Source organism: Entelurus aequoreus, linkage group LG09, assembly GCF_033978785.1.
Source record: "Entelurus aequoreus isolate RoL-2023_Sb linkage group LG09, RoL_Eaeq_v1.1, whole genome shotgun sequence".
NCBI lineage: Eukaryota > Metazoa > Chordata > Actinopteri > Syngnathiformes > Syngnathidae > Entelurus > Entelurus aequoreus.
Genome location: NC_084739.1, coordinates 79,083,487 through 79,155,575, shown reverse-complemented (window position 1 = coordinate 79,155,575; position 72,089 = coordinate 79,083,487).

Genomic DNA, 72,089 nt, shown 5'->3' with positions numbered 1-72,089 from the left:
ACTTTAAATGTTCCATTGAAAAGAAAGAACATTACACACGGCACTCAAAAATGCGTCAAATTGTTTTAGTATGACTTTGAAGCCGCACCGCTTGATGGATTGTCGGCCCATTACGGCTACCGTAGTCAGAGATACAAGTATTACTGTTGTGTGTGTAGCAGGGCTGCAACAAACGATTAATTTGATAATCGATTAATCTGTCGATTATTACTTCGATTAATCAATTAATAATCGGATAAAAGAGACAAACTACATTTCTATCCTTTCCAGTATTTTATTGAAAAAAAACAGCATACTGGCACCATACTTATTTTGATTATTGTTTCTCAGCTGTTTGTACATGTTGCAGTTTATAAATAAAGGTTTATTGAAAAAAATCAAAATAAAAAATTTAAAAAAAATTGCCTCTGCGCATGCGCATAGCATAGATCCAACGAATCGATGACTAAATTAATCGCCAACTATTTGTATAATCGATTTTAATCGATTTAATCTAGTGTGTATAAGGAGCGCACAATGGCACCCATTAGCAGACATATTATCTGGCGTTTTGTTTCACAGTATTATGCAAAACCAACTTTTCTTACCTTCTGGTACCTGCTGATGTGTATTTGAGATCTGCATAAGTCCTGAAAATGTATGCACGTACGTCCATGCTGATGCCGTTGTCCAGTGTTTTTCAACCACTGTGCCACGGCACACAGTCTGGTGTGCTGTGGGAGATGATCTAAATTCACCTATTTTGGTTAAAAATATTTCTAGCAAACCAGTAGTCGTAGTCTGCAAGTGATGTGTTGTTGTTGAGTGTCGGTGCTGTCTAGAGCTCGGCAGAGTAACCGTGTAATACTCTTCTATATCAGTAGGTGGCAGCAGGTAGCTAATTGCTTTGTAGATGTCGGAAACGGCGGGAGGCAGCGTGCAGGTAAAAAGGTGTCTAATGCTTAAACCAAAAATAAACAAAAGGTGAGTGCCCCTAAGAAAAGGCATTGAAACTTAGGGAAGGCTATGCAGAACGAAACTAAAACTGAACTGGCTACAAAGTAAACAAAAACAGAATGCTGGACGACAGCAAAGACTTACTGTGGAGCAAAGACGGCGTCCATACATCCGAACATGACATGACAATCAACAATGTCCCCACAAAGAAGGATAAAAACAACTGAAATATTCTTGATTGCTAAAACAAAGCAGATGCGGGTAATATCGCTCAAAGGAAGACATGAAACTGCTACAGGAAAATACCAAAAAAAATAGGAGCGCAAGACAAGAACTAAAACACTACACACAGGAAAACAGCAAAAAGTACAAAATAAGTCACGGCGTGATGTGACAGGTGGTGACAGTACACCTACTTTGAGACAAGAGCTATAGTGATACATGGTTGGTTATGGTTTATCCAACAATTGCGACAACGACTTTTTACTGTCAACTGAGTTTCGTTTTTTAGGGATTTCTGCTGGTGGTGTGCCTCCGGATTTTTTCAACGCAAAAAATGTGCCTTGCCTCAAAAAAGGTAGAAAAACACTGCCGTAGTCGATAAGCTTCTTCTTTTTCTTTATCTTCTTGTTATGGGACATTCATCCTCTGCTGTTGCCATTTCTAATATAAAGTAGTGTAAAGTTCTTACTTACATCTCGCTATGGAAGCGCTAAAAACTACCGGTATTGTGAGTTGACATTATTCACCCAAGGGACTTTAGTCAGTAGAGAGTTCCGGTCGGACGGTTTTTCACGGGACACATTTCCGGCGTTATTAGACTAGTGAGCCACGGATGAGGAGATGCTGCTCCGTTATTGATTTAAGTAAAGTCTGAATGTCATTAAAAAAGTTAGGAAAACAGGCTTCTTTTGTATGTGGCCATAATCCGATGTCTATCCGATGCGACCACGGTCCGAAGACTCGGGTCGACGAAAATAAATAGCGGACAAAGGAGCAGAAAAAAGGTTAATGGCAAAAATAAAATCTTATGACTCGAACTCCTAATGCACACCCTCTTTGGAACAAATGTTGCCCCCAAAAAATCTATAGATTTTATGGCAAAAAAAGGCGGCTCAGTCGGCAGAATTTTACTATTAAAAAAGAAAAGAAAAGAAAAGTGTTACTGTTTTTCCACTTAATGCCATACACAATAAAAAAACGACCACCGATTTTCTATCGCCAGAATTTTACAGTTAAAATAACACTTTTTTGATTACAGTAATTCGGTGTAAAAACCATCGTACATTTTAGTGAAGTGAAGGGAATTATATTTATATAGCGCTTTTTCTCTAGTGACTCAAAGCGCTTTCTACATTTCTACAATATCTAAGTCACATTTAAAGCAGTGTGGGTGGCACTGGGAGCAGGTGGGTAAAGTGTCTTGCCCAAGGACACAACAGCAGTGACTAGTTCGGGGGTCGGCAACCCGCGGCTCTAGAGCCGCATGCGGCTCTTTAGCGCCGCCCTAGTGGCTCTCTGGAGATTTTTCAAAAATGTATGAAGAATGGAAAAAGATGAGGGGAAAAAAATCAATTTTTTTGTTTCAGAATGTTTTCTGTGGGAGGACAAACATGACATAAACCTCGCTAATTGTTATAAATCACACTGTTTATATTAAACATGCTTCACTGATTCGAGTATTTGGCGAGCGCCGTTTTGTCCTACTAATTTTGGCGGTCCTTGAACTCGCCGTATAGTTTGTTTACATGTATAACTTTCTCCGACTTTCTAGGACGTGTTTTATGCCACTTTTTCTATCTCATTTTGTCCACCACACTTTTAACGTTGGGCATGAGTGCACAAAGGTGAGTTTTGTTGATGTTATTGACTTGTGTGGAGTGCTAATCAGACATATTTGGTCACTGCGTGACTGCAAGCTAATCGATGCTAACATGCTATTTAGGCTAGCTATATGTACATATTGCATATGCCTCATTTGTAGCTATATTTGAGGTCATTTAGTTTCCTTTAAGTCCTCTTAATTACATTTATATCTCATGACACATGTAATATGGCTTTTAATTTTTTGCGGCTCCAGACAGATTTGTTTTTGTATTTTTGGTCCAATATGGCTCTTTCAACATTTTGGGTTGCCGACCCCTGGACTAGTTAAAGTTAAAGTAGCAATGATTGTCACACACACACTAGGTGTGGTGAAATTTGTCCTCTGCATCTGACCCATCCCCTTGATCACCTCCTGGGAAGTGAGGGGATTAGTGAGCAGCAGCGGTAGCCACGCCCGGGAATCATTTTTGGTGATTTAACCCCCAATTCCAACCCTCGATGCTGAGTGCCAAGCAGGGAGGTAATGGCTCCCATTTTTTACAGTCTTTGGTATGACTCGGCCGGGGTTTGAACTCACAACCTACCCATCTCAGGGCGGACAGTCTAACCACTAGGCCATGGAGTAGGATGACGGAAGCGGGGATCGAACCTGGAACCCTCAAGTTGCTGGCACGGCCACTCTACCAACCGAGCTATACCGGTTTTCATTCATTCCGATTTTTTTGTTTACAGTGTAGCAAGTGGCCCAAAACTGCTACATCCAAAATTATTGAATTTGAAAACATTTGAAATCCAGACTCACAAAACCACTGGAATTGCAAAAAAATGCGTCAGGACGGAGACTTGTACGGGAATCGGGGCCATGTTTTCTTGCGACATCGTCACGGACACACTCCGTTTACACTAATCACAGATGAAAGTTACATTTTATGGTAATGTCGATGACCACGTAAAAAGATCGGATTTGTAACAAAGGTTATGAATTGTGCATCTTAACTCGCATTGGAAAAGTAGCCTAAATGGACTTGAACGTGGTGGAGCCCCAAACAGCCGCGTTAATGCATGGAGACGGAACCAGGTGGACATTTTGTCAAAACGATCCATATGAAAAGTGGGAGAATTTTCAGGCATGTTTACGCCTCTGAAAATCAATCAATGTCAATCAATGTTTATTCATATAGCCCTAAATCACAAGTGTCTCAAAGGGCTGCACAAGCCACGACGACATCCTCGGTTCAGAGCCCACATAAGGACAAGGAAAAACTCACAACCCAGTGGGATGTCAATGTGAATGACTATGAGAAACCTTGGAGAGGACCGCAGATGTGGGTGACCCCCCCCCCCCCCCCCCCCCACTCCCTATAGGGGAGACCGGATGCAATGGACGTCGAGTGGGTCTAGCATAATATTGTGAAAATCCAGTCCATAGTGGATCTAACATAATAGTGAGAGTCCAGTCCCTAGTGGGGCCAGCAGGAGACCATCCCGAGCGGAGACGGGTCAGCCGCGCAGAGATGTCCCCAACTGATGCACAGGCGAGCGGTCCACCCCGGGTCCCGACTCTGGACAGCCAGCACTTCATCCATTGCCACCGGACCTGTGCCCCCTCCTCTACAAGGGAGAGGGGGGCAGAAAAGAAAAGAAACAGCAGATCAACTGGTCTAAAAAGGGGGTCTATTTAAAGGCTAGAGTATACAAATTAGTATAGTAGTAGTATAGTGTAAAGGTGATTTAACATATTTTCCAACTTATAAGTCACTACTTTTTTCCTACGCTTTGTAACCTGCGGCTTATAAAACAGTGCGGCTAATTTATGATTTTTTCTTCGCAAACGGCCATAATGTTTAGTATTCAACAAATACTTTTCACAGAACGACGACGGAGACCTGGAAAAGGTGTGTTATTCTTTGTGCCACGGCGCCATAATTTTGGTTGAGTTCACGGGATGAAATTGTACTTCCTGTTTTGCGGCTTGAACAGGAAGTATATACCGTTTCAACTACTATTCTTCCATAGTGTTTCATTCATCACTCCAAGCAACGTTGGTAAGTTGTACAATATAACCAAAACTTTTCATACTTACTAAACCGTCCCATGTGTGGTGTCTGTAGGAGTGTTCTCATGCATATTTGTACGTGCCGTGCTGTCGTAATGTAATAACGTTCGCGTTGTTAGCATTAGCAAATATGCTAACACGTTTACTAGTGTCTGTGGTAGTATTATTAGCTTACAATGACATTCTTTTCATATTGTTTCGGTTTTGTAAATTCACCAAAACGTCACCGTGGAGTTATTGAGTCTGTTTAGCTGATTGGAGAGCTAGCTTCCGCAGTTAGTGGGTCCATGACGATGACTTCCGTTTTGTTTGATCAGCCGTTTTACTGCCGTGTTACAGACACCCTTTGGAAACGGTTAAGGTTTGTAAATAAATATTTAAAAAATCTATATCTGCGGCTTATAGTTCGGTGCGGGTAATATATGTACAAATACTCACTTCTTTGAAAATTTGGTGGGTTGGCCATGAATATAGCCCAGGAAAGAACGTTAGTTGCCAAACGAAAAAACAAGGAAGAAACAAAACGATTCTAAGCAGTTTGCTGTAACTTACATTTCATGTTTTTTTGTCATTTCCGTGTATCATTGGCGGTCACTTGACCGAGTATGACGATCCTCCTGGTAGGGGTGTATCCCTTAATGGAGGATGCCTGTGTGTGACTTAGTTTAACGTGGGGAGACTGGTGCACAGACAGTCACCACACCATCCTCGACAGAATCGGGTCAGGGTCCAGTGGCATGGAGTCCAAGACGACTGGGGACCCTTTTCTGCTGCAGCCTTCTCCCGCCATCGCAGCCTTTGTGGTAGTTCTTAAATCTACCGTCTTCCGCCTGTTCCGCCGTTGAGGTCTTCACCGTATCCCTGGCTAGTGGGCAGTCAGGTTCTTGAGCCGCATACGGATCTTTAGTGCTGCACTAGTGGCTCCCTGGAGCATTTTTTAAAAAAGGATTGAAAATGGAAAAAGATGGGAGGAAAATAATTGTGTTGTTTTAGTATGTTTTTTGTTTGAGGACAAACATGACACAAACATTCCCAATTGCTGGAAAGCCCATTGTTTAATATATGTGACCCGTGCTGGCAAAATGAGTCGGAATACGCACAGGCAAATTTTGAGCTACAGGCAAATAAGTGAAAAAAATGTATCTTGGTTGAAATTGAGATTTTCACAAAAATGAGTCCATAAAGCCACAATCTAGCGATCCCAATCATGGAAATAGCAAGAAAACATCTTAAATCACCTTTATTTGAAGGTTTTGTACGAGGTATGTCTTCAGAAATTAGTCCTTTGTGTTAAAATTCCTTGAGAAAATCAAGTGTTTTCAACGCTCACTCGCGGCAATAAGGGGGAATCCCCCTAGCCATATTTGCTATCATTGTGACGCCAAGTTGACCTACTTTCTAAAAATGAGCATGGAATTCCCGATGACGCCATTCTGAACCAATATAATTCGAGTTTTTAAACTTGTCACGACGTAAACAAATCCGGCTTGTTGCTAACCGGTCGCTGTGAGGCGTACCCTCATTGGTTGAATCACCCCGCGCGGTGCATTGTGGTATCATGGCAGCGCCCTGATGAAAAACAACACACAGTAATTCCAGCGGAATATTTGGTAAAAAAAAGGTGATTTTCGAACATTTAATTATTATTTTTGTGGATAAGTCAGACTGTTTTACATTCCGTAATGGATTTAGAAGGTGGAGAGGGTACACAGGCAGTTGCAAGTGCGCTAAATTCACTGCAGTCGGCGAATCTTCTTAGTGCTGCTGGTCAGGAATATTACGGACCAGCTGACCAGCTGACAAACTGACCAGTGAACAAAAAAACTGTGACATAACAGTGTTGACATTTTTGTACATAACTGTTTATTTTGAAGGTCTTTAGATGGAGAATGTGTAAATAACAATAACTCAGTTTTTAAAATGTCCTCATTGTGACTCATTTTGCCAGCACAGGTCACATATGTTTGTGTATGCTTCACTGATGAGACTATTTGGGGAACATCGTTTTTTTCCTACTAATTTCGGCAGTTCTTGAACCCACCATAGTGTGGACTGTGACGCAACAGTTTGTTTACATGTAAAATCTTCCACTCCTTCTTTGTCTCATTTTGTCCACCAAACGTTTTATACTGTGTGTGAATGCACAACGGTGAACTTTGTTGATATTATTGACTTGTATGGAGTGCTAATCAGGCATATTTAGTCCGTGCATTACTGCAAGCTAATCAATGCTAACATGCTATTTAGGCTAGCTGTATGTACATATTGCATCATTATGCCTCATTTGTAGCTATATTTGAGCTCATTTAATATAATTTGCTTGTATCCTCCTTGTATATAATTTAGTTTTGCATGCCTCATGACACATTATCTGTATGTAATATCGGCTGCATTTCTGATAGTTGTGTGCCATGTTGTTCCAGACCACAGCAAACATTACCTAGCTTGCCAAAGATTGTAGCAAATCTATTAAAAGAAGACAGCCTGCCGTTTCCTTTAACTTGGACACGCACATCTATACCTTTAGCCATTAAAAGCCGGTAATTTCCAGTAGCCTCTGATTTACTAATGATTTCCAATGTAGTAGAGTGAATGTGAAGAATAAATTTCAAATTTCAACATTTGCTTCAGCCTGCGACACATAGTCATTTTGATACCAGGCTAATATAGACACTTACATCATGTGTTGCCTTCATTGTAACACTTATATACGGCTTTTAATTTTTTGTGGCTCCAGACAGATTAGTTTTTTGTGTTTTTGGTCCAGTATGACTCTTTCAACGTTTCGGGTTGCCGACCCCTGTACTAGGCCTTTGTCAAGGGCCATCTGGGGTAACAGTAGTAAAGGGGTTAACCTCCTAGTGCCCCAAGACCCCCATAGAGGAGCCTCCACTTTAACGTCACCGAGTACATTTACCTCCAAATCTGCCCCGTCAGCTCGTTTCTCACGCCGTGGCTTTTATCGCCAGGGCGAGCTGCTCGACAACGTCGGACCACACCTCTCGTCGTCGTCATCACGGCGGTGGCAGCTTAAAGCGGGGGGGGGGGGGGGGGAGACGTTATTAACATCCTTGATAAAGAGGATGATGAAAAAAGGTCGGAAAAGCACGTTCTCATTTGCCATTCAGACGATGGCATTAGGCGCATTTATCACCTGGTGCAGGAGTGAGGTGATAAACAACGCCATTCATTATGTGGCCCAGATGCAGCGATTGTTGATTGGAGAGCGTTCCGTGTAACACACACACACACACACACACACACACACACACACACACACACACACACACACACACACACACACACACACACACACACACACACACACACACACACACACACACACACACACACACAGATGGGTGGACATTAAGAAAGGAGAGGGGCCATGTGAATAGGCTGCAGGGACATTAACGGCAAGCATGATTGATACTTGCCGCGCAGGCTTTTTAATGGTATTGTTATTCCTCAGAGTTATACCCCCGTCCTCCCAGCGTCTCGTCTCGCAGATAAATGGAGGTGTAATAATGAATAGAAATTAGACCGATCTTTTTTATTTATTTATTTTTTTTCTGTCTGCAGAGTGAGGCAAGTCTCAATTAGAAGTGCTGAAGAGAGTTTGTGTTTAAATAAAAAAGAATCGTCTGTTAAAGTGGACACTGATGGCTTGGTCAAACCTCTAAAACACCCCTGAGGTCTGAGCATATCATTTATTAAGCACATTAAAACGCAACAAAAGTCTTTCTCTGCAAAGGAAATGATGCACGGGTTTTATTTGGCTTAGTTTCTACTAATGCTAATATATATATATATAATATATATATATATACAGTATATAGTCGAGGTTTCTGTGGTTTATCCGTTATACAGTGCTCAATACCGATGTAGAGTGGAATATACGTTAGGTCAGGAAAAAACACAGAGGCTATATCATCCCTACAAGCCTGTATCATCCCTACAAGCCTGTTTCGCAGGTTTCCCTTTATTAATAAAACCCCCTGACGAACAGGGAGACCTGCTATACTGTTATATTATGAGCAAATTTTTTGAAGTTTATCTTCCAAACCAAAATATGATTATATCACATTATACAATTTTATATATATATATATATATATATATATATATATATATATATATATATATATATATATATATATATATATATATATATATATATATATATATAGGAAACCTGCGAAACAGGCTATATCATCCCTACAAGCCTGTTTCGCAGGTTTCCTATATATATATATATATATATATATATATATATATATATATATATATATATATATATATATATATATATATATATATATATATATATATATATATATATATGTATATATATATATATATATATATATATATATATGTATATATATATATATATATATATATATATATATGTATATATATATATATATATATATATATATATATATATATATATATATATATGTATGTATATATATATATATATATATATATATATGTATATATATATATATATATATATATATATATATGTATGTATATATATATATATATATATATATATATATGTATATATATATATATATATATATATGTATATATATATGTATATATATATATATGTATATATATATATATATATATATATATATATACATATATAAAATTGTATGATGTGATATAATCATATTTTGGTTTGGAAAATAAACTTCAAAAATATTTGATCATAATAAAACAATGAACAAGAAAAACTGCACAAAAATACCATTAATGTTACCAATATCATGTATTGTAAATTTTTAATTTGATTGGATTACAAGTGGGGGGAAAAAAAAGAAAATACAATACAATTACCGAGTTAATGTTTGAAAAATATTATGGAATTTATTTATTGTATTAAAATTTCAAAAAAACAATGACTAACAAAACAAAAACAATGGTAAACATTTTTATTTTTTTTTATTTTTTTTAATAATGTCCTGCCCAGCTTCTCGGGCAAATCATATAGCAGATGTAGATGCCCATATCGGCATACTTCTCTTGTTGCCTTACTTGTATTTTGACTTTATTAAATGTATTTATATTGTCATTTTGTGCAGCCGGGCCGGAGCAGGAGGGGATAGAAAGAGAGAAAAAGGAAGACAGAGGGGGGAATTGTGGGGACAAGAGGGGGATTAGACAGAGAGACAAAAACAACAACAGCAAACACGACAACAACAACAATAGAGCAACATCAGCAAATACGACATGTACAAATATGATGGTAAAAGTAATAGCAAATAAGCAGTTAGCGAAAATAAAAAAATAATACAGAAATGACAATGAGCATTATTACACTAAAAATGGAGCAATATGAATACCAATAGAAATAGTGCTATTGATAATAAACAATACCAATACTTTACCTTTATTATCAACAATACAATTGTTCAAATGCAACAATACATATACGTAATGAGAACTTGAGATACGAAAGAATGCAGAAAAATGGAGGGGAAGAAAGAGAAGCAACCTACCTTAACCTTGTAGATTGTTATAGTAACAATAGGTTAAGCTTTGTCAGTGTGCCATGTGTTATACCCAGTTTACCCTAGGGCAACAACGTTAATATATGTTTGATGAAACGTGATTATGTGCATGAGTGTATGTGTGCATATGTACTTGTATATGTACAGTATCTGTATATGTGTGCTTGTACAGTGAATGTATATGTACAGTATGTGTATATGTGTGTACAGCGAATGTATATGTACAGTATGTGTATACAGTATGTGTGTTTGAACAGTGAATGTATATGTACAGTATGTGTATATGTGTGTTTGTACAGTGAATGTATATGTACAGTATATGTATGTGTGTGTTTGTACAGTGAATGTATATGTGTAGTATGTGTATGTGTGTGTTTGTACAGTGAGTGTATATGTACAGCATGTGTATATGTATGTTTTTACAGTGAATGTATATGTACAGTATGTGTATACAGTATGTGTGTTTGAACAGTGAATGTATATGTACAGTATGTGTATATGTGTGTTTGTACAGTGAATGTATATGTACAGTATGTGTATGTGTGTGTTTGTACAGTGAGTGTATATGTACAGCATGTGTATATGTATGTTTTTACAGTGAATGTATATGTACAGTATGTGTATACAGTATGTTTGTATAATGAATGTGCGTGTGGATGTACGAACTTTGAGTGTGTAAATATGTACTGTATTTATTTGTATATGTATGTGGGAGCGTAGGTACCTATGTATGTATGTGTGTGAGTATATGTGAATTTGCATGTACAATACATTTGACTCCCAGTGTGTGCGGGAGCCAGAGTACGGCCCCAGCCTCCCCGAGAGCCCATCCCACAAACAGTAGGTGTGGTGCCCAGGGAACCAGGGGCCACTGCCCCCACGCAGCCAAGCCGGACAGCGACAGGAACCCCAGAGCCTGGCCCACCGCGCCGCCCACAAGGGCCGGCAGCAGGCCACAGACAGACGCACCCGGCAGAGGACAAGGCACGAGAAAAGCAGGGGGCAGCCAGACCCCAAGCCAGCGAGTAACCACACCCCACACGGACAGAAAGAAAATATAAAAATAAAAATATTATTTAATATAAAATAATTTTTAAAATGAGATTAGCGTTTAGCATTAAATTAATGTATGTACACAAATGACCGTAGAGACTATACAGTTTGTTTTTAAACTTGCGTGATATTTATTTTTAAAGTCAATCACACGTTTGATTTGTCTTAGTTTTCACTAATACTTAAAAACAATATAAATGTATTTTATGGAAAAAAAATTAAATTGTAAAAATATAATTTTAGTATAATTTAACAAAGAATAACACAAACGCCACACAAATACAATTTATGTTACAAATATGTAATATAAAATTATAATATTAAAAGATAATTTCTAAATATTAAAAACATTTTTTACTAATAACATAAATTACAATTACCTCTAAAATATACATAATGTCATGGAAATATTAGATTTAAATGGAAACAAACTCAAATAAAAAAACTAATGTTTAAAAAGATTATGCAATATAATTAGTGGTTTATAATTTCAAAAGAACAATGAAAAAACTAACAAAAAATAAATTTACAAAATAATATAAAAAACATTTGATATAAAATGATCATTTCAAAATAAGAAACAAAACGTTAAAAAATGCAAACATTTTACATTAAATTATAATTTAAAAATAAAAATAAAGTAACGTCTAAAATATAGCTTTAAAAAGATTTGAGATTTGTGAGTCTCTTCTGCAATTTTGTCAATCAAGTTAACATTGATTGTTTAATGGTGATGTCATAGTTTAGTTTTTCAAGCAAAGTTACATTAACAATTCAATATGTCCTAAAAGGAGTTGGAAGAAGCCAATCATATTTAATACGACCACCTTTTTCCATGTTTCAGCCCTTACTCATTTAACATAACAAAGTTCGATTGGTTTATTGTACGATAATAAAAAAAGATCTTTATTGTCACAATGTATTATTCTGGCGACAGCTTGACTCTGAAACTGATTTTTATCATTTACATAATTTTACATTTGTTGATTAGTGATTAGAACCAGCTGTATATTTACAATATAACACAGCTGTACTGTATACTTAAACCATACAAACACAATAATAAACATATACACTTTGTAAATGATGCATTTTTTGAATGGGATGTCGTTAGTTGCTACTTTGTACACATGTACGTTGTTGCGTTACAGGTCAGGAAGTCAAATTTGATGCCGATGTTGTCACACATGAACATAAAGCATTAAAATTGACCGTTCTCACTCACCAGAGTTACACACGGGCGACCATTTGCCAAAGTACATTATTTAACAAGACCAGCTTGTCTGAAGCAGTTGTGTTTATTACACCGGCCTGGCACACGCTGGCTGCCAGGACACACACACACACACACACACACACACACACACACACACACACACACACACACACACACGCACACACACACACACGCACACGCACACGCACACACAGGCCAGTGGAGTCCCTGGTCCAAATGAGGTCATTATCACGTCTCAGCTGTACGGTGGAATTAGCAAAGCCAAGCTCACGTCGGCTAACCTTTCACACGTCGTAAAGATTTAATCTGAACGTTGAAAAGTGTTTCTGGCGGCGCCGCTTGATCATCTTTATTTTACACAATGATCTTTGCTGGCTACGAACATGGACGTGCATCAGTGACAGCTTTATTAAACTATTATTATTATTATGTTTTTACATTTTGACAGAATAATTAGGTTACTTTTAAACGGCAACTTTTTTTTATTTTTATTTTTATTTTTTATTTTTTTTGGCCTGTCCAGCTTGTCAGGCAAATCATATAGCAGATGTAGATGCCCGTATCGGCTGTTCACATTTACTTTACAAAAGAGAAGTGTAGGATACTTCTCTTGTTGCCTTATTTGTATTTGACTTTATTAAATGTATTTATATTATCATTTGGTGCAGCCGGGCCGGAGCAGGAGGGGATAGAAAGAGAAAAAAAAAGGAAGACAGAGGGGGAAATTGTGGATAAGACAGAGAGACAAAAACAACAGCAAACACGACAATAACAACAACAATAGAGCAACATCAGCAAATACGATATGATAACAAAGAAGCAGTTAGCGAAATAAATAATAATACAGAAATGACAATGAGCATTATTACATTACAAATGGAGCAATACAAATACCAATAGAAATAGCGCTATTGATAATGAACAATACCAATAATTTACCTTTATTATCAACAATACAGTTGTTCAAATGCAACAATACATATACATAATGATAACTAGAGATACAAAATAATGCAGAAAGATGCAGGGGAAGAAAGAGAAGCAACCTATATTAACCTTGTAGATTGTTATAGTATTAGGTTAAGCTTTGTCAGTGTGCCATGTGTTACCCAGTTTCCCATACGGCAACTTTTCAAACCAACATAGCTATTAGATTTTTTTAAATGCAAATTTACTGTTTTTCAATTATTATTAATATATGAATGCAAATATTTTCTGTTTTATTATTATTCAAGAATGTATTCATTAAATTTGACTGGATTTTTTTGGATTGAACTCCAACATTTTCAGAATGCATGATTTGCAAAATGTGAGGCAAACATTACTAACGACCGTAAATATCGGACTATAAGTTGCAACTTTTTTCCTACACCTGGGGCTCATAAAGTGGTGCTCTAGTTTATGGATTTTTTTCTTGCCAATGGCCATAATACCAGTTGTTAAAAAAAACAAGACAACCAAAGACACTGAAAAGGTGTGTTATTGTTTGTGCTGTGGCGCCATCTTTTGGATGAGTTTGTTCATTGCAGGTGCTGCACTGCCCTTCTGTTTAGACTGAGCCTTTAAACGGAAGTACAAGTGCCGTTTCATCCACTAGCTGTCCATAGCGTTTATACTCTTATGGATTGTTCATTCATCACTCCAAGCTACGTTTGTAAGTTTTACAATATAACTAAAACTATTCATACTTACTAAACCGTCCCATATGTGATGCATATTTGTACGCGCTGTCATAATGTAATAAAGCTAGCGTTGTTAGCATTAGCTAATACGCTAACACGTTAACGAGTGTCTGTGTTAGTATTATTAACTTACAATGGCATTCTTTTTGTATTGTTTCAGTTTTGTAAATTGACCAATACGTCACCGTTATTGAGTCTGTTTAGCTGATTGGAGAGCTAACTTCTGCAGCTAGTTAGTCCATGACGATGACTTCTGTTTTGTTTGATCAGCCGTTTCACTGACGTGTTACAGACACCGTTTGGAAACAATCAAGCTATGTAAATAAACATTTACAGAATATTTCTGTGTAAATAACTAATTTCACAACGTATACAGTATATCTGCGGCTTATAGTCCGTTGGGGCTAATATATGGAAATTTATTGTATTTTTATTTTTTTTTCGAAAATTTTGTGGGTGCGGCCCTTTAGTCCGGAAAATATGATTTTTATGAAAGGTCCTGATCTGATCAGGATTATGTATTAGTCAGAAGTTCCAATCCAATTTGGCACATTGTTCGCAATTTGCATCATAAATGATATTTACAGGTGTGTATTCAGTTCACTGCAAAATGTATATATTTCTGTTGAACGCGCTAAAAGCAATCCATTGATAAACTATCCGAACAAAACAGTGGCTTTGGTTTAGAGGTGACAAAACAAATGAGTGGAATAATAGGCAACTTGTTTTTCCACTCTACTGTTACTTTAAGTCGCACGGGAGTAAGTCAGAAGTTATATTCTGTGAATTAGACAATGAGGCACTTTTCCACCAAAAGTTTACAAACCTTAAAGGTTGAACTGCATTTTTTTTTTAAGAATTTTGCTAATCATTCACAATTTTTATGGAAGACAAGAAAACATATGTTTGTTTTTTTAATGCATTCTAAAAAGTAAATAAATGCGATCAAAAGTCAGCTTACAATGGAGCCTAAAGGAGTCGCTCTATTCTGCCTATGAAGCTCTTAAAAAAAACACCCTCTAAGGGTTTATTTACATGATGTAAGTATACATGTAATGTAGTAACATTTAATATTTACGTATTTTGATAATTTTAAGCATACGTGACACATTAATTTCAAAAACGCGTCAGGATGTACGCAATTTTTTTCAACAGACTTCATGAGAGCCAACAAACATAATAAAACCTCACTTACTGTACAAGGTCTGCTAACATTAGGATGCTCATATATTCCCATTTAGATTAACAATGACTCGTAATCCCCACGAAGAAAAGGGGGGTGGAACCAATTGTCTTTTTGTGTCGTTCTCGCCATTTCCGGGCTTAAATTGGCTGTCAAAGTCTACCAACTTGTCGGAATACGTCCTCATCCTTCTATTATCCAGGTGAGAGGCATGATTTATGATCTACAATAAACTTTCATGATGACCGAGGCGAGGAAGCAGCTCACCGCTCGATGATGTCAACATTGGCACACAAGCTAGTAATCACGTCGCTGCTATAAATAGTTTGTCTGCGTTAGCGCTTATAATAACAATATGACTAATACTTGTTAAAATTCTAGTCACAAAACGTAAATGGATGGTTCTTTATTGGGTTTTATGGGTGGAATAGAGGACCTACGACCATATCACACCAATTCTCAAATCCCTTCACTGGCTTCCTGTTCCACTCAGGATTGAATACAAAGTCTCCCTACTAACCCACCAGTGCCTCCATGGAAATGTCCCTCTCTACCTCAAAGAACTACTCACCCCCAAAGCCTCCACACGACACCTCAGCTCCGGACAGGCTAACCTCCTCCAACCTCCGAGGACAAAGCTACGAACTATGGGAGACCGGGCTTTCTGCTCCGCCGCTCCCAGTCTGTGGAACGCTCTCCCTGTCCACCTGAGGGCACCACAGACTGTGGATGCTTTTAAAAAAGGCTTAAAAACCCTTATTTTAAAAAAAGCCTTTTTATAGATATATGCATACTAGTTCTAGCTATTAGGCTGTTCTAGTTTTTATTTTTATTTATTTTTATTACCTTTTTATTATTATTTTTATTATTTTAATACACTGTAGCACTTTGAAGTTGTTTGCTCAATGTAAAGTGCTTTTTACAAATAAAATCTATTATTATTATTATTATTATTATTATTACTATTATTACCTCTCATCGGTTCCGCTGTAAGCGGACCTTTATTTACGTTTATTTACAAGTTAGAATGCAGAATAAAATAAAAAAAAAGCATTAATCGTCATGTCTTTCATAATGTTTGTTAAATATAGACAAAGTTCCATAAAATAAAAGTGTAGTCCCCCTTTAAGCTCATAACTAACATAGTTTATTTCTCGCCATGAAGGCGAGGGTTAGTGATTTAGAAGTAGCTAAAACACTATGGAGAGACGTTAACCGCTGCTAGCTACTATCTAGCTACTACTTAGCTAATAGCGAGCTAATATCTAGCTATTAACTAGCTATTAGCTAAGTAGTGGCGTTTTAAGCAGCGTTTCAGTGATTATAGCTCCACCTTTATTGTTAGTTTTAAAGCCAAAATATGTCCATTCTCCACCTTCTGTCGTCACACTGTTTCTGCTTGCAAGTGCTGTGTGTCGGGTGTTGACTATAACATGCGCCGTGGCTTATATGCCAGCATTGTCACAGCGGCGCGCATCGTGTCGATAGAAAAAAAAATGTACAGGTATTTTTCAAAAGCAGTATACTACCTCTTTTAATTCATTAGTACCACGGTACTTTATTAGTACCCGTATACCGTACAACCCTAGTCATAGTAATAAAAACTTGAAAATGATCTGTCTAGGGCAGACCTTTTAATGATGAAAAATTAGTTTAATAAAAAGCGCTTTTCATACATAAAAAAATACAACACAAAAGTGCTTTACCGACTTCAAAACAACGCCCGAAGACCCACATCCCTCATCATCAATCACATACACACACTGACTGAGTACAGAGGAGCCAGGTGAAGAAACACTATCACAGGAGCTGTCTGCACCAGGATACTAAGTAGCGCCCCCACAGCCATGGCCAATATAAAAAAATAAAAAATCTATATCTGCGGTTATTGCCATTCATTTTGAGTTAACTATGAAAAACTGTGATTAATCGCGATTAAGTCTTCTAATCGTTTGACAGCCCTAATTAAAGTACACTAATTGCATGGACTCATCACGTTTGCTATTTCTTTCAACAAAAAACTACTATTAATCATGACAGACTTCACGAAAGACGACGACTACTTTGGGACAAATGATGATCCAGAAACGTATATTTTTGAGCCTGAATATACGGAGGATGAGCGACAAGTTTTAGAAGCTGTTCAAATCACGGGTTCCCCAAGGTCGGGGGTCAGCAACCCGCGGCTCTAGAGCCACATGCGGCTCTTAAGCGGCGCCCTGGTGGCTCCATGGAGCTTTTTCAAAAATGTATGGAAATGTAAGAAAAATGGGGTGAAAAATGTTTTTTGTTGTAATATGGTTTCTGTAGGAGGACAAGCATGATAAAAACCTTCCTAATTGTTAGAAAGCCCACTGTTGAATATGTTTGTGTGTATGCTTCACTGATGAGAGTATTTGGCGAGCGCCGTTTTGTCCTACTAATTTCAGCGGCCCTTGAACTCACCGTTGTGTGGACTGTGACTCAACAGTTTGTTTACATGTAAAACATTCTCCTGCCACAGAAAGACGCGTTTTATGCCACCCCTTTTGTTTAATTTTGTCCACCAAATGTTTTGTACTGTGCGTGAATGCACAAAGGTGAGCTTTGTTGATGCTATTGACTTGTTGGAGTGCTAATCAGACATATTTGGTCAGTGCATGACTGCAAGATAATCGATGCTAACATGCTAGGCTAGCTGTATGTACATATTGCATCATTATGCCTCGTTTGTAGGTATATTTGAGCTCATTTAATTTCCTTTACTTGTGTCCTCTGTGTATTTAATTCATATTTGCATGTCTCATGACACATTATCTGTCTGTAATATTGACTGCATTTCTGATAGTTGTTTGTGTGCCGTGTTGTTCCAGACCACAGCAAACGTTACCCAGTTTGCAAAGATTGTAATAAATCCATTAGAAGAAGAAAGCCTGACGTTTCCTTTAACTAAAATCTATATACCTTTGGCCATTCTAAGCCAGTCAGTTCCAGGAGTTATCTCACCCTCTGAGAAGTTTTACTAATTTTTTCCAACGTTGTAAAAACGTGTAGAATAAATATTACATTTCAACATTTCTGTCAACGAAGATTTGCATCAGCCTCCGACACACCGTTTGATAGTAGGCTAATTAGCAACTTACATCATGAGTTGTCTTCATTATAACACTTATATAAGACTTTTAAAGTCATTTTGATAGGCTAATATAGACACATCATGTGTTGTCTTCATTATAACACTTATATAAGACTTTTAAAGTCATTTTGATAGTAGGCTAATATGGACACATCATGTGTTGTCTTCATTATAACTAGGGATGTCCGATAATATCGGACTGCCGATGTTATCGGCCGATAAATGCTTTAAAATGTAATATCAGAAATTATCGGTATCGGTTTCAAAATGATCAGTATCGGTTTCAAAAACTAAAATGTATGACTTTTTAAAATTCCGCTGTGTACACGGACGTTGGGAGAAGTACAGAGCGCCAATAAACCTTAAAGGCACTGCCTTTGCGTGCCGGCCCAGTCACATAATATCTACAGCTTTTCGCACACACAAGTGAATGCAAGCATACTTGGTCAACAGCCATACAGGTCACACTGAGGGTGTGTATAAACAACTTTAACACTGTTACAAATATGTTCCACACTGTGAACCCACACCAAACAAGAATGACAAACACATTTCGGGAGAACATCCGCACCGTAACACAACATAAACACAACGGAACAAATACCCAGAACCCCTTGCAGCACTAACTCTTCTGGGACGCTACAATATACACCCCCCCGCTACCCCCAACCCCGCCCACCTCAACCTCCTCACGCTCTCTCAGGGCATGTCCAAATTTCCAAGCTGCTGTTTTGAGGCATGTTAAAAAAAAAAAATGCACTTTGTGACTTCAATAATAAATATGGCAGTGCCATGTTGGCATTTTCTTTCCATAACGTGAGTTGATTTATTTTGGAAAACCTTGTTACATTGTTTAATGCATCCAGCGGGGCATCACAACAAAATAAGGCATAATAATGTGTTCATTCCACCACTGTATATATCGGTATCGGTTGATATCGGAATCGGTAATTAAGAGTTGGACAATATCGGAATATCGGATATCGGCAAAAAAGCCATTATTGGACATCTCTAATTATAACACTTATATAAGACTTTTAAAGTCATTTTGATAGTAGGCTTATCTAGACACATCATGTGTTGTCTTCATTATAACACTTATATAAGACTTTTAAAGTCATTTTGAAAGGCTAATACAGACACTTACATCATGTGTTGTCTTCAATATAACACTTATGTAAGTCTTTTAGTCATTTTGATAGTAGGCTAATATAGACACATCATGTGTTGTCTTCATTATAACACTCATATAAGACTTTTAAAGTCATTTTGATAGTAGGCTAATGTAGACACGTGTTGTCTTCATTATAACACTTATATAAGGCTTTTAAAGTCATTTTGAAAGGCTAATACAGACACTACAGCCCTTTGAGACACTTGTGATTTAGGGCTATATAAATAAACATTGATTGATTGATTGACTTACATCATGTGTTGCCATAATTATAACACTTATGTAAGTCTTTTAGTCATTTTGATAATAGGCTAATATAGACACATCATGTGTTATCTTCATTATAACACTTATATAAGACTTTTAAAGTCATTTTGAAAGGCTAATACAGACACTTACATCATGTGTTGTCTTCATTATAACACTTATGTAAGTCTTTTAGTCATTTTGATAGTAGGCTAATATAGACACATCATGTGTTATCTTCATTATAAGACTTTTAAAGTCATTTTGATAGTAGGCTAATGTAGACACATGTGTTGTCTTCATTATAACACTTATATAAGACTTTTAAAGTCATTTTGATAGGCTAATACAGACACTTACATCATGTGTTGCCATCATTATAACACTAATGTAAGTCTTTTAGTCATTTTGATAGTAGGCTAATATAGACACTTCATGCGTTGTCTTCATTATAACACTTATATAAGACTTTTAAAGTCATTTTGATAGTAGGCTAATGTAGACACGTGTTGTCTTCATTTATATAAGACTTTTAAAGTCATTTTGAAAGGCTAATATAGACACTTACATCATGTGTTGCCATCATAACACTTATGTAAGTCTTTTAGTCATTTTGATAATAGGCTAATATAGACACTTCATGCGTTGTCTTCATTATAACACTTATATAAGACTTTTAAAGTCATTTTGATAGTAGGCTAATGTAGACACATGTGTTGTCTTCATTATAACACTTATATAAGACTTTTAAAGTCATTTTGATAGGCTAATACAAACACTTACATCATGTGTTGCCATCATTATAACACTTATGTAAGTCTTTTAGTCATTTTGATAGTAGGCTAATATAGACACATCATGTGTTATCTTCATTATAAGACTTTTAAAGTCATTTTGATAGTAGGCTAATGTAGACACATCATGTGTTGTCTTCATTATAACACTTATATAAGACTTTTAAAGTCATTTTGATAGGCTAATACAGACACTTACATCATGTGTTGCCATCATTATAACACTTATGTAAGTATTTTAGTCATTTTGATAGTAGGCTAATATAGACACATCATGTGTTGTCTTCATTATAACACTTATATACGACTTTTAAAGTCATTTTGATAGTAGGCTAATGTAGACACATGTGTTGTCTTCATTATAACACTTATATAAGACTTTTAAAGTCATTTTGATAGTAGACTAATATAGACACATCATGTGTTGTCTTCATTATAACACTTATATAAGACTTTTAAAGTCATTTTGATAGTAGGCTAATACAGACACTTACATCATGTGTTGCCATCATTATAACACTTATGTAAGTCTTTTAGTCATTTTGATAGTAGGCTAATATAGACACATCATGTGTTATCTTCATTATAAGACTTTTAAAGTCATTTTGATAGTAGGCTAATGTAGACACATCATGTGTTGTCTTCATTATAACACTTATATAAGACTTTTAAAGTCATTTTGATAGTAGGCTAATGTAGACACATGTGTTGTCTTCATTATAACACTTATATAAGACTTTTAAAATCATTTTGAAAGGCTAATACAGACACTTACATCATGTGTTGCCATCATTATAACACTTATGTAAGTCTTTTCATTTTTCCGCGGCTCCAGAGCGATTACTTTTTTGTATTTGTGATCCAATATGGCTATTTCAACATTTTGGGTTGCCGACGCCTGCTCTCATCAAAACAGTCTTTCGGACGAAAAACGTCAATGAGCGAAAATGGGGTGCGTCGCTTTACGCAAACTTATTTTGGTGTTCTGTCACTCACGCAGACCTCCGTGAGTGACAGAACGCCTGCCTTCCTCGTCCTCCTCCTCCATACCAACAACATGTTGTGCATCATGGTGTCATGCCCCCCCCGCCCCCCCCAAACACCGCCACACCCTGCCACCCGTCCACTCTCCCCCTAATCAGGGCCAGATGGAGGCAGAGATGGAGTGATGCGAGTAGGGAGGATTGGGTTTGGAGCTGGCCTCGTCCCCTTTCCCTCCCCCACGGCGGGGAGCTGTCATCCCTGCAGGGAGAGAGGAATTCTTCGGCAATAAAATGTGGATTTATCGCCACTCTACCACAGAGAGCGAGGGGAGAGGAGCCGGGGATCGGAGGATGAGATCAGGAATCGGGAACGTCGGGACACGGGGTGGCTTTCATCAGCAGACACATGAGTTGGACGACGGACAGGAAGCCGAAAGACGAGGGAAGGACTCACAAATGGCGATGACACTCTCATCTGTCGGCTTCCTGGCCGACTGTCCTTCCTCGCCCGTGGAGCAAAGAGACCGCCGGACCTCCCCGACCGAGCCAAATGAACCTGCTCAAATAAGCGCTCTCAACAATGGCTGTGTAATTGAAACCAGAATGTGCAGCATTTGATAAATTGCTTGACCCAGCAGGAATGTTCAGCTCGTAAATTTTTAGTGCGTTTTGGACCGTGCTGAGGTGTGCAGAGTTCTACCACCAGTGTGTGTGTGTGTGTGTGTGTGTGTGTGTGTGTGTGTGTGTGTGTGTGTGTGTGTGTGTGTGTGTGTGTGTGTGTCCGCGCGGTTTGCAACAAGAGGCTTCGTCTGTAGGTATTATTCCCAAAAACATAATAGTCCCTGGGTTGCATGTGCTGCATACATGAACACAGAGACGAGCTTACATGTCCTCTGGAGACGTTCCCTTGTAAATCCTGCAAAAACAAGTTAAAAGAGCATCAGGTTACATAAACGGGGATTACGTTCCAATATCATGCATCGCTGTGTCGGCACAAGTTTGTGTAGGAGCACAAAGCTCCAAAAAATTTGCCGACAATCATAGTCCCATAAATTATGATGAATTTCCAGTTCTTATGTTTGTAGTTGCAAATGTCTGTCAAAAAATCTGTTTGCTGCTAATGATTTTGTATTTACACTACCGTTCAAAAGTTTGGGGTCGCCCAAACAATTTTGTGGAATAGCCTTCATTTCTAAGAACAAGAATAGACTTTCGAGTTTCAGATGAAAGTTCTCTTTTTCTGGCCATTTTGAGCGTTTAATTGACCCCACAAATGTGATGCTCCAGAAACTCAATCTGCTCAAAGGAAGGTTTTTTTTTAAATCTTTTTGCTCAATATGTTGAAAAATATTCTTAAATTAAGTAAATGCTCGTGCCATTATCTTGACATAATGACATGCGCTCGGCATCATGATTTTTTTTTTTCATGCTTGAAGTAAGAATTATTACTTTAAAAAAGTAGTTTTATACTTGTGAGTGTTGATGACGCAGCGTTGCAACAGTTGATATTCTAGTTTCGAGCATGTTTTACTCAATATAGGTCATAACATCTCAGCTCCAAGCTGTAATATCTTACTGAGATCATTTAGGACCAAAACCCTTAAAACAAGTAAAACACTCTAACATAAAATCTGCTTAGTGAGAAGAATTATCTTATCAGACAGAAAATAAGCAAATATCACCCTTATTTGAGATATTTAACGTTACTTACACTACCGTTCAAAAGTTTGGGGTCAGCCAAACAATTTTGTGGAATAGCCTTCATTTCTAAGAACAAGAACAGACTGTCGAGTTTCAGATGAAAGTTCTCTTTTTCTGGCCATTTTGAGCGTTTAATTGACCCCACAAATGTGATGCTCCAGAAACTCAATCTGCTCAAAGGAAGGTCAGTTTTGTAGCTTCTGTAACAAGCTAAACTGTTTTCAGATGTGTGAACATGATTGCATAAGGGTTTTCTAATCATCAATTAGCCTTCTGAGCCAATGAGCAAACACATTGTACCATTAGAACACTGGAGTGATAGTTGCTGGAAATGGGCCTCTATACACCTATGTAGATATTGCACCAAAAAGCAGACATTTGCAGCTAGAATAGTCATTTACCACATTAGCAATGTATAGAGTGTATTTCTTTCAAGTTAAGACTAGTTTAAAGTTATCTTCATTGAAAAGTACAGTGCTTTTCCTTCAAAAATAAGGACATTTCAATGTGACCCCAAACTTTTGAACGGTAGTGTAGTATAAATTGACATTTAAAAAAAAAAAAAAAAAGCATTCCAACATCTGTAGGGTCAACACTTTAGCATACTACTGCTACTGCTATGACTACTAATCTAAATTAAAAATAATAATGTATTTTATTTGTGGTGTACAGTCATACCTCGCCACATTTTTTAAACCCACAATACATGTATTTTTGGCCTATATTAAACATTGTAAGCAGAAAAATGTCTGTACTATACATTTTCATTTTAAAAGAATATTCCAATACCTGTAGGGTAGGGGTGTCCAAAGTGCGGCCCGCAGGTCATTTTTTAACAACCCCACGGCCCATTTTAAAATACGATTAAAAAAATTAAAAAGTGGTATAAAAGAGCAAACAGGTGAAATGTAACAAGAAAATGTTGCAATGTTTACTCTAATAACACAAAGCTGCCATCCAGGCTGTTTCTTTCTTTAAAAAATAATAATGAATCAACATCAATGTTATTATGAATTATTGACCTATCCATGGCTCCAATTACGTCACATTAAAAATTTCACTTTGAGATATTTTTTTGGGGAAAATGTTGCATATTTTGAGTTTGCCATATAAAAAAATTCAGCTGTTTTTTTTTTTTTAAAGAAGGGCCTAAAACGAACAAACTAAAAACATAAACAACAATACAACTTATAATTGACGGATAGATCTGAAGTTGATCTCGAGATTATTGTGTTTAAAGTAAACAGTAAAAAAAAGGTATATTTTATTTTTTAACACTTTAATGAGTAGGACCCTTTTGGTTCCCCAATAATTTTAGTGTGATTTGTTTTTAAGTGTCATCGCTCAAAAAATAATAATGAATTAAAATCAATGGTGTTACGAGTTATTGACCTTTTTAAGGCTACAATTATTATATAATCTCAAATATTCCACTTAACAATTTTATTGGGTGAAAATATTGCATATTTTGTGTTTTTTCCATTAAAAAAAAAGGGTTTTCTTTGACAAAAAGAGCATACGACTTAAATCTTTAAAAACCTTATATTGACAGACAGACCTAATGTTGATCCAGGGATTTAAAACTTGAATAATAATAAAAATAATAATACTGAATAATGACACATTTATAATATTTTTTTTACCAAAACCCTTTGGGGTCCCTGGGATCAAGCCTGAGTGGAGGCCTAAATGTGTATTTTTTATACATATATTGTATTGGTTTTTAAAATAAAAAAATATATCGAAATGGCCCCCGCTTGCTTTGATTTTTCAGTGTGCGGCCCTCAGTGGAAAAAGTTTGGACACCCCTGCTGTAGGGGAAACGCAAATGTGAACTGGCCAAGAGAAGAGGCAAATAAATGTTACACAGCTTTGCAACAAATACAGGACAATGATAGAAATATTCATCTTTAGAAATATTGAACTTTTTCTCACACATCTTGTGCTATCCATTCAAAACTCTTTAATCTCTTTATTTTCTTTTTGTTAGAAATTTAGTAGTACTAGATGATATCCTGCGACTATACCCTTCCATCTCGATCCAGTCACAAATCAGATAATGCGTACCGCCAAAAGATTCAAGTTGATACGCTCACAAATTGTAGCAATGACTGGCATTTTAAGCATAAACATGTCTTTGCTATAAATGTTCGTTTTGAAAGAATATTCCAATACCTGTAAGGGCAACACAAATGTGAACTGGCCAAGAGAATAGGCAAATAAATGTTACACAGCTTTGCAACAAATACGGGACCATGATAGAAATATTCATCTTTAGAAATTTGGATCTTTTTTACACATTTCTTGTGTTATCCATCCAAAACTGTTTAATATTTGTATTTTCTTTTTCTTAGCAATTCAGTAGTAATGTATGATATCCTGCCACTATACCCTTCTATCTCGATCCAGTCACAAATCAGATAATGCCTTACCGCCAAAAGATTCAAGTTGATTCGCTCACAGATCGTAGCAATGACAGGCATTTTAAGTATAAACATGTATTTGCTATACATTTTTGTTTTTAAAGAATATTTCAATACCTATAGGGGCAACACAAATGTGAACTGGCCAAGAGAATAGGCAAATACATGTTACACAGCTTTGCAACAAATACTGGACTATGATAGAAATATTTATCTTTAGAAATATTGATCTTTTTTACACATTTCTTGTGTTATCCATCCAAAACTCTTTAATATTTGTATTTTCTTTTTCTTAGCAATTCAGTAGTAATGTATGATATCCTGCCACTATACCCTTCCATCTTGATCCAGTCACAAATCAGATTATGCCTTACCGCCAAAAGATTCAAGTTGATACGCTCACAAATCGTAGCAATGACTGGCATTTTAAGCATAAACATGTCTTTGCTATACATTTTCGTTTTGAAAGAATATTTCAATACCTATGGGGGTAACACAAATGCGAACTGGCCAAGAGAACAGGCAAATACATGTTACACAGCTTTGCAACAAATACTTGGCATTCTCATCGAGAGAATGCCAAGAGTGTGCAAAACAGTATTCAGAGCAATGGTGGCTATTTTGATGAAACTAGTAAATATAAAACATGTTTTCAGTTATTTCAACTTTTTTTATTAAGTACATAACTCCACATGTGTTCATTCATAGTTTTGATGCCTTCAGTGACAATCTACAATCTTGTGGTAATAAAGAATGAGGAGAAGGTGTGTCCAAACGTTTGGCCTGTACTGTACATACAGTGTGAATAAAGAAAAATATCATTAAAACAACTTAGTGGAAAATAAGTACTGTGTAATATAGTAACATAAAAGTAAAATGTAACATATTGCAGTTTTGTAAGAAGCATATAGCACGTGTGCGTACCAAAAAAGCAGCCTACGACTCGCAGAGGTCACTTTAACGTAATCAAAGCGCGCAGCACGATTTACGATGTTTGCCGAAGACGAGGGCTCTGCACATTGTCATGTTCGTAACGACCGAGCTTGTTTTGCAGTTTCGGGGCTTTTTCATAAGCTTTTTATAAACACACAAATAGGCGGCGATTTTAGTCCTCGGTCAGTACGTTTCAGAAAGTCGACATTGAGGGACTTTGAAAATGAGCAAACGCCTTCTCGCGCTCTCGCATGAGGACATCTGGTCGGACCCCCGCACTCCCCAGTGTTTCAGCACCCTTCCACGGCCTGTTGACAGTTGTTACCTGTGCCCCAGCGGGCCCTCGCTGCCCCGGGATAAAACAACCTTTATCCGGAGCCAGACGCATAAATATTCCTCTCTGTGTTTTCCAAAATAGCTTTTAATTGTACAAGTTTTATGGGCCTGCTATTAAGTGCATGTGTTTTACAAGACGTGCTGTCCTCTGCCTCACCCCGACACTTCGGCAAATGTTTTGATTTAGTCGTCTAGAGGGAAGAAGAGCAAAGAGTTTTAAAAAAAAAAGCTAAGCCAAAGAAGAAGTTGAATCTTTCGCTCTCTCTCTAGTTGCCATGGAATGACGTAAATCATGATATGTATTTTCGATTTTATGAAAGAAATGAGCAGCGTTTGGCTCCAAAAAAGTGATAAAAACCGAATAAAAATCAAGCTTATCAACAACTACCTTCGTATCGTGTCAGGTTGTCCAATAAAATAAAAGCCGTTTCCAAACTCTCACTACAGACTTTTTTGCTCAGACATTTATGAGTATTTTGTAGTATTTTGAATAATAACAGTTTTTAAAATACCTATAGACAGTTTGGCTCACTATTTGGCTACCGTCACAAACAAAGGGCAAAGCAATGACGTTCAATGTGGGCTCGCTATTTGGCAAGCGCAAAAGCAACTTTTTCTCTTTTCATGTATAACAACTCTTATATTTGTCCAATAACTTTCCAGTTTGCACTTTTCCAAAATGTCACTACAGACTTTTTTGCTCAGACATTTATGAGAATTTTGTAGTATTTTGAATAATAACAGTTTTTAAAATACCTATAGACAGTTTGGCTCACTATTTGGCTACCACCACAAACTAAGGGCAAGGCAATAAAGTTCAATCCGGGCTCACTATTTGGCAAGAGGTCATTTTTGTTGTTTATAACTGACATACGTCCAATAACCTGATTTGTATTTTTTACAAATTGTCACTATGGACTTTTTCAAACTGAATATTAGGTCTATAATTATATATATTTTTATACTTTATATATTTTAGTATGTTGTAGTATTTTGAATAATAACAGTTTTTAAAATACTTTTATAGACTGTTTGGCTCACTATTTGGCTACCGTCACAAACAAAGGGCAAAGCAATGATGTTCAATGTGGGCTCGCTATTTGGCAAGCGCAAAAGCAACTTTTTCTCTTTTCATGTATAACAACTCTTATATTTGTCCAATAACTTTCCAGTTTGCACTTTTCCAAAATGTCACTACAGACTTTTTTGCTCAGACATTTATGAGAATTTTGTAGTATTTTGAATAATAACAGTTTTTAAAATACCTATAGACAGTTTGGCTCACTATTTGGCTACCATCACAAACAAAGGGCAAAGCATTATAGTTCAATCTGGGCTCACTATTTGGCAAGAGGTCACTTTTGTTTTTTATAACTGACATACGTCCAATAACCGTCTGATTTGTATTTTTTTACAAATTGTCACTATGGACTTTTTCAAACTGAATATTAGGTCTATAATTATATATATTTTTATACTTTATATATTAAAGTATGTTGTAGTATTTTGAATAATAACAGTTTTTAAAAGACTTTTATAGACAGTTTGGCTCACTATTTGGCTACCGTTACAAAGGGCAAAACAATGATGTTCAATGTGGGCTCACTATTTGGCAAGCGCAAAAGCAACTTTTTCTGTTTTCATGTATAACAAGTCTTATATTTGTCCAATAACTTTCCAGTTTGCACTTTTCCAAAATGTCACTACAGACTTTTTTGCTCTGACATATATTAGTATTTTGTAGTATTTTGAATAATAACAGTTTTAAAAGACTTATAGACAGTTTGGCTCACTATTTGGCTACCGCTACAAACAAGGGGCAAAGCCATAAAGTTCAACCTGGGCTCACTATTTGGCAAGAGGTCACCTTTGCTGTTTATAACTGACACATGTCCAATAACCGTCTGGGTTTTACTTTTACAAATTGTCACTATGGACTTTTTTGCTCAAACTGAATATTAAATCTATAATTATATAATTTTAAGGGTTTTAAACCAGTTGTCAGTTGCTGAATCTGATAGCTTCAGGCTGCTGCTTTTAACAGAGGACAAAGCAATGAAGTTCAATGTGGGCTCACTATTTGGCAAACGCAGTAGCAACTTTTGCTGTTTTCATGTATAACAACTCTTATATTTGTCCAATAACTTTCCAATTTGCACTTTCCCAAAATGTCACTATGGAATTTTTTGCTCAGACATTTATTAGTATTTTGTAGTATTTTGAATAATAACAGGTTTTAAAAGACTTATAGACTGTTTGGCTCACTATTTGGCTACCATCACAAACAAAGGGCAAAGCATTAGAGTTCAATCTGGGCTCACTATTTGGCAAGATATCACATTTGCTGTTCTTATCCAATATCTCTCCATAACGTTCTTTCCAAACTGTTACTATGGACGTTTTTGCTAAAATTTAATATCAGGTGTGTAGTTAAATTTAGAAGGTCATGTTTTGTAAAAAAAAATTATAAATATAAGCTCGAAAGCAATTTTAGAATAAGGATATTTTACAAAGTGCTTCTCAATTATTTTCAATTTCGCCCAGCCTATTAAAAAGAAAATATATGATTGTTTTCTTTGTTTGAAAATAGAACAAGCACATTCTGAAAATGTACAAATTATAATGTTGTTGGGTTATTTTTTACACTTACATGTTGCGGTTAATAGTATTCTATCTTTATTTGTCGTTATTGATACTTTCTGAATAAATGATGTGATAATGTTCATCAGTCATTTCATTGGTGTTAATTTCCATCTATGAAGATGAAAAGTTAATATTAAAATCAAAATTACAGGATGTTATTTATGTAGTTTCTTCGACTGGTGCACTAACATCATGTGGTTTATTTTTTTTACATATGTAGCATCATCTACAAAGAATTGCTATTGCGACAACTAGTGGACACATTAAGAACAGAAGTTTCTTTCATTCAAAAATTTCGGCTCATTTTTATACTTAGCAAACTCAACCCGCGGGCCGGATAAAACCTGTATGTTCGACACCCCTGGTTTAGGCTGACTAGTTGGCTTAGTTAAAGCTACTGCATTGGACAAATGGCAAATGAGTCAAGTTCAATGTGGGCTTCAATCAATCAATCAATCAATCAATGTTTATTTATATAGCCCTAAATCACAAGTGTCTCAAAGGGCTGTACAAGCCACAACGACATCCTCGGTACAGAGCCCACATACGGGCAAGGAAAACTCACCCCAGTGGGACGTCAATGTGAATGACTATGAGAAACCTTGGAGAGGACCGCATATGTGGGTAACCCCCCCCCCCCCCCCTCTAGGGGAGACCGAAAGCAATGGATGTCGAGTGGGTCTGACATAATATTGTGAAAGTCCAACACATCAGCGAAAGTCCAGTCCATAGTGGGGCCAGCAGGAACCATCCCGAGTGGAGACGGGTCAGCAGCGTAGAGATGTCCCCATCTGATGCACAGGCTAGCGGTCCACCCCGGGTTGGGAGCAGAGTAGAAAAGAAAAGAAAAGAAAAGAAACGGCAGATCAACTGGTCTAAAAAGGGAGTCTATTTAAAGGCTAGAGTATACAAATGAGTTTTAAGATGAGACTTAAATGCTTCTACTGAGGTAGCATCTCTAACTTTTACCGGGAGGGCATTCCATAGTATTGGAGCCTGAATAGAAAACGCTCTATAGCCCGCAGACTTTTTTTGGGCTCTGGGAATCACTAATAAGCCGGAGTTCTTTGAACGCAGATTTCTTGTCGGGACATATGGTACAATACAATCGTCAAGATAGGCAGGAGCTTGACCGTGTAGTATTTTATACGTAAGTAGTAAAACCTTAAAGTCGCATCTTAGGTGCACAGGAAGCCAGTGCAGGTGAGCCAGTATAGGCGTAATATGATCAAACTTTCTTGTTTTTGTCAAAAGTCTAGCAGCCGCATTTTGTACCAACTGTAATCTTTTAATGCTAGACATAGGGAGGCCCGAAAATAAAACGTTACAGTAATCGAGATGAGATGTAACGAACGCATGGATAATGATCTCAGCATCGCTTGTGGACAAAATGGGACGAATTTTAGCGATATTACGGAGATGAAAGAAGGCCGTTTTAGTAACACTCTTAATGTGCGACTCAAACGAGAGAGTTGGGTGGAAGATAATACCCAGATTCTTTACCGAGTTGCCTTGTGTAATTGTTTGGTTGTCAAATGTTAAGGTGGTATTATTAAATAGATGTCGGTGTTGAGCAGGACCGATAATCAGCATTTCCGTTTTCTTAGCGTTGAGTTGCAAAAAGTTAGCGGACATCCATTGTTTAATTTCATCAAGACACGCCTCCAGCTGACTACAATCCGGCGTGTTGGTCAGCTTTAGGGGCATGTAGAGTTGGGTGTCATCAGCATAACAGTGAAAGCTAACACCGTATTTGCGTATGATGTCACCTAGCGGCAGCATGTAAATACTAAAGAGTGCAGGGCCAAGAACCGAACCCTGGGGAACTCCGCACGTTACCTTAACATAGTCCGAGGTCACATTGTTATGGGAGACACACTGCATCCTGTCAGTAAGATAAGAGTTAAACCAAGACAAGGCTAAGTCTGACATCCCAATACGCGTTTTGATACGCTCTAATAAAATATTATGATCAAGAGTATCGAAAGCGGCGCTAAGATCAAGAAGCAGCAACATAGATGACGCATCAGAATCCATCGTTAGCAATAGATCATTAGTCATTTTTGCGAGGGCTGTCTCCGTAGAGTGATTTGCCCTGAAACCGGATTGAAAAGGTTCACAGAGATTGTTAGACGCTAAGTGTTCATTTAGCTGCTGTGCTACAATTTTTTCGAGGATTTTCGAGATAAACGGAAGGTGGGACACCGGCCGGTAGTTTACCAGGAGATCAGGATCGAGGTTAGGTCTTTTGAGTAGAGGATGAATAACCGCTTTTTTGAATGCTAGGGGAACAGTGCCAGAGGAAAGTGATAAGTTTATAATATTTAACACTGATGGACCTAATAATACAAAAAGCTCCTTGATAAGTTTCCCAGGAATTGGGTCAAGTAAACATGTTGTTTGTTTTGTCCCATTTACACATTTTGACAATTCCTCCAATGTTATTTCATCAAAGAGAGAGAAACTATTTTGGAGGGCAGTATCCGTCGTATATACAGTCGTATCTGTGTTAATAGAACCCAGTTGTAGCTGAGATGCATTGTCTTTGATCTCTTTTCTAATGACTTCAATTTTCTTATTAAAGAAATTCATAAAGTCATCTGCTGAGTGGGTGGAGCTACTGGCAGGAGTCCCTTGTTGGGTTAGCGATGCTACCGTACTAAACAGAAATTTAGGATCATTTTTGTTGAGGTGGATGAGATTTGAGTAATATTTAGCTTTAGCTGAGGTAAGCATGCGTTTATAAGTTATTAAACTATCACACCATGCTTGATGGAAAACCTCAAGTTTAGTCGCACGCCATTTGCGTTCCAGCTTTCTACATGATAATTTCTGGGCTTTAGTTTCTTCTGTAAACCATGGGGTACGCCTTTTAGGGGCCCTTTTTAGCTTTAGCGGTGCTACAATATCAATGGTGTCGCGCAGGGCGTCATTAAAGTTGTTAGTGAGGTTATCAATAGAGCCCACATAATTTGGGAATGGTGCCATTACCGAAGGCAGTAGGTCAGTAAGAGTCGTCGTTGTGGCAGCATTAATGTTGCGGCTGCTATAGTAGTTATTATTATTATTATTAGTTTGTTGACAATGAGTCAGAACTTGGAATTTTATAAGGTAATGATCGGACATTACTTTAGTGTACGGAAGTATCGTAACTTTAGAGGTGGTGACACCCCTGACAAGCACTAGGTCTATCGTATTACCGTTGCGATGCGTGGGTTCATTTATTATTTGTGTAAGACCACAGCTATCAATTATAGTCTGGAGCGCCACGCATGGAGGGTCCGATGGGGTATTCATATGGATATTAAAGTCCCCCATTATGATTATATTGTCGGCGTGCGTCACTAGATCAGCAACAAACTCTGAGAATTCACTAAAGAAGTCAGAATAGGGCCCAGGGGGGCGGTAGATAACAGCCAGGTGGAGAGGCAGCGGTGTGACAAACCTCAAAGTGAGCACCTCAAACGAGTTATATTTATTATTTAGGTTAGGTGTAAGATTATAGTTTTCATTGTATATTAGTGCGACACCCCCTCCCCTTTTAAGAGGTCGGGCAACATGTGTATTGGTATAGTTAGGAGGAGATGCCTCATTTAGCGCAAAAAAATCGTCTGGTTTGAGCCAGGTCTCGGCGAGACCAACAACGTCAAGTTTGTTGTCTCTAATGACTTCATTAACTAATAACGTTTTGGAAGATAATGATCTTATGTTTAAAAAGCCCATATTATAGGTAGTGGGCTGTTTTGAGGATTGTTTGTTGAAATTATCCGAAGTAGCAATATTAATAATGTTGTGTTTATTATGCGTATTGCACTTTAAATAGTTTCGACCATATCTAGGAATTGATACGACGGGGATATTCAGATTGTTTGCTTGATGTTGCGATAAACTGAACGCATCATAGTTAGCTACCTCAGTACAATGTATGTCTGCCTCTGACACGGTCACAAAAGAAAAAACATTATGTGAGTTGTGTTTTATTCTAAGAGAATTGCTATGTGTGCAGGGATTATCCAGCCTGACGCCGGCTAGTTCTAGTTTGAATAGCTTCTTACCCGGAGACTCCACGCTTCTTTGGTTAGCTTTTCTCTTTGTTGTTAGCCCAGCTCGGCGTCCCCGCTTCTGCTTCCGCTCGCACCGCTTATGTCGTCTCCATTGGCGGTCACCGCTAGCACTTGACTCCGCTGCTACAAAGGCCGCTCGATGTAGCCCACATATATTCCCATGCTAGCGAGGAGGTCCACCGTACATGCATCTTTCAGTCTATAACGACCCGATCCATCCACATCCAGAATTGTCTGTCGGTCGTATGTGATCACAGAGTGTTCACGCTTTGAGCCAGCCATGAAATTGACAGAAATGACGGGTGTTTTTTGCCAAATCGCTCTACACTCCCAAGAGCGTTAGCATAGCCGCAGCATTCCCATGCGCCGCCATCCTTCTTCAAGTTCAATGTGGGCTCACTATTTGGCAATAGGTTACTTTTGCTGTTCACATTTAAACTGCAATAACCTTCCAGTTTGTACTTTTCCAAAATGTCACTATGGACTTTTCACCATTTAGTTTAAAAACATTGTAGACACATTTAGAAACAGGATATATTTTATGAAGGATTTCTATAATGTTTTTACATGATTTTCTAATGACGTTATAACCCATTTGTAAACCAACAGTTTAGGCTCAATATTTGGCTTAGTTAAAGCTACTGCATTGGACAAATGGCAAATAAGTAAAGTTCAATGTGGGCTCGCTATTTGGCAATAGGTTACTTTTGCTGTTCACATTTAAACTGCAATAACCTTCCAGTTTGTGCTTTTCCAAACTGTCACTATGGACTTTTCACCATTTAGTTTAAAAACATTGTAGACACATTTAGAAACAGGATATATTTTATGCAGGGTTTCTAAAATGTTTTTAAATTATTTTCTAAAGACGTTATAAACCATTTGTAAACAATAAACAGTTTACACTCAATATTTGGCTTAATTAAAGCTACTGCATTGGACAAATGGCAAATAAGTCAAGTTCCACGTGGGCTCACTATTTGGCAATAGGTTACTTTTGCTGTTCATATTTAAACTGCAATAATAATACATAATAGTTTGTGCTTTTCCAAACTGTCACTATGGACTTTTCACAAGGCGCGCATTTAGTTTAAAAAACATTGTAGACACATTTAGAAACGGGATATATTTTATGAAGGGTTTCTAAAATGTTTTTAAATTATTTTCTAAAGACATTATAAACCATTGTCAACAATAAAGAGTTTAGGCTCAATATTTGGCTTAGTTAAAGCTACTGCATTGGACAAATGGCAAATAAGTCAAGTTCAATGTGGGCTCACTATTTGGCAATAAGTTACTTTTGCTGTTCACATTTAAACTGCAATAACCTTCCAGTTTGTGCTTTTCCAAACTGTCACTATGGACTTTTCACCAGATGCGCATTTAGTTTAAAAAACATTGTAGACACATTTAGAAACAGGATATATTTTATGAAGGGTTTCTATAATGTTTTTACATGATTTTCTAATGACGTTATAAACCATTTGTAAACCAACAGTTTAGGCTCAATATTTGGCTTAGTTAAAGCTACTGCATTGGACAAATGGCAAATAAGTCAAGTTCAATGTGGGCTCACTATTTGGCAATAAGTTACTTTTGCTGTTCACATTTAAACTGTAATAACCTTCCAGTTTGTACTTTTCCAAACTGTTACTATGGACTTTTCACCAGGCGCGCATTTAGTTTAAAAAACATTCTAGACACATTTAGAAACAGGATATATTTTATGAAGAGTTTCTAAAATGTTTTTCAATTATTTTCTAAAGACGTTATAAACCATTTGTCAACCATAAACAGTTTAGGCTCAATATTTGGCTTAATTAAAGCTACTGCATTGGACAAATGGCAAATTAGTCAATGTTCAATGTGGGCTCACTATTTGGCAATAGGTTACTTTTGCTGTTCATATTTAAACTGCAATATTAATAATACATAGTTTGTCACTGTCACTATGGACTTTTCACCAGGTGCGCATTTAGTTTAAAAAACATTCTAGACACATTTAGAAACGAGATATATTTTATGCAGGGTTTCTAAAATGTTTTTAAATTGTTTTCTAATCACGTTATAAATCTTTTGTAAGCAAACAGTTTAGGCTCAATATTTGGCGTAGTTAAAGCTACTGCATTGGACAAATGGCAAATTAGTCAAGTTCAATGTGGGCTCACTATTTGGCAATAGGTTACTTTTGCTGTTCATATTTAAACTGCAATAATAATAAATAATAGTTTGTGCTTTTCCAAACTGTCACTATTGACTTTTCTCCAGATGCGCATTTAGTTTAAAAAACATTCTAGACACATTTAGAAGCAGGATATATTTTATGCAGGGTTTCTAAAATGTTTTTACATGATTTCCTAATGACTTTATAAACCATTTGTGAAAAATTAACAGTTTAGGCTCAATATTTGGCTTAATTAAAGCTACTGCATTGGACAAATGGCAAATTAGTCAAGTTCAATGTGGGCTCACTATTCGGCAATAGGTTACTTTTGCTGTTCATATTTAAACTGCAATAATAATAAATAATAGTTTGTGCTTTTCCAAACTGTCACTATGGACTTTTCACCAGATGCGCATTTAGTTTAAAAAACATTCTAGACACATTTAGAAACGGCGTATATTTTATGAAGAGTTTTATAAAATGTTTTTCAATTATTTTCTAAAGACGTTATAAAACATTGTCAACAATAAACAGTTTAGGCTCAATATTTGGCTTAGTTAAAGCTACTGCATTGGACAAATGGCAAATTAGTCAAGTTCAATGTGGGCTCACTATTTGGCAATAGGTTACTTTTGCTGTTCACATTTAAACTGCAATAATAATAAATAATAGTTTGTGCTTTTCCAAACTGTCACTATGGACTTTTCACAAGGCGCGCATTTAGTTTAAAAAACATTCTAGACACATTTAGAAACGGGATATATTTTATGAAGGGTTTCTAGAATGTTTTTACATGATTTCCTAATGACTTTATAAACCATTTGTGAAAAATAAACAGTTTAGGCTCAATATTTGACTCAGTTAAAGCTACTGCATTGGACAAATGGCAAATAGTCTCAAGTTCAATGTGGGCTCACTTTTTGGCAATAGGTTACTTTTGCTGTTCATATTTAAACTGCAATAATAATAAATAATAGTTTGTGCTTTTCCAAATTGTCACTATGGAGTTTTCACCAGGTGCCCATTTAGTTTAAAAAAAAACATTCTAGACACATTTAGAAACACGATATATTTTATGAAGGGTTTCTAAAATGTTTTAAAATTATTTTCTAATGACTTTATAAACCATTTGTAAACAACTAATACATAGTTTAGGCTCACTATTCGGCTAACTTAAGGCTACTGCATTGGACAAATGGCAAATGGGTCAAGTTCAATGTGGGCTCACTATCTGGCACGAGGTCAATTTTGCTGTTCTCTCTCTAATAACCTTCCAGTTTGTACCTTTCCAAACTGTCACTGTTTACTTCTAACAAAACATCCGCCGTGTAGTTAAAAGGTCAATATTTCATAAAAGCGATCAAGTTCAGTGTTCCACTATTTGTGTGCTAGCAGTGCTTTTGTCCACCAAGCAAGAATGAAACTTGAACGTTTCTCATGTTGGTTGCTGCTATAAATTCTCCCCGGTTTTTCCTTTTTATAATTGTTTTTCCATGTGCTCGTAGCCTCGCCGTGACCTCCTCAGGGCTCTATCGCTCTCCTCACCCCCGCAGATATCAGCCACATGTGTTTTTGGGTGACCAGAGCACCGCGACATCACCATTCATCTTCATTTTTGCGCTTAAGACACTTCTCCGTTACTAGCACCAGACTTCTTCGGTTTGTTTGCTATTGTCATTACTGCCACAAGTGGTGGACAAGTGTATTACAACTGAGTACCGCTGTGGTCCGGCTGAGAAGCAGATATTTTTTGGGTGGCCCTCCAACACTGATTGCATCAACTCAGAGCTGCATAAGCTAGTTTACCTGTCTTAGATAAAGGCGCAGAAAAAAGTAGTTCCTCTGCGTTAGCACTTATAATCGCCAAGACTTGGCTTATATGTATTTCTTTAAGATGGCATTATAGATGATATTTTATGAGCCATGTGTCGTATATTACAAATTAGAATGCATTAAACAAAGAAAAAAACATAAGGATTGTGAATGATGGTCAAAATTCCAAAATAAAAGTGCGCGTCCCCTTTAAGCCTGAACGTGGTTTTTATTGTTCTTGTAGTTTCGAGGCAACGCTCCCAATAGTTTTCAGACGTCGGATGATTTATTGAAAATGTGTCGCACTAAAAACAGAATAACAACACATGGGAAAGAACCCCGATATCCATTTTTTCGTGGGACGTGAAACGCTTTAAAGTTTATTCAAAAGCCGTTAACCTTTATTTTTGTGTGGAGCCTCCAATCGCAGCAAGAGTCCTAAAGTGCAACACAACTCGCAGCTGTTTTCGTTTACAGCACACACACACACACACACACAGGTGATTCACACACACACACACACACATACACACACACATACTGGTTATCATTTGGAATGGGGACCACGTTTTTGATCATCACTTGTGGGGATCACTCTTTCTACAGGTTGTGGAGGCATAAAAAAATGGTGTAAAATGTCCACTGCCCAGTTAGCTCATACACGTCTTTAAATCTCTGGATTGATGAAGTAATGTGCTGATCATTCTTACTGGAAAAAAGAGTTAATATGGTTCATGGGGGCCAAATTTAAATCATTTTGCATAATTCACACAAATTTGTACGTGACTACTGAGGACCATTTATAAAAAATAATAAATAAAAAAAAAAAAAGTTGAAATTAAATATGACATGATCCTCAGAATACAGCACTACAGCTGTCCTCTTATAGCAGGGGTGTCCAAAGTGCGGCCCGGGGGCCATTTGCGGCCCGCAGCTAATTGTTTACCGGCCTGCCACACATTTTGGAAATACTATTGTAAAAATAAAAAAGAACATTAAAAAAAGTGGAATGAGGTGAAATCTAACGAGAAAAAGTTGCAATGTTGACACAAAAGCTGCCATGCGGGCTGTTTTTTTTTCCTTTTGTCTTTCTTTCTTTTTCTCTTTTTGCCATTGCTAAAAAAAATAATGACAAAAAAATCCATGTTATGATGAATTATTTTCAGGGCTCCAATTACTTCAAATTATTCACTTTAAAATGTTTTATGTGGTAAATATTGCATATATTGTGTAGTAGCCATATAAAAACATCAACGTTTTCTTTGACAAAAGCGCATAAAACAAACAAAATAATAGTTACAGCATAAAATGGACAGATATATCTGAAGTTGAGCTCGTAACTTAAGTGTTGAAAGTAAAAGAAAAACCTAATGAAAATGTATCACTTCATGAGTGGGGCACCTTTTGGATCCCAAATATATTTAGTGATTTTGTATTTATCTTTTCACTGTGATTACTCAAAAATATAAAACAATTAAAATCAATGGTGTTCTGCATTATTGATCTTTTAGGGCTCTAATTACTAAATACTGCATATTTCAGTTTTACTATAACAAAACTAAGTTGTTTTTGACAGAAAAGCCGTAAAACATTTTTAAAAATTTATATTACTTTATATCAACTTGAAGTTGATATAGAGATTTGCTGTCAGCGTTAAATAATTAAAAAATAATAATAATCGGACTTATTTTTAACATTTTAATGACTGAGACCCTTTATGGTCCCCGGAACCCCTAAAGGTAAAAGAAATAAAAAAATCCCTATATTTTGTTATGGTTTGAAAATGGAAAAATATCAAAATGGCCCCCACATGCTTTAATTTTTCCGTGTGCGGCCCTCAGTGGAAAAAGTTTGGACACCCCTGTCTTATAGGAAGTTTCACCACTTAAATGTTCAAGCAAATCCTGCATCTTCTGTGACATTACTGAAAACTGCTATTTAGCATTAATGAAGTTGTCTGCAACTCCAACTACCATATATAGAAGGATGGACAATTCTGAATGTGAATCATACTTTAAGGTAATAAAGTAAAAATGTAATACAAATTACTTAGGCATCTTCAGAAAGGATCTGACTATCATTTAAAAAGGTTTCCCTTTAGGGGACCTGTTTTTTTTGTCCCCATACTGTCAGAGGTCCCCTAAAGGTGACTGTGTAAACAGAGCCATGTCCCCATTAAGTAAGCATTGCCAGAACACACACACACACACACACACACGCACACGCACACGCACACGCACGCACACACACACACACACACACACACACACACTTGGCAAAGACTGCAAGTCGCCGTGACACTGAAACTCAGCCCGAATAAAATACAAAAAAAAACGTTTTGTTGTGGTTTTGAAAATCCTGTCCTGACTTGCGGTCGCAAACGGGAAACACGTTTTCCAAAGCAGCGGCAGCCAAAGATGCTCTCAAGTCTTCTTTTTGCCGTCTGGAGTGTCGTGTCAGTGTTCTCTGGTGATCCATCTGATCCCCTTGGAAGGCCGCATGGCGACATGAGCTCATCAATTCAAGGCATGTCCTCGTATGCCCACTCTACCTCGTATGCCCACTCTTCCTCGTATGCCCACTCTTCCTCATATGCCCACTCTACCTCATATGCCCACTCTTCCTCATATGCCCACTCTTCCTCATATGCCCACTCTACCTCGTATGCCCACTCTTCCTCATATGCCCACTCTTCCTCATATGCCCACTCTACCTCGTATGCCCACTCTACCTCGTATGCCCACTCTTCCTCATATGCCCACTCTTCCTCATATGCCCACTCTTCCTCGTATGCCCACTCTTCCTCGTATGCCCACTCTACCTCGTATGCCCACTCGTCCTCCACCGTGTGGAGTGCACACGCCTTGTAAACATGATTGACAGCTGCAGGTGCGTGCCACCATAAATCCTACACTCACTTTCTGTTAACGCTTCAAAACAACAACGAAATTACACTAAAGCAATTTCTTGGTATTTTTTTCAACTCAATTAACGTCAACTTTATAACATTTTTGAGTCTCAATTACAGTGTGTTGGCTACTCAGTTCAGTCTTTGCTTTCTAAACTTTTGTTGCGCCCTAAGAAGTGTTAATACAGCACGTATTATGCACCAGCTTTTTGATTGTAATGTGCATCTTAGTTGTAGTTTTCATTAACACACTGGCAAAAATGCCCTTCTTAAAAAACATTTGTATATATTTGTACTTTTAACTCAAATTACGTCAACTTCAGTTCCTATTTTCCTCCGTTTATATCTACAGTATTTGGTATGTTTGTGTGTTTTAATAGGTAATATTTGTTTTTGATTTTAAAAATGAGTTAACTAAGATAACTTTTCTTGACCCGGCAGCAAAAAGTTGTTATATTTTTGGGTTGTTTTTATAACATTTTGAGTCTCAATTACAATGTGTTGGCTACTCAGTTCAGTCTTTGCTGTCTAAGCTTTTGTTGCGCCCTAAGAAGTGTTCATACAGTACGTATTATGCACCAGCTTTTTGATTGTAACATGCATCTTAGTCTTAGTTTTCATTATCACACTGGCAAAAATGCCCCTCTTTTAAAAAATAATTATATATATTTGTATTTTTAACTCAATTAACGTCAACTTTAGTTCTTCTTTTCCTCCATTTATACCTACAGTGGCCACTAGTTGGCCACTACTTCAGTACATTTATTTATGAACACATAGGTAGGCATAGGTATTGTTTACATTTAAACCGATACTGAGAATACAATTATGTACCCATTTTTGGTACGTTCGTGTGTTAATAAGTAATAATTGTTTTTGATTTAAAAAATGAGCTGATTAAGATAACTTTTGTCCAGTTGTTATATTTTGGGATTTTTTAAATTATGTTTTTGATTCTCAATTACAGTGTGTTGGCTACTCAGTTCAGTCTTTGCTCTTTAAGCCTTTATTGCGCCCTAAGAAGTGTTCATACAGTACGTATTATGCACCAACTTTTTGATTGTAACATGCATCTTAGTCTTAGTTTTCATTATCACACTGGCAAAAATGCCCCTCTTTTTAAAAATAATTATATATATTTGTATTTTTAACTCAATTAACGTCAACTTTAGTTCTTCTTTTCCTCCATTTATACCTACAGTGGCCACTAGTTGGCCACTACTTCAGTACATTTATTTATAAATACATAGGTAGGCATAGGTATTGTTTACATTTAAACCGATACTGAGAATACAATTATGTACCCATTTTTGGTTTTGTTCGTGTGTGTTAATAAGTAATAATTGTTTTTGATTTAAAAAATGAGCTAATTAAGATAACTTTTGTCCAGTTGTTATATTTTTGGATTTTTTAAATAACATTTTTGATTCTCAATTACAGTGTGTTGGCTACTCAGTTAAGTCTTTGCTCTTTAAGCCTTTGTTGTGTCCTAAGAAGTGTTAATACAGTACGCATTATGCACCAACTTTTTGATTGTAACGTGCATCTTAGGTGTAGTTTTTATTAACACACTGGCAAAAATGCCCCTCTTTATATATATTTGTATTTTTAACTCAGTTAACGTCAACTTTAGTTCTTATTTCCCTTCGTTTATACCTACAGTGGCCACTAATTGTTTTTGATTTTAAAAATGAGCTAATTAAGATAACTTATTAATTATAAGTTGTATAGTTGTAACTTATAATTAATAAGTTATATGTACATATATATTTTTTTAATACAATTTTTGAGTCTAAATAACAGGGTCGTTGGCTACTCAGTTCAGACATGCAAGTCAATTTTCCTTGGCACAAAAAAGGTTTGGAAGTTGAGTATTGTTGCTTCTCTTTGTAAAAATGTGTGAGTTTAGTTTGAAAAAGACGTGTAGCACAATGTTGTCCAACGACTCCTACAAACCCGACCTGTGCATCATTGAAAGTGACAGCTAGCAAACGGCTTCACTGCGAGACATCCCAGCAACACAGACATCAGAACAGAGACTTCGACGTTTCTGACCGCGACACGACATGCAGCTTTGGGTCTGTGGCGTACGACTCGCCATGTTTGGAAAGAGGAGGCGGGACGGGAATGGGGACAGGAAATGGATCCAGTTTTCTTGGAGAAAAAAAAGGATTTGGAGGACGACCACACGGTTGCAGTGAGAATGGAAACGGACAGAAAATGTGGCTTATTAATGTTCTTCTTGTGTAACAAAACTATAAAAGTAGGCATTCGTCCTCAGATGCATGGAATCCTAAACTTTCAAGGCACATCAATAATAAAATGATCCGTTTTTAAGTCAGAATCAGTTTCAAGGTCACGGTTCCGTTGCTTTTGGTTACAGAAAGCGGACAAAATGACCAACATGAAACCACTTAGCTTTTGTGTAGATTGATTAGTTTCAGGAGGTAATTATTTAAACAAATACGGGTGTCCCGTTACAACTTTTGCAGCCTCAAGTATTGGCCGATACTGAACTTAATCCGATAGCAACAGAAATCAAACAAACTTTTGTTATTTTGTAGTGTGGAATGTTAGAAAAAGTTGGATCTAGTGAAATTAATCAAACAGAGAACAATGGAAGGTATGAAAAACACTTACCTATTGTACTTTCGGGGCTAGAACGCACCGGTATTTAAGACACACCCACCAAATTTTAGAAGAAATTAGTATGTTTACGTATATTAGCCGCACTGCTATATAAGCCGCAGATTTGTACTAAATATTTTGTAAATATTTATGTACATACCTTAATTGTTTCCTAACGGTGTCTGTAAGACGGCAGTAAAACGGCTGATCAAACAAAACAGAAGTCATCGTAAGGTACCCACTAGCTGTGGAAGCTAGCTCTCCAATCAGCTAAACTGACTCAATAACTCCATGGTGACGTTTTGGTGAATTTACAAAACTGAAAAAATACCAAAAACAATGCAGCTGTAAGTTAATAAACATGTTGGCATAATGGCAGTGATGGGCAAGCTACTTGGAATATGTAGTAAGCTAAGCTACAAGTTACTCTCTAATAAATGTAGCTAAGCTACAGAGGAAGCTATCCCCGGCGAATTTTAGCAAGCTACAGTACAAGTTACATGGCAAAAGTAACTTACTGCGTCAAAGCTACATTTAACGGCATTTATATCTATGGACCCACATGTATAATATCGATGTTAATGTAACTGAGAGTGTACACATATTACTATTAACCATCTGTCATTTAGCTGGGGACACCCTACAACTACCTCTGGGAATCCCCACACTCCACTGTATTTATTTATTTACCGTATTTTTCGGACTATAAGTCACAGTTTTTTTCATAGTTTGGCCGGGGGTGCGACTTATACTCAGGAGCGACTTATGTGTGAAATTATTAACACATTACCGTAAAATATCAAATAATATTATTTAGCTCATTCACGTAAGAGACTAGACGTATAAGATTTCATGGGATTTAGCGATTAGGAGTGACAGATTGTTTGGTAAACGTATAGCATGTTCTATATGTTATAGTTATTTGAATGACTCTTACCATAATATGTTACGTTAACATACCAGTTGGTTATTTATGCCTCATATAACGTACACTTATTCAGCCTGTTGTTCACTATTCTTTATTTATTTTAAATTGCTTTAAATGTCTATTCTTGGTGTTGGGATTTATCAAATAAATTTCCCCAAAAAATGCGACGTATACTCCAGTGCGACTTATATATGTTTTTTTCTTTCTTTATTGTGCATTTTCGGCCGGTGCGACTTATACTCCAGAGCGACTTATACTCCGAAAAATAGGGTAGTTTGTTTGGAGTTTGGATTAGCAGTCCATTTTTTCTCATTGTAGCTTGTAGCTTTGATGTAAGCTACCTAGCTACATGGGTCCAAAAGTAGCTAAGCTACAGGGAAAGCTATTCATTAAAAAAGTACTTAAGATACCACCGAGCTACTGGAAAATGTAGGTAAACTACGTAGCTTAGCTACATGTAGCTTGTTACTGCCCATCACTGCATATTCCGTAATGCTAACTACACAAGCTTGATTACATTACGATAACACGTACAAAACAAAACACATGGGATGGTTTGGTAAGTATGAATTGTTTGTTATATTGTGAAACAAACGTTGCTTGGAGTGAAAAGTAGAAACACTATGGACGTCTAGAAAGCGGAAAAGCACTTGTACTTCCGGTTCAAAGCACTAAATTGAAGGAAATACTGTAGAGATTCAACCCGCAGCACCTGCGGTGAGTGAACTCGTCCAAAAGATGGCACCATAGCATAAAAAATAACACCTCTTCAGTGTCTAATTGTTGAAAACTATTTGTTGAATACAAAACATTATTTCCGTTAGCGAAGATCCACAAGTTAGCCACGCCGTTTTATGAGCCGCCGGTTGCAAAGCGTAGGAAAAAAGTAGCGGCTACAACATTGGCTTATAATTTATTATTAACCGTCTAGAATGACACATTACCGTAAAATATCAAATGATATTATTTAGCTCATCCACGTAAGAGACTAGACGTATAAGATTTCATGGGATTTAGCGATTAGGAGTGACAGATTGTTTGGTAAACGTATAGCATGTTCTATATGTTATAGTTATTTGAATGACTCTTACCATAATATGTTACCTTAACATACCAGGCACCTTCTCAGTTGGTTATTTATGCCTCATATAACGTACACTTATTCAGCCTGTTGTTCACTATTCTTTAATTATTTTAAATTGCCTTTCAAATGTCTATTCTTGGTGTTGGCTTTTATCAAATAAATGTCCCCAAAAAATGTGACTTATATATGTTTTTTTCCTTCTTTATTAAGCATTTTCGGCCGGTGCGACTTATACTCCGGTGCGACTTATACTTCGAAGAATACGGTAAGTGTAAAATCATAAAGTGAAAGACAAATAAGGAAGTACAGGACTAGGAAGTGCACTGTCATGGCCGTGAGTTAGCTAAACGTTGCTCCTAATGTGGCATAGAAAGTTGGCAAAGTTTGCAGATTAGTCTCCGTGGTGTCAAACTGCTGTCAGGTGTGAAGAAAGATGGTAAAGTTTGTGGTTTGCTGTCAAACCTACAAAACATTGAAGCTTATTTCCTCCTAGAACGCTTGTTACATTTTTTCCCCTGATAATCGTGGGTCATAATCACTCTTTTTTAATTACCTTGACAAGTAGTCGCACCCAGGCTCTGCAGCCCGTAGGACATGGAGGACAACTGAGCAGTGAGTGATGACCAACGTCATGTTCTAACCTGAGAGTGTCCCAACTTTGCGTATTTTCTTCCCAAATGGCGGCTGGACGTGTCTTCCAGCTGTTTGCTCAGATGTTAATGAGAGAGTCCAGAGCGACACCTTTCACAAAACATCTGTTAGCATGCTAGATTTATTAAAGGAGTGACGCTAACCTCATACTAACTGACAGTGTCACACGTCTTTCAGGTTAGGATAACTGGAACTGGAACACACAAGGTTTGTTTGACCTAGCAAAGACCACAAAGACATTTCCCAGCTGGTCTGGTTCTTTGGCCTTTGTGGATTCGTAGATTCTCCGACATGCGAGTCACGGTTAGCCACAGAAGTTGAATCAGCGAGAATTGGACTTTGTGTTGGGTGATGTGGACATTTTTATTTCAGTCTCACTGGCTTCTTCAGTTCCGGACATACTGAGACAACGTCAGGCTGGTTATGTGTCCTGGCTTGTAACGTGGTCTTGGAAGACATGCTAACATACACTTACTTCAGATATCCTCAAAGTTTATTCATCATTAGATACAGTTAAGAACCATCCCTTAAAAACGGACTGGTTTTAGTGTAAATTTTAGTATAAATGTAGGTGTAACAAAGTCCAGGAAGTGTAACACAGAACAGGAAGTGTAACACAGACCAGGAAGTGTAAGACAAACAAGGAATTATTTGCAAACCATCTCTTCAAAAACAGAAACGTCCCATATTAAAACAAAACAAAACATGCCCGTCCCTTACTAACCTGAAAAGGAACAAATGTTGTCCCGTATTACCGTAAGAAGGGTTGTAACGATTAGCGGTACTGATGATAAACCACGCTAAAACTCTCATCGGTTATTATTACCATTTCAAATGAAAATTAAAGCTGCAAGCAGCGATGGACGGGACCGACTTTGACGGCACATAAAATCCAAACCGGAGCAGTAATTAAAACTCTTTCGTCAACTTTTAATCAGAATGGTTCAATCTCTCTCCTGTTAGTTTGAAGCCGACACGACAAACGCTCTCAGAGGAGATAATGTTTAAGAAAAAGTGACTGTTTTTAACCCAACTTTAATTTTGAGGGGGGAATTGCAAACTTCCTGTTGATTTTTGCTGGGGGTTGTCAATGAATGAAATGTAGGTCTAAGGGAGACCTACATAGAGGTTTTTGTTTCATGCAGGCAGTTTTGTCTGTGTTTTCTTCCTAGGATCAGTTTTGTCTGTGTTTTATTCCTAGGGGGCGCTAGAGTGCAATTTTGACTTTTGGGGTTTGCTTTTTTTATTAGATCACAATTATCGCCAGTCCTGATGTGTGTGTCCAGTTTGGTGAGTTTTGAAGCATGTTAAGGGGGTCAAATTTTACAGCTCAAAGAGGCAAAAGTGACTGTTTTTACTAAACTTTTGTTTTGAAAGGGGAATTGCCAACTTCCTGTTGATTTTTGCTGAAAGATGTCAGTGTATGAAATCTAGGTCTAAGTGAGACCTACATAGAGGTTTTTGTTTCATGTCTCTACGACATTCCTACTGGAAGTTACAGGCAGTTGTGTCTGTGTTTTTTCCTAGGGGGCGCTAGAGCGCAAATTTGAGTTTTGCGTTTTGGTTTTTTGATTATATTGCAATTTTTGCCAGTCCTGATGTGTGTGTCAAATTTGGTGAGTTTTGAAGCATGTTAAGGGGGGTCAAATTACAGCTCAAAGAGGCAGCTGGTATAATAATAATAATAAAACCTTACAATTACAATAGGGTCCTCTGTCCCAAAAGGACATTGCGGTCCCTAAATATTGTAAAAACCGTGATTGATAACTGCGTTTGGTTATTTAATGGCTAATGGTGACCCCAAAAAGGGACAAGCGGTAGAAAATGGATGGATGGATGGGCTAGTTAGCCTAAATGCTAACATAATGTAACCCAATAGTCATTAAGAAACAACATACCCCAGTCTTACCATGTTGGAACACTAAAATTGTGCACATTGAACCCGATGAAATAAACATTTTACATCAGTTATTGTGACCAAAATGATGTCTTTGTGCGACGATCCTAACTGTGAGAATCAAAAATAGTGTACAATGTAATAATAATGTCGATGCCTGAGCTTGGCGGCAGCTAGCGAGCCAGCTAGAAGGGATATAACGATAAGAACATATCACGGTTTTCATGATCACAGCATTGTTGAATTTCCTCAAAAAGTACTACACACACAAGGAAATCTTTTAACTTAGTTGCTCAGACAGTAATGTGTTTAAACACGTTTATATTGGGGTATGTCGTTTTTTTTAATAGGGAAAGCCATTCAAGCTAGCGAACCATTCAATAGCGTGCTAGCTTGCTAGTATCACCGGTGCATGAGTTTATCAAGGTGTCCCTTATTTATTTTTCAGGGAGCTGACAGCTCCATCAAGACGTGACTGCTCTACGACTTAAGTATTAATTGCTACAGCAAGTTACAAGGACATTTAGCTTAATGGCGGCCATGTTTTTCAAGCAAATTTTAAACCCACGTGCTTATCAGTCCCCTAAAGGTGATGAGGCTAAACCCCCTAAAGTTACAGGGAGTGTTCTGTAGAGCGCATTGAGCTGTATGAGAAATTTCAACCTAGGTGGTCAAACTGTTAAATAATAGCGCCACCGTGTGGTGTATCTGTCAGGAAACTAATAGCACAGGCAACATAGTCAGGGTGCAGATTTTGATATGTGTTTTCCCGTTTGAGTGCAACGGTTCAGGAGTCGTAGAGTTAAATAATGACTAGTTAGTTTAGTTAGTTTATTATTCTTCGGTCAATGGTCAACAAAATAAACAAACAGTTATACATTCATAGATTGAAAATAAAAATGTTGCAGACCGAAAGGGTTTAGGCTGAAGTTGAACACTTATTGCGCTTACCGGTAACCCTATAAACAATGTCAAGTACAAGATGAACTTCCAAAAATAGAGATGAGTGTCGAATTTGGTGCTTTTATAGGCACCGGCCAAATTCCGTCGGTACTATATGGCAGGGGTGTCCAAAGTGCGGCCCGCAGCTAATTGTTTACCAGCCTGCCACAAATTCTGCAAAAATTGCAAAATTGATAATATTGCAAAAATTTTAAAAAACATTTAAAAAAAAGTGGAATGAGGTGAAATCTAACAAGAAAAAGTTGCAATGTTGACACAAAGCTGCCATGCAGGCTGTTTTTTTTCCTTTTGTCTTTGTTTATTTTTCTTTTTTTTGCCATTGCTAAAAAAAAGACAAAACATCTATGTTATAATGAATTATTAGTTAAATAATATAACTTTAAAATGTTTTATGTAGAAAAAATATTGCATGTATTGTGTGGTTGCCATATAAAAACATCAAAGTTTTATTTGACAAAAGAGCATAAAACAAACAAAATAATAGTTCAAACGTAAAATCGACAGATATATCTAAAGTTGGTCTCGTAATTTAAGTGTTAAAAGTAAAAATGAACTAATAAAAATGCATCACTTTATGAGTGGGGGACCTTTTGGATCCCAAATATATTTAGTAGGATTTTATTTAACTTTACACTGTGATTACTCAAAAATATTAAAGAATTAAAATCAATGGTGTCCTGCATTATTGATCTTTTAAGGCTCTAATTACTAAATACTGCATATTTAAGTTTTACTATAAAAAACAAAGTTGTCTTTGACAGAAAACCTTTTTTTTTTTACTTTATATCAACCTCAAGTTGATAGAGAGATTTACTGTAAGCGTTAAATAAAAAATAATAATAATAATTTGACTTATTTTTAACAGTTTAATGACTGAGACCCTTTATAGTCCCCGGTAGCCCTAAAGGTTAAAAAAAAAAATCCATATATTTTGTTAAGGTTTGAAAATGAAAAATATCAAAATGGCCCCCGCATGCTTAAATTTTTCCGTGTACGGCCCTCAGTGGAAAAAGTTTGGACACCCCTGCTATATGGTATCGATTCCCTTAAAATGAAACGGTATATTTCGATACCTTTGTTGCACGTGACGTCACATCGGATTGCAGACTCATTACCTCCGATTGCAGTCTAAACAACGGACAATCCATCAAGCAACACTAAGTCCTGTGGCAATTTTCAACACCAACAAAGCAAGAAAACGCTTCCAGAATGCGCTAGCTTGATGCTAATTTATATTAACATGAACGATTTTACATGGTGATTTCAACACCTCCAAATATGATAATGAAAACTACAACTAAGATGAATACTTCAATCACACAGCTAATGTGTATTACAATACAACACTTACAGTATAAACACTTTGTAGGGCACAACACAAACCATTAAGCTTCCCGGAAAAAGGTACTTCCTAGTTAGATATCATTCCATGAATAGCCTGTACCAGGGGTCGGCAAACCAAAATGTTGGAAGAGCCATATTGGACCAAAAACACACAACAAATCTGTAAAGTAAAACCTTATATATGTGTTATAAAGAAGGAAACACATGATATAAGTGTCTATATTAACTCTACTAGCCTACTATCAAAATGACTATGTGTCGCAGGCTCATGCAAATCTTTGTTGACAAAAATGTTGAAATGTAGTATTTATTTTACACTGGAAAACATTAGTAAAACGGAGGCTTTTCAGAGGGTGTGATAACTCCTGGAATTTACTCATGTGTGTTTAAGTTGAAGGAAAAGAAAACTACAAAAAAAATGAGCTCAAATATACCTAAAATATGAGGCATAATGATGCATTATGTACATACAGCTAGCATAAATAGCATGTTAGCAAATATGACCAAATATGTCTGATTAGCACTTCACACAAGTCAATAACATCAACAAAGCTCACCTTTGTGGATTCACGCACAGCATAAAACGTTTGGTGGACAAACAGAGACAAAGAAGGAGCGGCATGAAACACGTCTTTCTGTGGCAGCATCAAGGAAAGTTGTACATGAAAACAAACTACGGTGCGTTCAAGGACTTCCGATATTAGGACAAAATGGCGCGTGCCAAATACTCTACTCAGTGAAGCATGTTTAATGTAAACAGTGGGATTTCTAACAATTAGGAAGGTTTGTGTCATGTTTGTCCTGCAGAAACCATATTAAAACAAAACATTTTTTTTGTCCTCCAGGGAGCCACTAGGGCGGCGCTAAAGAGCCGCTTGTGGCTCGAAACCCCTTGGAAGTTGCAAATGAGACCCAAATGTAATCAGAAAACAAGATATAAGAACTTGACAGCACAGTTATCATAATCAGCTCATTTTTTAAATGTCACATTAAAAATTGAAGTGAAGTGAATTATATTTATATAGCGCTTTTCTCTAGTGACTCAAAGCGCTTTACATAGTGAAACCCAATATCCAAGTTACATTTAAAGGCCTACTGAAATGAAATGTTCTTATTTAAACGGGGATAGCAGGTCCATTCTATGTGTCATACTTGATCATTTCGCGATATTGCCATATTTTTGCTGAAAGGATTTAGTAGAGAACATCGACGATAAAGTTCGCAACTTTTGGTCGCTGATAAAAAAGCCTTGCCTGTACCGGAAGTAGCGTGACGTCACAGGTTGTGGAGCGCCTCACATCTGCACATTGTTTACAATCATGGCCACCAGCAGCGAGAGCGATTCGGACCGAGAAAGCGACGATTACCCCATTAATTTGAGCGAGGATGAAAGATTCGTGGATGAGGAAAGTAAGAGTGAAGGATTAGAGTGCAGTGGAAGCGATTCAGATAGGGAAGATGCTGTGAGAGGCGGGTGGGACCTGATATTCAGCTGGGAATGACTAAAACAGTAAATAAACACAAGACATAGATATACTCTATTAGCCACAACACAACCAGGCTTATATTTAATATGCCACATAACAAACACCTCCCCCCTCCTGTCCATATAACCCACCAATACAACTCAAACACCCGCACAACACACTCAATCCCACAGCCCAAAGTACCGTTCACCTCCGTAAAGTTCATACAGCACATATATTTCCCCAAAGTTACGTACGTGACATGCACACAGCGGCACACACGTACGGGCAAGCGATCAAATGTTTGGAAGCCAAAGCTGCGTACTCACGGTAGCGCGTCTGCTATCCAACTCAAAGTCCTCCTGGTTGTGTTGCTGCAGCCGGCCGCTAATACACCGCTTCCCACCTACAGCTTTCTTCTTTGCTGTCTTCATTGTTCATTAAACAAATTGCAAAAGATTCACCAACACAGATGTCCAGAATACTGTGGAATTTTGCGACTTAATAGCTGGCCACAATGCTGTCCCAATATGTCCGCTACAATCCGTGACGTCACGCGCAAACGTCATCATACCGAGACGTTTTCAGCCGAATATTTCGCGGGAAATTTAAAACTGCACTTTACTAATCTAACCCGGCCGTATTGGCATGTGTTGCAATGTTAAGATTTCATCATTGATATATAAACTATCAGACTGCGTGGTCGCTAGTAGTGGCTTTCAGTAGGCCTTTAAACCAGTGTGGGTGGCACTGGGAGCAGCTGGGTAAAGTGTCTTGCCCAAACACACAACGGCAGTGACTAGGATGGCAAAAGTGGGAATCGAACCTGGAACCCTCAAGTTGCTGGCACAGCCACTCTACCAACCGAGCTACGCCGCCCCATATTACCATATTCCAAATCAAAAATCAGTACCGGTATCAATTGTTTTCAGTTTATGAATGTACAACTGTTTGTTTATGTAAAACTGTTTGTTTTTTTTGTTGACCACTGACCGACGAAAATAATAATAAACTAAACTAAAAACAAATAATTCCTAAAGGCCTACTGAAAGCCACTACTACCGACCACGCAGTCTGATAGTTTATATATCAATGATGAAATCTTAACATTGCAACACATGCCAATACGGCCGGATTAACTTATAAAGTGACATTTTAAATTTCCCGGGAAACTTCCGGCTGAAAACGTCTATGTATGATGACGTTTGCGCGTGACGTCGATGGTTGAAGCGGAAGTATTCGGACACCATTGTATCTCATTACAAACAGCTCTGTTTTCATTGCAAAATTCCACAGTATTCTGGACATCTGTGTTGGTGAATCTTTTGCAATTTGTTCAATTAACAATGGAGACTGCAAAGAAGAAAGCTGTAGGTGGGATCGGTGTATTAGCGGCTGGCTGCAGCAACACAACCAGGAGGACTTTGACTTGGATAGCAGACGCGCTAGCGTGACTACCTTGACTTCCTCCGTCTCCGGGCCGCCGACCGCATCGATGATCGGGTGAAGTCTTTCGTCGCGCCGTTGATTGCTGGAACGCAGGTGAGCACGGGTGTTGATGAGCAGATGAGAGCTGGCGTAGGTGGAGAGCTAATGTTTTTAACATAGCTCTGTCGAGGTCTCGTAGCTAAGTTAGCTTCAATGGCGTCGTTAGCAACAGCATTGCTAGGCTTCGCCAGGAGGTACAGCATTAACCGTGTGGTTACAGTTCCAGAGTTTGGTAGTATTGTTGATCTTCTGTCTGTCCTTCCAGTCAGGGGCTTATTTCGTCTGTTTCTATCTGCAGTTAAGCACGATGCTATCACGTTAGCTCTGTAGCTAAAGTGCTTCGCCGATGTATTGTCGTGGAGATAAAAGTCACTGTGAATGTCCATTTTGCGTTCTCGACTCTCATTTTCAAGAGGATATAGTATCCCAGGTGGTTTAAAATACAAATCCGTGATCCACAATAGAAAAAGGAGAGAGTGTGGAATCCAGTGAGCCAGCTTGTACCTAAGTTACGATCAGAGCGAAAAAAGATACGTCCTGCACTGCACTCTAATCCTTCACTCTCATGTTCCTCATCCACGAATCTTTCATCCTGGCTCAAATTAATGGGGTAATCGTCGCTTTCTCGGTTCGAATCGCTCTCGCTGCTGGCGGCCATAATTGAAAACAATGGGGAAATGTGAGGAACCTTTCAACCTGTGACGTCACGCTACTTCCGGTACAGGCAAGGCTTTTTTTTATCAGCGACCAAAAGTTGCAAACTTTACTAAATCCTTTCAGCAAAAATATGGCAATATCGCAAATGATCAAGTACGACACATAGAATGGACCTGCTATCCCCGTTGAAATAAAAAAAAATCATTTCAGTAGGCCTCTAAGTACCAGGGATAGGTACCGTATGGGTTCAAATGTGAACGGTCCCCGTTCCTAACCAGTAACGACCTTGACGATGAGTCCATACACCCACCAAGACTGAGCTGAGAAACATATTCATGAATGGAACGCTCCTTCAAAAAGGACCAAAAAGGGACGGATAAAAGGCGAGCACATAAAGTGTTGCTCAGGAATGCAGCCTTTGATTAAATGTGGAACAGGCGATAAGCACAAGTCTTAAGGGAGAAGGAACACGGCGTGATGGATGTGCGCGCTTTTCCCCGCACTTGAAACTTCCCAGATATATTTCATGCTTTCAACAAACAAACTGTGGCGTGTTTTCCCTGGCCGCTTTCCTCCAGCGAGCCCCCAAAAAGCCCGTGATATCAGCGCTGCGATGACTCAAGACGCGTTTGATGTCAGCAAAAATCCTAAACCCCGCTAAGTCTTGTCTGAGCCGGTTTTTAGTAAGTTGTTGCTGCTCAAAGAGTCCCGGGTCAACCAATGCTGTGACACATGAACAGTACATGTGTTTGTCATCCCATTGGTTTATACCAGGGGTCACCAACGCGGTGCCCGCGGGCACCAGGTAGCCCGTAAGGACCAGATGAGTAGCCCACTGGCCTGTTCTAAAAGTAGCTCAAATAGCAGCACTTACCAGTGAGCTGCTTCTATTTTTTAAATGTTATTTATTTACTAGCAAGCTGGTCTCGCTTTGCCCGACATTTTTAATTCTAGGAGAGACAAAACTCAAATAGAATTTGAAAATCCAAGAAAATATTTGAAAGACTTGGTCTTCACTTGTTTAAATAAATTCATTAATATTTTTACTTTGCTTCTTATAACTTTCAGAAAGACAATTTTAGAGAAAAAACACAACCTTAAAATGATTTTAGGATTTTTAAACACATATACCTTTTTACCTTTTAAATTCCTTCCTCTTCTTTCCTGACAATTTAAATCAATGTTCAAGTAATTTTTTTTTAAATTTTATTGTAAAGAATAATAAATAAATGTTAATTTAATTCTTCATTTTAGCTTCTGTTTTTTCGATGAAGAATATTTGTGAAATATTTCTTTAAACTTATTATGATTAAAATTCAAAAAAATTATTCTGGCAAATCTAGAAAATCTATAGAATCAAATTTAAATCTTATTTCAAAGTCTTTTGAATTTATTTAAAAATTTTGTTCTGGAAAATCTAGAAGAAATAATGATTTGTCTTTGTTAGAAATATAGCTTGGTCCAATTTGTTATATATTCTAACACAGTGTAGATTGGATTTTAACCTATTTAAAACATGTCATCAAAATTCTAAAATTAATCTTAATCATGAAAAATTACTGATGATGTTCCATAAATTCTTTTTTTAAGTTTTTCTCTTCTTTTTTTCGGTTGAATTTTGAATTTTAAAAAGTCGAAATTGAAGATAAACTATGTTTCAAAATTTTATTGTCATTTTTTTCGTGTTTTCTCCTCTTTTAAACCGTTCAATTAAGTGTAAATATCATTAATTATTAATAATAACATAGAGTTAAAGGTAAATTGAGCAAATTGGCTAATTCTGGCAATTTATTTAAGTGTGTATCAAACTGGTAGCCCTTCGCATTAATCACTACCCAAGAAGTAGCTCTTGCTTTCAAAAAGGTTGGTGACTCCTGGTTTATACGGTACAGACGTACACAAAGTCATACGGCCATAGGGGTGCCCTGATTTGATACTGATATCAACAAAAAACAAGTATGGCATTATATCGCCATGTATCTAAACTTTACAATGTAAACCTAAATGTCCTTTGATAGACACACAAGGTTTCTCTTTTACAAAAAGTCAACATGCTAGACCAGACCTGAGCAAATTAATTCCCGCTGAGTTTTTCAATCTGGCCCGCCGGACATTCCCAAATATTTTTTTTTAGATCTTTAAGATGGAAACTGTAGCTGCCATTATGATGTGCAGTAATGTTTTCAACTTACTGTAAGTCTTGATCTATACAAAGTATTTCAATGGTTGGAATCTGCGCTTTTGCATGATATACTAGTTACTACGGTAGTCTAAGGAAGACAGAGATGGATAGCAGACGTGTTAGCCGCCGAACTCACCTTAACTTCCTCCGTCTCGCCGACCGCATCTGTGATCGGGTGAAGTCCTTCGTCGCACCGTCGATCTGGAACGCAGGTGAGCACGGGTGTTGATGAGCAGATGAGGGCTGGCTGGCGTAGGTGGATAGCTAATGTTTTTAGCATAGTTCTGTGATGTCCGGTTGCTAAGTTAGCTTCAATGTCGTCGTTAGCAACAGCATTGTTAACCTTCGCCAGGCTGGAAAGCATTAACCGTGTAGTTACATGTCCCTGGTTTAATAGTATTGTTGATCTTCTGTCTATCCTTCCAGTCAGGGATTTATTTATTTTGTTTCTATATGCAGTTAAGCACTATGCTATCACGTTAGCTCCGTAGCTAAAGTGTTTCGTCGATGTATTGTCGTGGAGATAAAAGTTACTGTGAATGTCCATTTTGCGTTCTCGACTCTCATTTTCAAGAGGATATAGTATCCCAGGTGGTTTAAAATACAAATCCGTGATCCACAATAGAAAAAGGAGAGAGTGTGGAATCCAATGAGCCACCTTGTACCTAAGTTATGGTCAGAGCGAAAAAAGATATGTCTTGCACTGCATTCTAGTACTTCACTCGAACGTTCCTCATCCACGAATCTTTCATCCTCGCTCAAATTAATGGGGTAATCGTCGCTTTCTCGGTCCGAATCTCTCTCGCTGCTGGTGTAAACAATAGGGAAATGTGAGCAGCACTCCAGCTTGTGACGTCACGCTACTTCCGGTAGGGGCAGGGCTTTTATTTATCAGCGACTAAAAGTTGCGAACTTTATCGTCATTCTCTACTAAATCCTTTCAGCAAAAATATGGCAATATCGCGAAATGTTTAAGTATGACACATAGAATGGATCTGCTATCCCCGTTTCAATAAAAAAAAATTCATTTCAGTAGGCCTTTAAACTGACAGTTAATAATTAAACATTTAACATGTGACATTTCAAAACAATTTTGAACAGAAATATTTCATGCACATTCAGATTAATTCTTCAAAATTACAATAAAAAAAAAATTGGCCGGGGGCCGGGCTGTATATATATATATATATATATATATATATATATATATATATATATATATATATATATATATATATATATATATATATATATATATATATATAATATATACTATATTCCTTGCTCACTAATTGACTGAAAGAGCACGCACTTGGCGCGATGATGTCATGTTATCGATGGGAAAATGCATTTTTAGACAATATGATTTGCCTGAGCGTTGCCTTTTTGCCTTTCCATTAACAAAAATAAACTAGTTTTTAGTGTAAGTTTGCTGGTTTCAAGAAATGTAATGCCGAGCGCATATCATTATGTCAAGATAATGGCACTAGCATTTACTTCATTCAAGAATATTTTTCAACGTATTGAGAAAAAAGGTCTCATATTTGTTTTTGCTATCAAGAAAAGTGCACTTGTTATTAGTGAGAATATACGTATTTTAAGGTATTTTGGGGTTCATTGAGGTTAACTAATTTTACTTGTTTTGGAAAGTCTTGACAAGCCACATTTTCTTGTTCTATTGGCAGATAATTTTGCTTAGTTCAAGTAAAACACTCCTCATTTTTGTATTTTTTTTCCCTTGTTTTTGAACACTGACTTTTTGCAGTGTACCTAATACGCAAGCGCAGAAAATGCACACGTCATAGTCATCTCCAGCTTTGCTTTGTTCTTAAATGTAACTTATCTGAACAATATCAAGTGTTGTGGTATTTCAATTAACTGGAATCCAGTGTGCTGTGGGGCCCTATTGTAGTGAATCATACCTGAGCCATCATAAATTAATCAAATCTTTATCAAACACGTAAACAATGTGATAAAGAACATTTGACATCAATCAAACTAGGGATGTAGATATCTGGTCAGGACACTCCTCACACTTTTGCCTTCACCTTCATTGTCCATTCCTTTTTGGTGACTTTATATACTCTTTTACTGTAAAATCTTGTTTTTAACAGCGTTATTACTGTAAATGGAAATACTGTACATTTGTTAAAAAGGAACATGTACTGTTTTTTCATTAACAATATAATGTTGTAAAAACCAATGTAAAATTAATAGTAAAAAAAAAACTAACCAAAAAAAACAGTGGTACTGTTTTTATATTAACCATAAAATGTTGTAAGTAATAAAATAAAAAAACACTATTTTACGGTAACATTTTGTAAATGTAAAGTTTTTACTGTAAAATCGACAGTCTACTTAAAACAATTTATATAATTAATAATGAAATATTCATATATATATATTCAAATATATTCATACAGTTTTCGCTGTTAAAAGTGGCCCTCTGATGGCAGCCATAACTGCCATGTGGCCCTCAATGAAAACCAGCTTGACACCTCTGAACTAGAAAGATAAAGGCCAATAATAATGAAGATGATGATGATCTTAGTAGAAGAAGTAGAATTTTTATTGCATGTTTTTAAATTTGTATATTTGTTACATTTATTTGAACTCACGTTTAACTGCTAGGTGATTCTGTTACATTTATATTTTAATAAAAGTATTCATCAGGAAGAATGATTTTAAAATCAAATCCTACAACAGCAACAATAATAGTTAATTTGAAGAAAACCTAAAAATACAATATATTCACAGTTAAGAAAACATTATTGAAAGATTATGATATAGACAGGTACATGTTAAGTGAATGATGCTTATTTGTAACTAGTGTTTCTGTTTATGAATCAGGTTATTTAGACAGGAAAGGAACAATTGCTGAGACATGAGGAAAAAAAAAATCTTCCACTTGACCAAAGTACCACACTGCAAAAAGTCAGTGTTCAAAAACAAGAAAAAAAGAAATAAATTACGGGTATTTTATTTGAACTAAGCAAAATTATCTGCCAATAGAACAAGAAAATTTGGCTTGTCAAGACTTTCAAAACAAGTCAAATTAGCTAACCTCAATGAACCCAAAAATACCTTAAAATAAGTATATTCCTACTAATAACAACTGTACCGCTATATGAGTACGTATTTTCAATTGTTTCATTGAAAATAAAACAGCAAAGTCCATTTGGCTGTCGTCTGTTTTTATATTTGTGAGTAGGGATGTCGACTTGTCCAGGGTGTGTCCCGCCTTCCGCCCGATTGTAGCTGAGATAGGCTCCCCCCCCCCCCCCCCGACCCCAAAAGGGACAAGCGGTAGAAAATGGATGGATGGGTGGATGGATGTCTGATATTATCGGCCGATAAAAGCTTTAAAATGTAATATCGGAAATTATCGGGATCGGTTTCAAAATTATCGGTATCGGTTTCAAAAAGTAAAATGTATGACTTTTTAAAACGCCGCTGTGTACACGGACGTAGGGAGAAGTACAGAGCGCCAATAAACCTTAAAGGCACTGCCTTTGCATGCAGGCCCAATCACATAATATCTACGGCTTTTCACGCACACAAGTGAATGCCATGCATACTTGGTCAACAGCCATACAGGTCACACTGAGGGTGACCGTATAAACAACTTTAACACTGTTACAAATATGCGCCACACTGTGAACCCACACCAAACAAGAATGAAAAACACATTTCGAGAGAACATCCGCACCGTAACACAACATAAACACAACAGAATAAATACCCAGAACCCCTTGCAGCACTAACTCTTCCGGGACGCTACAATATACACACCCCGCTAGCCCCTAACCTTGTTACATTGTTTAATGCATCCAGCGGGGCATCACAACAAAATTAGGCATAATAATGTGTTAATTCCACGACTGTATGTATCGGTATCGGTTGATATCGGAATCGGTAATAAGAGTTGGACAATATCGGAATATCGGATATCGGCCAAACAGCCATTATCGGACATCTCTACTTGTGAGTGTTGATGACACAACAGTTGATATTCTAGTTTCAAGCATGTTTTACTCAATATAGGTCATCAAATCTCAGCAACAAGCTGTAATATCTTACTGAGATCATTTAGGAGCAAAACACTTAAAACAAGTAAAAGACTAACATAAAATATGCTTAGTGAGAAGAATTATCTTATCAGACAGAAAATAAGCAAATATCACCCTTATTTGAGATATTTAATCTTACTTAGATTTCAGTTTTTGCAGTGCACCTGAGCCCTAAAAATAGTTCCTTTGTTATTGTAATATTACCATAATGAAGCATTCCCATGAGCATATTCATTTTCATAAAGTATGTCGGACACCAGACGTGTGTTCATCGCATCCATGCAGTGAATCGTCTGGTGAAATAGATCCCCTCTGTGTTGCTCCACAAAGTCACCTTTTACACTTCATTTTTCTCCAAAGCTCAACGGCCCATAAAGACACCAGCTCGCCCCCGCCCTCCGCCCCCGCCCTCCGCCCCCGCCCTCCGCCCGTGTGTTTTTACGCAGCCTCCTTGTCCATAATACCATATAACATAAACACATTGCCTTTGATTGCCGCACATAAACATTGACTGTGGCCGGAGCGCACTTTAACGCCAGGCTACAACTCAACGCCAGCCGTTAACGGCGTGACGGTGGGGACGGCCAAGGTCGAAGCCTGGCCTCGCCACGCTCAGGGTCGCTGAGGAAGATGAGGAAGCGTGTTACAAGGCGAGGAAGGAGAGAAAGAAGGCATTGGAACAACACCTTTCATGGTCTTCTGCGCTTGCTTTCGCTGAAAATGTCGGCGCTGCGAATGTCCCAGTGAACCCCGCAATATCCCACCAAAACATCCGCTTTATAGCTTCATAGCTTTTAAAAACTTTGTTTTTCCCCCATTAATACCTTCAATCGTTAATACTTTCACATGTTAATACTTTTGCTCTAACACTTGTACTTGTTAATACTTTCCAAGCATGGCAAGGAAGAAAGAGTGTGAAGGACAGTGCTGGGGAGAAGAATATGTATTGAATTAAAGAAATAAATCATCAAAACATGGTAGAGCATGGAGCTAGCTAACTTGGTGAAGCAGTTGGAGCGTACCATACAGAAGCAAAAACTTTCACTCAATAATACTTTCACGTTAATATTTTGAGACAATAATACTTTCCCTCATTTACGCTTTCACACGTTAATACGTTCACTCAATAATACTTTTACGTTAATATTTTTGACACAATAATACTTTCCCTCATTTACGCTTTCACACGTTAATACGTTCACTCAATAATACTTTCACGTTAATATTTTTGACACAATAATACTTTCCCTCATTTACACTTTCACACGGTAATACTTTCACGTTAATATTTTGACACAATAATATTTTCCCTCATTTACACTTTCACACGTTTATACTTTCACTCAATAATACTTTCACGTTAATATTTTGACACACTAATACTTTCACTCAATAATACTTTCACGTTAATATTTTGAGACAATAATACTTTCCCTCATTTACGCTTTCACACGTTAATACGTTCACTCAATAATACTTTTACGTTAATATTTTTGACACAATAATACTTTCCCTCATTAACGCTTTCACAGGTTAATACGTTCACTCAATAATACTTTCACGTTAATATTTTTGACACAATAATACTTTCCCTCATTTACACTTTCACACGGTAATACTTTCACGTTAATATTTTGACACAATAATACTTTCCCTCATTTACACTTTCACACGTTAATACTTTCACTCAGTAATACTTTCACGTTAATATTTTGACACAATAATACTTTCCCTCATTTACGCTTTCACACGTTAATATTTTCACTCAATAATACTTTCACGTTAATATTTTGACACACTAATACTTTCACTCAATAATACTTTCACGTTAATACTTTCACTCAATAATACTTTCACATGTTATTACTTTCACACGTTAATACTTTTACTCAATAATACTTTCACGTGTTAATACTTTCACGTGTTAATACTTTCATTCATTGATACTTTCACTCATTTCACTCAGTAGGAAATACTCCTAATAACACAAGTGAATACGTTCACCCATTACTACGTTAACCTGTCAATATGATCACCCATTAATACGTTCACCCAATAATACCTTAAAGGGTTTACATGTAAATTTTCATAAAATACGACATAAATATCAAGTTATTCCTCCTCTCTGGCCACGCCTACTCTGTTGCAATTGGTCAATAATAATAATAATAGAACATTTGTTAATACTTTCACAGATAAGTAAATACTTACTGAACCATATTTTTTACACATCAATACTTTCACATGTTAATAGTTTCACTCAATAATACTTTCAGACATTAATACTCTCAATCATTTATACTTTTGCACATTGATCATTTTTACTTTAATACTTTCACTCAATAATACTTTTACTCTGTAATAATTTAAGTCATTAATACGTTCACAGGTTAAAACTTTCACTCAATAATACTTGCACATGTTATTTACTTTCCACGTTAATACTTTCATTCATTGATATTTTCACTCATTTCACCCAGTAGTACTTTTACTTGTTAATACTCTTAATAATACAAGTGAATATGTTCACCCATTACTATGTTAACCTGTCAATATGCTCACTCATTAATACGTTCACCCAATAATACCTTAAAGGGTTTACATGTAAATTTTCATAAAATAGGCCATAAATATCAAGTTATTTTCATAGTAAATCTGCATTGTTCTCCTCATGGGTGACATGCTCGGATCCTATTAGGGGCCGTTAGGGACATTATTCAGAATTACCTCTTACATACACTACTGAAATGCTCTCACACACACTACTGAAACACTCTTATACACACTACTGAAATGCTCTCATATACACTACTGAAATGCTCTCACACACAATACTGAAACACTCTTATACACACTACTGAAATGCTCTCATATACACTACTGAAATGCTCTCACACACAATACTGAAACACTCTTATACACACTACTGAAATGCTCTCATATATACTACTGAAATGCTCTCACACACAATACTGAAACACTCTTATACACACTACTGAAATGCTCTCATATATACTACTGAAATGCTCTCACACACAATACTGAAATACTCTTATACACACTACTGAAATGCTCTCATATACACTACTGAAATGCTCTCACACACAATACTGAAACACTCTTATACACACTACTGAAATGCTCTCATATACACTACTGAAATGCTCTCACACACAATACTGAAACACTCTTATACACACTACTGAAATGCTCTCATATACACTACTGAAATGCTCTCACACACAATACTGAAACACTCTTATACACACTACTGAAATGCTCTCATATATACTACTGAAATGCTCTCACACACAATACTGAAACACTCTTATACACACTACTGAAATGCTCTCATATATACTACTGAAATGCTCTCACCCACAATACTGAAATACTCTTATACACACTACTGAAATGCTCTCATATACACTACTGAAATGCTCTCACACACAATACTGAAGCACTCTTATACACACTACTGAAATGCTCTCATATACACTACTGAAATGCTCTCACACACAATACTGAAACACTCTTATACACACTACTGAAATGCTCTCATATATACTACTGAAATGCTCTCACACACAATACTGAAACACTCTTATACACACTACTGAAATGCTCTCAGATACACTACTGAAATGCTCTGACATACACTACTGAAATGTAATTCTGAATAATGTCCCTAACGGCCCCTCATAGGATCCTGCAGCCTCCTCCTCTGTTGCAATTGGTCAATAATAATAATAATAGAACATTTGATGTGTTGCAATAACGCTGACTATGCTAAATGTATAAAGGTGTTTTCGTCGTCAGGGAACACTTTCTACAAAATTTTTTTGCGGGTTGGGGTCCATTGGTGAGGTCACAGGTCATACACCTGTTCCAGTCCATCCAAGCACGCTTTGGCGCACAGGGAACGGATAAGAAAGTTCCGCACGGAACACTTTGCCTGACTGTATGGTTGCGATTCGCAACGCTGATCGATGTCATTGATTAACGAGGCCAAAGATTGTTCTTTAATTGAGTGAGGAGAGTCCATAAGGAGAGTCTGGCAACACAAACGCTGCCTCACACTCGGCTGGAAGAGAAAGTGGCCGTTGGTGCTCCCTGCTGTTTTATGTCGTTGGGGAACCTCTTTATCGCAGTGTGTGTGTGTGTGTGTGTGTGTGTGTGTGTGTGTGTGTGTGTGTGTGTGTGTGTGTGTGTGTGTGTGTGTGTGTGTGTGTGTGTGTGTGTGTGTGTGTGTGTGTGTGTGTGTGTGTGTGTGTGTGTGTGTGTGTGTGTGTGTGTGTGTGTGTGTGTTATTCCAAAAACACAGCTTCCCTCCCTGGAAAAGGCTCCTCTGCTTCTTCCTGATTGACTGCGTTGCTTCTTCTAAACTGTCCATGCTCCATAAACGATGTCTCGCCGAGCAGAACGTTCCCCCTGCGCTCCTCCGCTGGAAATGTCGCTCAGGAGTCGGTGTTGTGATATTTACAGTCGGGCTGCAGCTCTCGATTATTTTAGGAATCCATGGATTATCTTGTTGGATTAATGGACTAATGGTTAAAACATATTTCATAGCAGGGGTGTCCAAACGTTTACCACTGAGGGCCACATACTAAAAAAATCAAGCCTGCGGGGGCCCTTTTGATATTTTTCTTTTTCAATATATTGATTTTTTTTTTTACCTTTAGAGTTTCTCTTAACTTTGGTCCTGGGAATCTCAGTCATAGTAGTTATTTCTAAATAAGTCATATATCATATTTTTTTCTTCTTTTTTTTCAACGCCTAAATCTATAGATCAGTGGTTTTCCAACTTTTTTCATCAATAATACTTTCACTCAATAGTACTTTCATACGTTAATACTTTCACTCAATTAATACTTTCACACAATAATACTTTCACATAATAATTTCGCTTGTTCATACTTTTAACTGTTATTACTTTCCCACGTTTATACTTTCACTCAATAATACATTCACATGTCAATGCTTTCACAAGTTAATACTATCATTCATTGATACTTTCACTCATAAATTATTTCACTCAGACTTTTACTTGTTAATACTCTTACTCTATAATACATTTCACTAGTGATTAATATGTACACTAATTAAGACGCTCACTCATTAATACTTTCACAAGTAAACACTTTTACATGTTAATACTTTCACAAGTTAATACTTTCACTCATAAGTTATTTCACTCAATAATTTTACTTGTTAATACTCTTTCTCAATAACTCTTACTTTCACTAGTGAATACTCTCACTCATTGATACGTACACTAATTAAGACACTCACCCGTTAATACTTTCACATGTTGATAATTTCACACGATGATACTTTCACATGTTAATACTTTCACAAGTTAATACTTTCATTAGAGAATACTTTCACAAGTTAATACTTTTACGCATAAATTATTTCACTCATAATACTTTTACTTGTTAATACTCTTACTCAATAGCTCTTATTTTCACTAGTGAATACTCCCACTCACTTAAAACTTACACTTAAGACGCTCACCCATTAATACTTTCACATTTTGATAATTTTACACGATAATACTTTTACATGTTAATACTTTCACAAATTAATACTTTCACATGTTTAATACTTTCAATCATTAACACTTGTACTTGTTAATACTTTCACCTCATCTTACTTTCACCTCTTAATACTTTCACATGTTAATACTTACACAAGTTAATACTTTTGCTCTAACACTTGTTAATACTTTCAATCATTATCACTTTTACTCGTAAACACTTTTACTCGTTAATACTTTTACTCATTAATCTTTTCACTCATTAATACTTTCATTCATTATTATTTTACTCAATATTTTCACTAATTGACATTTTTACTCATTGATACTTTCACACGTTAATACTCTCACCTAGTAACAACATTCACGTGGTAATACTTTCACAAGTGAATGCTTCCACTCATGTGTACTTTCACTCAATAATATTGAGTGAATAACTTCATTCAATATTTTCACACACTAATACTTTCACAAGTGAATACTCAACAGTATTCTTTCATGTCAATACTTTCACACATTAGTTTCACCCAATAATAATTTCATATGTTAATACTTTTACAAGTTAATACTCTTACAAGTTAATACTCTCACTCATTTATACTTTTACACATTGATATTTTTACGCAATACTTTCTCTCAATAATAACTTTATTACTCTGTAATAATTTAAATAATTTATACTTTTACATGTTGATACTTTCACTCAATAATACTTTCACGTTAATATATTCACACAATAATACTTTTACTCATTTATACTTTCACATGTCTTACTTTCCCTCAATAATACGGTCACAAGTTAATAATTTCACTCATTGATACTTTAACTCATTGATACTTTAACTCATTGATACGTTCACTTATTGATACTTTCACTTAATACATTCACTCATTAATACTTTCCCACGGTAATACTTTTTTACACGTTAATACTTTCACTCAATATGACTTTCGTATGTTAATACTTTCACATGTTAATACTATCACTCATTTATACTTCAAAGCATTCCTATATTCACTCATTAATATGTTCACTCAATAAAACATTTAATTGTTAATTATGTAGCTCATTAATACTTTCACACAATAATACTTCCACACAATAATAATTTCACTCATTAAAACTTTTACACTAATGCTTTCACACAATAATAGTTTCACTCAATAATACTTTCAGATGGTAATACTTTCACAAGTTAATACTCTCACACATTTTTATTTTCACTAATTTAATTTTACTCAATACTTTCACTTAATAATACATTTACTATGTAATCATTTCAGTCATTCACACATTCCTTTCACACACTAACTCGTTCACTCACTAACACTTTTACTCAATAATACTTACACATGTTATACTTTCACACAATAATACTTTCACTCAATATTTTCACTCATTGGTACTTCATATGTTAATACTTTCACACAATAATACTTTCACTCAATACTTTCACTCATTAATACTTTGACACGTTAAAACTTTTACACAATAATACTTTCACACATTAATAATTTAACTCGTTAATACTTTCACACAAACACTTTCACTCAATAGTAATTTCAAACCTAAATACTTTCACACATAATGCTTTCACTTATTACTTTCACTCAATAATATGTTCATTTGTTATTCCTTTCACTCAATAATACTTTCACATGTTAATACTTTCACACAATAATACTTTCACTCATTTATACTTTCACACATTAATACTTTCGCTCAATAATACATGCACAAGTTAATAATTTAACTCATTTAAACTTTCACTCATTGATACTTTTACTCCAATAATTTCACTCAATATTTTCACACATTAATACTTATGTATGTAAATACTCACTCATGTATACTTTCATGCATTGATATTTTCCCTCCTTAATCATTTTTGTCTAATACATTTACTCATTAATAATTTCACTAAATACTTTTACAAATTATTTCCACACTATCATACTTTCACACAATAATGCTTTCACTCAATAATCCTTTCGCACTAATACATTCACACGTTAATAATTTCACTCAACAATACTTTTACACGTTAATAGTTTCACTCAATATTTCACACATTAATACTTTCACAAGTTAATACACTCACACAATTTTTTTACTCATTGTTTTTTCCTTAATACTTTTACTCCATAATCCATTTAGTCTGTAATAATTTCACTCATTAATACTTTAACACGTTAATACTTTCACTCAATGATATTTTCACATGTTAATACTGTCACATACTTGCACTCAATAATACTTTCACATGTTAATATGTTTACAAGTTAATACTTTCATTCGTTTATACTTTCACATGTTAATACTTTCTCTCAATACGGTCACAAGTTAATAATTTCACTCATTAATACTTTCACTCTTTGATACTTTCACTTATTGATACTTTCACTAATTAATACTTTCACATGTTAATACTTTCACATGTTAATACTCTCACTCATTTAAACTTCAACACATTCATATTTTCACTCAATACTTTCACTCAATAATAAATTTACTTGTTAATTATGTCACTCATTTAATACTTTAACACCTTAATACTTTCACACAATAATACTTTCACACTTCCACACACTAATAATTTCATTCATTAATCCATCCATCTATGTTCTACCGCTGGTCCCTTTCGGGGCTCAATAATTTCACTCATTAATAAGTATTAGTTCATATTTTCACACGTTAATACTTTCACACCTTAATACTTTTACTCGTTAAACTTTCACACGTTCATACTTTTACTTGTTAAACTTTCACATTAATACTTTCGCACGTTAATAGGTTCACTCAATAATACTTTTAGATGATAATACTTTTACAAGTTAATACTTTCACATTTTTTCCACTCATTGCATTTTACTCAATCCTTTCACTTAATACATTTACTGTGTTATCATTTCAGTCATTAATACTTTCACACATTACTTTCACACACTAAGACTTTCACTCAATAATACTTACACACGTTATACTTTCACACATTGCTTTCCCTCGTTAATATTTCCACTCGATGATACTTTCACACAATAATACTTTCACTCATTAATACTTCAACACGTTAATACTTTCACACTGTAATACTTTCCCAAGTTAATACTTTCACACGTTAATACTTTCACTCTAATGGGTTCACTCACTAATACTTTCACTCAATACTATTTTCACATGTTAACACTGTCAAATAATGCCTTCACTCAATAACACTTTCATTCAATAACACTTTCACATGTTAATATTTTTACAAGTTAATACTTTCACTCATTTATACTTTCAGACTTTAATACTCTCGCTCAGTAATACTTTCACACATTTATAATTTCACTCATTGATACTTTCACTTATTGATACTTTCACTCATTGATATTTTCACTCATTATTACTTCCGCACAATAACGCTTTCATTCTATTTCACATGTTAATACTTTCACACATTAATACTTTAACTCATTATTAGTTTCACTCATTAATATTTTCACATATTAATACTTTCACTCGTTAATATTTTCACTCATTATTATTTCCGCACAATAACGCTTTCACTCTATTTAACATGTTAATACTTTCACACATTAATACTTTAACTCATTATTAGTTTAACTGATTAATAGTTTCACATATTAATACTTTCACTCGTTAATATTTTCACACTATAATACTTTCACTCGTTAAGACTTTCACACGTTAATACATTCACTTCTTATTACCTTCACTCAATATGTTGACATATAATAAATACTTTCACTTGTTAATACTTTGACTGGTTCATTTTTTGACCCAGTAATACTTTGACTGGTTAAGACTTTCACAAGTGTATATGTTCACACGTTAGTATTTTCATTTACTGGTTGATATTTTCACTCGTTCACCTTCATGCCCTGAGCTTTGAGGTTGAAACCAATGAGAGGCGTGGCCGTGAGCAGAGGCTGCAGATAATGAGGGCCTGCTAGCATAAAGCCAGCCGAGGAGGCGTCCCCTGACCCCCCCCCCCCCCCCCCCCCCCATTGATCAGGGCCTTATGAGATAATGCAATTAGAAACATCAATAAGGAGCTGCGAGGGGAATCATTATGTGCTGACAGTGATAAATGATGCTGCACAAAATAGCCGCCTCCTTTCTAACTCTCCCCCGCGCCCAAGGGGCTTTTGAGGGCCGGGGCCCCGTCGCCAAGGAGACAGATGACATCCAAAATGCCCCCCCACCCCCCCAAACACACTCAACAGCCTCTAGCTCACCACCAACAGTTTTTATTTTTTTATTTTTTTTATCTCTGCCTCCTCCTTTTGTTTCAAAGCCAGCTGCCGCCTGACCTTTCGAAAGGTGCAAGAATATTCGCCGCTTTAGGAAAGTTCCTTCTGGTGCATCCGCGCCGCAAAGTAGTCTTCCTCTTACCCGTCACATGCTTGTTTATATTCCTGCACTTTGCTCTGCAATACGGTTATAATATTCATTTATATAAAAGTCATATAAATAATGATAACATAATTCTAGTGTGCTCCGTTTCCTGTTGTGTTTTGTAGCTTAGTGCACTCTTAGAAGACAAAACAAACCACAATAAATGATACTTTGACACAATATTACTTTCACACAATAATACTTTCACTCATTAATACTTTCACACATTAATACTTCCACACATTAATACTTTCACACATTAATACTTCCACACATTAATACTTTAACTCCTTAATAATTTAACTCGTTAATACTTTCACTTGTAAATACTTTCACTCAATAGTGTTTTTTAAACGATAATAATACATGCCATAATACTTACACTCTTTATTACTTTCACTCACTAATATTTTCACTTGTTATTCCTTTCACTCAATAACACCTTCACATGTTAATACTTTCACACAATAATACTTTCACTCATTTAAACGTTCAAACGTTAATACTTTTGCTAAATAATACATTCACAAGTTAATAATTTTGCTCATTTATTCTTTCACTCATTTAAACTTTCACTCATTGATACTTTTACTCCAATAATTGACTCAATACTTTTGCACTTTACTACTTTCACATGTTAATACACTCACACATTTAATTTTTTACTCAATACTTTAACTCAATAATCCATTTAGTCTGTAATGATTTCACTTATTAATACTTTAACACGTTAATAATACTTTCGCTCAATAATACTTTCAATCAATATTTTCACATGTTAATACTGTCACATAATACTTTCACTCAACACTTTCACTCAATAATACTTTTACAAGTTAATACTTTCACTCATTATTACTTCCACACAATAATCAATTTAGTCTGTAATAATTTCCCTCATTAATACTTTAACACATTAATACTTTCACTCAATATTTTCACATGCTAATACTGTCACATAATACTTTCACTCAATATTTTCACTCAATAATATTTTCACATGTTAAATTTTTTTTTTACAAGTTAACACTTTCAGTCATTATTACTGCCACACAATAATCCATTTAGTCTGTAATAATTTCACTCATTGATACTTTAACACGTTAATACTTTCACTCAATAATACTTTCACTCAATATTTTCACATGTTAATACTGTCACATAATACTTTCACTCAAAACTTTCACTCAATAATTCTTTCACATGTTAATATTGTTGTTACAAGTTAATACTTTCACTCATTATTACTTCCACACAATAATCAATTTAGTCTGTAATAATTTCACTCATTAATACTTTAACACGTTAATACTTTCACTCAATAATACTTTCACTCAATATTTTCACATGCTAATACTGTCACATAATACTTTCACTCAGCACTTTCACTCAATAATACTTTCACATGTTAATATTTTTACAAGTTAATACTTTCACTCATTATTACTTCCACACAATAATCCATTTAGTCTGTAATAATTTCACTCATTAATACTTTAACACATTAATACTTTCACTCAATAATACTTTCACATGCTAATATTGTCACATAATACTTTCACTCAACACTTTCACGCAATAATACTTTCCCATGTTAATATTTTTACAAGTTAATACTTTCACTCATTACATTTAGTCTGTAATAATTTCACTCATTAATACTTTAACATGTTAATACTTTCACTCAATAATAATGTCACTCAATATTTTCACATGTTAACACTGTCACATAATACTTTCACTCAACACTTTCACTCAATAATACTTTCACATTTTAATATTTTTACAATACTTTCACTCATTATTACTTTCACACAATAATCCATTTAGTCTGTAATAATTTCACTCATTAATACTTTAACATGTTAATACTTTCATTCAATAATACTTTCACTCAGTAGTTTCACATGTTCATACTGTCACATAGTACTTTCACTTAACACTTTCACTCAACAATTTCACTCAATAATACTTTCACATGTTAATATT